At 47.0% G+C, this 64,283-nt stretch overlaps 3 protein-coding genes across 3 annotated transcripts; all 3 read right to left on the reverse strand.

Moving 5' to 3' along the window:
• Positions 1-2,301: 2,301 nt before the first annotated feature.
• Positions 2,302-31,337, reverse strand: LOC129384652 (sperm-specific sodium:proton exchanger-like). Its single transcript, XM_055070244.1, has 13 exons — positions 29,821-31,337; positions 28,759-28,853; positions 28,532-28,592; positions 26,773-27,051; positions 19,628-19,831; positions 17,760-17,972; positions 16,810-16,947; positions 16,121-16,246; positions 15,897-15,992; positions 15,060-15,239; positions 9,741-9,878; positions 6,094-6,291; positions 2,302-3,169 (listed from the first exon to the last, which is right to left on the reverse strand). Exons 2-13 carry the CDS (start codon positions 28,800-28,802, stop codon positions 2,996-2,998), a joined length of 1,851 nt encoding a protein of 616 aa, XP_054926219.1. The 5' UTR covers positions 28,803-28,853; positions 29,821-31,337; the 3' UTR covers positions 2,302-2,995.
• LOC129384670 (sperm-specific sodium:proton exchanger-like) lies at positions 31,336-38,204 on the reverse strand. The gene is made up of 5 exons (XM_055070275.2): positions 37,385-38,204; positions 33,299-33,442; positions 32,558-32,729; positions 31,935-32,016; positions 31,336-31,810 (listed from the first exon to the last, which is right to left on the reverse strand). The coding sequence occupies exons 1-5, from the start codon at positions 37,795-37,797 to the stop codon at positions 31,575-31,577; spliced, it is 1,047 nt and encodes a 348-aa protein (XP_054926250.1). The 5' UTR covers positions 37,798-38,204; the 3' UTR covers positions 31,336-31,574.
• A 2,866-nt stretch (positions 38,205-41,070) lies between these two features.
• LOC129384651 (uncharacterized) lies at positions 41,071-46,100 on the reverse strand. Its single transcript, XM_055070243.1, has 3 exons — positions 44,994-46,100; positions 41,712-41,852; positions 41,071-41,105 (listed from the first exon to the last, which is right to left on the reverse strand). The coding sequence occupies exons 1-3, from the start codon at positions 45,205-45,207 to the stop codon at positions 41,071-41,073; spliced, it is 390 nt and encodes a 129-aa protein (XP_054926218.1). The 5' UTR covers positions 45,208-46,100.
• Between the last annotated feature and the right edge of the window lie 18,183 nt (positions 46,101-64,283).

Genomic DNA, 64,283 nt, shown 5'->3' on the forward strand with positions numbered 1-64,283 from the left:
ACTCAAGCTCCGGAGTCCATACTGTATGTATGACGGGAGCTGGTGCGCCCCAGTCAGAAGGGGATGTGCGGCCCTGGAAATTTTGACCTTGGAAAATTTTTGGCAGGCCGTCTGAGAGTCCGTCAGAATTATGACGCGCTCCTGCAGTGCGGTCTCGTCGCGATGGAGCAGAGGTTTCTGCGCAGTAAGAAAAAAAAAGGTGCTTCCATTTCCTCCAGTAATCAGTGGAATCTCAATAAACAGAAATCGCTTTAACGGAAACGCAGCTTCAACGGAAAACCATCCTCACGGTTAATTGGTTTTGTATTCTTGAAATGCTCTCTGCAATGTCTCTCAGTAAATGGAGCTCTTGATAAACAGAACTAATCTCCCTGGCTCCTTGAGTTTACGTTTAAAGAGGGTCCCCTAATTGGCTGTCCTCTTCCAGCCAAAATGATGTTGAAGAATCGGACAGAAAGCGAGAGAGGCTAAAACGGCAGGTGCCTAGACCAGCACCACTAATGTATCGCAGGTGGAAAGGGAAAGTCAAATTAAACATAAAAGAACATGGCAGAGTGCCATATAATTTTTTTTCTTTTTAAATAACAAGATTGATAAGAGATTTACATTTTGAAAGGAAAGGAAAATTTATTGATAGAGGATGTGTGGGATTTTAGAGGTATAGGGGGATGTGAAAGGAGAGATAGGGTTCGTATCAGCATCAGCGACCACGGTTATGGGAACGGCCTGGTGGCGGGCTGTTATTTATATCTGAAGTCTAACTTCTTAAGATAAACGTTACTTGAGCTTCAATAGTACGTGTACACCACCTTTACACAATACCAAAAAGAAACCACAGTTACCATTTGCAAGCCAGGAAGGACGCCAGAACGAGAGGGGAGTGGAAGCGCTGCCTTGAAGTTCCCACACCACCCCGCCGCGACGTCATAGATTTTGACGCCGTCTGCTCAGGCCTAGTTAATTTTCCATCAAAAAAACATGGACTGCATTGTGTTTTAAGGAATCCAAAGGGTGCGGTTAGCAAGTTTCAAGAAATTGTGCTGCATTAAAACAGCCCCAAATGCCACGCACAAACATGTTTGACGCTGTTCTTTTACATTACAGCACCTTTTATTATAATATGGACACTCCAGACAAATTTCTGCCGCCGCGGTCGGCGTCATCCTGATGTTCAGTACAAAGTCCAAGGGCAATGACATCGTCACCGCGCGCCGTGTGTTGTCTGCGCGAGTGAAAACTTGCGAGGGCGAGCCGACGATGGCGGCTCAATCTCGCGCGCGCCAGGGAGGAGATCGGGAAGGAAGCGCGCCGTCTTTCGTCGCGCGCAAGGCATGGTGGGGGGGGGGGGGGAGGTGGCGTTCTACTCCGGCGGCTGCTGGGTACGGCACGGCCGTGCGCGCTCTATTTTTGAAAGCCATCTGGGATGCGAGAGAGTGCGCGCCGAGTGCTGCAAGCTTCGTGCGCGCCGCGTTTTCGCCGCTGCTGCTTCCACGCTTCAGCGTTTTGACGACGAGTTTCTGCGGACATCGAGCGAGATGTGTTGATGTTTGCTTGTGCGCGCGCGGCACCACGCTTTGTGATTTAGTAAGCGAATGTTTACAAGTTTACTCGGCCGACAAATTTACTATCGTTCCTTCGTATTTGTTACTCGTAATTTGCTATCGCAATCGATGCTTCGCCTTTCGAGCGAAACTGCGGCTTTTGCTGATGGGCGACATACCCATGCAACCACTGCAAGTCCGCCACGAGCTAAGCGCTTCCAAATAAATGTTATAAAATTAGTCTTCTGCAACGCGTTTTTATCTACTGCAACGCATCTTCTGCGACGAAGCGATGACGTGCCAGTCTGGCAAATCGGAAAGACGCGGAAACCTCCTTCCGCCCCCCCTCCCCCCCACTGCCCTGTACCGCGCGAACCACGTGGTCCACACGATCTCGGACTACACAGTCTTCGCAGGATCAGTCCACTTTCCGACCACCGTCTAGCCCTCCCAATTTACTCGGCAAGACAGACTGAGCAGACCCAAGAGACCACGGCAAGAAACTTTAAAGAATTAAAGGCATGAATTTGTTGCACTGAGAACAATTACCTATAGCCTTGGCCATTTCAATGCACAATCCGTAAAGAAGCAAGCCGGCCAGCGGGGTATTTACAGGGACTGTACAGACGGGGCTCTAAGTGAGCGCCGACGCGAGTGCTGACCCGTGTGTAAGCTACTGGGCAAGCCAGCAGGTTAACAGCGGCGGTCGGCCAAATCCGACAGGTTTCGTTTAGAAAACGTCATAAGTGCACAACAAACGTTCCAGGTACACTTCGGCTTTATTTCGATACATTTTGCTGAACGCGTTCCACTACTCACTCCAATGAGTGCCTCACGGCGTGCTTAATGAACGCACCGTCGTGCTTTCTCGCTATATAGATAACCGATCGTCGATTACAATTAAATAGAATTCGAAGCGCAATGACCACCAGAAATAAACAATGAAAAACGAAAAAGCTACTGGGCAAGCCAGCAGGTTAACAGCGGCGGTCGGCTAAATCAGACAGGTTTCGTTTAGAAAACGTCATAAGTGCACAACAAACGTTCCAGGTACACTTCGGCTTGATTTCGATACATTTTGCTGAACGCGTTCCACTACTCACTCCAATGAGTGCCTCACGGCGTGCTTAATGAACGCACCGTCGTGCTTTCTCGCTATATAGATAACCGATCGTCGATTACAATTAAATAGAATTCGAAGCGCAATGACCACCAGAAATAAACAATGAAAAACGAATGAAGTTTCAAGCCCGCGAGTTCACTGACTCGCTTTCATTTGGCTTGTGAAAATCATCGCGTGCGCACACACACACAAAAATGCGCACCCGGCGGTAACCGCCGACGTTTCGTTTCGCGAATTTCCGCGGTGTACATTTTCACTAAACGTTATTTACAGGCGATTCACGAAGGCGCAGATGACGCCGGCTTCTAACGGGCGAACCATCCGGAGCAGGTCAGTAGTCCTCCTGGATGTACATCTGCTCCTGTCCGAACTCCTGGTTCATGTATTCGTCGTAGTTTTTATCACCGCCTTCGGTGGGCTGCAGCCAGTCAATCTCGGCTGGCAAGCGATAGCGCTTGTCGGCCATCACTATCACCACTGGCCTCACCCGCTGGTGAAAGATTCCCTGCAAAGTGATCCACAGTTTAGTGCGTATAGCACAGTTAACAGAGTTTTTGAATAGGGGCCCCAAACGCTTGGGGCCCCAAAGAAATAGCGTCGAAGCCACTGCACTTGCTCGAGACGCAAACTGCGTTTGGGTTTTGCGTCTGGCACGCTATTTCACTGATTTATCGGGAGCCCCTAAAGCTGCTCCAAAAGCTTTGCGTCAACAAGCATGGCGGCACCCATCGAAGCGACGGCTCTAACCTATAACCAAACTGGGCTTGATTCGTGGTAACGCGTGAAGTTCGCAAGCTAGAAGTAACTGCGGTTATCGCTTTCTCTCAACTAGCATGCGTTATGAAGATTGATTTATTAGACGCCGCTGATTCCGAATTCGAGTCTCGATTTAATGGCTCGTAGGCCTAACACGGCTTAGCATAGCCTTGAAGGCAGGCAAAATTGGTTACTCAAAACTAAGCGCAAGTAATTGCTTGCTGCTAATAGAATAACCTATAAATTGTAATTAAACGAGGAAACACGAATGTCAAAATTACTCTTCTTATCCTGAAATAGTATATTTTATTTTATTATTTATAATAGCTTTTCTTTGACGCCGTAGTGGCGCTGCAAGCGCAAGACGCTATTCGCAAACACAAAGCCCTATTCTAAAGATCTTCACTCTTGGGTGACCCAACGCTAACACCCGCAAAGCTCTTTGGGGCCCCGAACTTTTGGGGCCCCAAACTTTTGCCCCCCCCTAAAACTCTGTAATAAGTGGTGTTCAAAACATGGCGTCTATACAACGTTTTTCAGGCTCCCCCATCGCTTCCGGCGGTTGCACTAAGCATAAAACATGGCCTTCGAGATTAGCTTGTGTTACCATGGGTGCAGAGAGAGTCATCGCTGGGGCGTAAATTTGGACACTAACTAAAGGGGCACTGCAAAAATGGTCGAACGCCATTGCTTATTAATGGCAAGATCGCAACTGCGGATGAGTGCATCCCCGTAGCACGATTGGTAGTGCCGTGCACGTGTAATGTGGAGGTTGTAGGGTTCGGCTACCACCGGCGACAAATTATCTTTTCGTCCACCTTCATTTCCATTTTCTTCGTTATTTTCGACATTCCAATTCCGAAGTATGTCGGCAGCCCGTAGCTTTGTGCGTGCTGTGTGTCCTCGGCGATCGCTTTGCGTTGAGGCGACAGACAGTATGAATGTCCTTTCCCTCGCTGCTGCTGCCGCATTTCCTCACACCAGCGTTTCGACAGCGAATGTCTGCAGTCATTGAGTGTGACGTGTTCATGTTTGATGTGTGCGCTGACATCATGCTTATTACTAATTTAGTTAGCAAGCGAATGTTTACATGTAGATACGGCCGAAAAGAGTACTATCCTTACTTCGTATGGCTGTCTGCTAATTGCTATCGTAATCGATGCATCGCCTTCCGTGCAAAACTGCGTCTTTCTTCAGAAGCGCATTGATACACATAACATAACAGGCGAACATTATTAATAAATGAATGGGCTATTTTAGACACAGAGTTCCATACCGTACGATAACACAAACGACAATGATCTTGTTATTAAAGGCCCGAGCTGGTTGCCCAAGGACAAAAATTTAACGAAGCTTGCATTCGCAATAATATAAGACACGTGTCTGCTACAGCAAAAATTGGGGGACAAGTCAGCACATCCGAATGGAATGCGAAGGGTTTCACCCAGTGAGACCCGTAGTTAACGTACACTTTCCAGCACCACTGAACTAAAGTAGATGGAAGCATTAGCCATTGAGCAGTCGAGGTAAACAAGAGAAGTTGAGAGTATTGGAGGAAAAAAATCGGAAAGAGATTTGATAGTGCCGGATCTGTTAAAAGCTTAAGTAATGGTACCAGCTAGATGTACAAGCTTTAAGGAATAGAAAAAAAAAGATTAATGTGACCTAGACAAAATGATACACTGAAAAGCATGTATAGCATACCTGATTAACTTACGCAGTCTAGGTGAATATTTTCCAGCGTCCCGTTTCAAAGAGAATGCCAATAAATAATAATAATAATAATCATCATCAGCATCGTTCATCAACCATGGGAATGATGCGTAGTACATGAATTTGTCTCATCTTCGGGTTTGTTGCTCCCAGCGTTCATGTGGCTTTGTTTACTCTGCTTTGTCTGGCCTTTATTGCTCTAAATCTCGAAGCACTCCCCCCTTTTTCTGTGTGTGTAAACGCAGAAGGCGATTTGACTCTGCGCACATGCATAAGAACTGCGAGGTGTGGCATTTTTAATGGAATATTTTGTCGGATATGATCCGCTTGCACAGTTGCAAAGCCACAATGCCATGCGAAGCCAGTAGGACGAAGACTGCGCAAATACGTTTACTAACCATCATTCCCATGAAGGCTAAAGCGATATATGCTTACAGCTCCCTTAGAAACTAGTGCCAGAGTTCCCCGGTAGTAATTTTTGCAGGAATCTCTAAGATTTTAGGGACCGCGGCATAGCTAGATGATCTCAACTCCAAAATGACAGCCATTTACACCGTCGCACGAGTGGAGAAAGGAGGCGTACATATGCGGGCATTTCATTCCACGACGATCTTGCGTACATGATCATTCTGACACATGCGTGGCTCATGTTATCACGCTTTTATCACTTGCACCCTGTAGAAACTAACAAGGTGTAAAAGTGATAACGCTTACGTCACCTGTTTGCTGATTGCATCCGGACTTTTTGATGAGGTGTTTTTTTTTTTTTTTTTTTTACAGCAGCAATAGCATCCGGCCGACAGCATGATTTCGGTACGGCTATAAGTGCATTCACCTTGGTACCACCAGAACTGCACACTTAAATCTTCGTACAAGAACGCGTTAGGCTGCTTGAATAGTGCAGTAGAATAGTGCAGTGTGCTTGCATGCAAAGATACACGACAGCGGTGAATGACTTACAGGGAAGCTGAGCCTGCGAGTGGTGCGAGGCACGTACATGGGTCCGACCAGGTACTCCTGCGTCTCGCTATCGATAGCGACGCCCTGGATCAGAATGGCGTCGTGGATGTCGGGCGTCAGTATGAACTTGGTCGCTATCTCCAGGTTGGGCATCAGGAACGAGTCCAAGCGGCGCTGGATCTTCTCAAGCGGCCATGTCTGTGCAAGTTGAAGTAAGTGAACTAAATGCGTTGCGCAGTAACCGTGACGCAACTGCTTCAAATCGTTATAAAATAGCATAAAAACACCGGGTCACGGGAGGCACAGTCGAGTTCTGAAGTGTTTTTCAAGTGTGAACCGTGCCGTCCGAATAGTAATATATATCTTGTGACGTCACAGTAAGGGCTGACTTTTATTGAGCCCGAGAGACGCGGCGAAGGACCCTCGACACAGTCCACTCTGATGATGCGCGCACAGGCGTGATGAAGGTTAAGGTCACACACATGATGATGATGATAACACATACACTTTAAGCTTAATCGGGAATTTAAACAATTCCTGGTTTCTTAGATAAACCGGCAGTAGTCGCAATGAAAGAAGGCGACCAGTCATTCTACAAGAAGCTGTGTCCTTCATTTCATGAGTGCTATTCTGCACTGCTAAGTTTGGTCGGCGCGATTCCAGCTACTGGAAATAAGGAAGCAAATGTTCTGGCCTGGGCTGGTAGGGCTTCAGTCCGAGCAATATTGTAAATCCATTATATGCTCCTGAACTTTCTGTCATTATCTATACGGGGGATAGGCATAGACGGCATCCGATGACTGCATAGCTCCTATAGTGGGTTCTGACAAATCACTTCTGCGAAATGTCAGCACCAGGCCCCGACCTTACTAACAATAAAATACTCCGCAATCTAGACGAAAACTCTGTCACAGCCATCACGGCGTACTTCAATCATTGCTTTGACACTGGCACCCTCTCTACTTCGTGGAAAGGTGCCAGGGTAATTTTTATCTCAAAGCCAAACAAACCATTCAACACTTCTAATCTCAGGCCTATATCACTAACCTCTTGTCTAGGTAAAACACTCGAATACGTCATCCTCAACCGACTCAGTAAATACATGGAAGACAACAATCTTTATCCATCAGAAATGGTAGGTTTTCGAAAATCTCTCTCATGCCAAGATATCATGCTTCGAATGAAGCATGACATCATTACACCCAATAGCAGTCTAGATACGCAAGCGATTCTCAGTCTGGACCTACACGGAGCCTTTAATAACGTTTCACATTCCGCCATCCTCCGAGAGCCTAATCTCATTGGCGTTGGCGGAAAGACACATGACTACATATGTACCTTCTTATCCAACCGTACCGCAACAATACACATAGGCACAGAGCAATCCCTTTCGTACGCTTTAGGTAGCTACGGCACGCCCCAAGGCTCAGTGTTGTCCCCTTTTCTTTTTAATCTTTCTATGATGCCGATGGCGCAAGCATTGCGGTCTATTCCCGATCTCAAGTTTTCAATCTATGCCGATGACATCACTCTTTGGACGACTGGCGGCTCCGACGGAGAGATTCAAGACACTCTACAGGCCGCAGCAGACGCCGTCGTGGCTCATGCAGGGGCTATGAATCTCACATGCTCCCCTCAGAAATCCGAGCCATCCCACCGGGGGGCCGGAAAACACATGTCTAGTATACAGGCCATTCTAAACCACATCCCCGTTACTAGAGTGGACAGGCTCCGGATGCTCGGTTTACACATTCAAAGCAACCGGCTCAACACATATACCCTACATACACTCCACACCACAGTCGATCACACCCTGCGCCTTCTAGGGCGCGTGTCCAATAAACATGGCGGACTAAAGGAGGCCGAAATTTTCCGCTTGATCCAGGCCTTCGTTATCAGTAAGATTACATTCGCAACACCATATCTACATTTCCTTAAATCAGAATCAGATAAGATCGACTCTCTTTTACGCAAAATATATAAATTCGCTCTGGGGGTCCCCATATGTACCTCCACTGAAAGGATAATGCTTACTGGAACTTTGAACACACTTACTGAACTCACAGAAGCCCACCTCACATCCCAATATAGCAGACTTTCTAACACCGCAACAGGTCGACACATTCTACAAACTCTCTCTATCACTCCGGCACCCATCATCAAGACTAAATACACCATTCCACATCACATACACGAGAACCTCTGCATCCTCCACTTCCTAAAAACATGCACCCTGTGCACCACAAACAGCGCAGGAGGCAGCGAGCAAAGGTTCTCCAAAAACGATTCCCCACCTCAAAAGGCGCGCTCTATGTTGATGCCGCTGAAAATGGGAATAGAAATCATTGCGCAATATCAGTCATTAACTCTCACGGGCAGGTCGCTGCGGCCGCCTCCATTCCTGGCTCTTCCTCTGAGGAGGTGGAGGAAGCGGCCATAGTCCTGACCCTCACGATCCCAAATTCATCAGTTATCGTTAGAGACTCCAAAGCAGCCATACATAACTTCGGAGCGGGTAGGGTCTCTAAGCCAGCCCTTTCTCTCCTCTTGGCCCATCCTTTCCATCAAACTGTGGCATTAATCTGGACTCCCGCGCATGCGGGCCTTGCCGGAAACGAGGCGGCTCATGCCAGTGCCCGAGGATTTACAGTCCGGGCTCAGGCATCAGATGTGTCGGACCTCGCCACGGAGGAGGCGCCGTTTACAGCGCGGGATCGACTTATTACTTACCACGACATCTGCACACACTACCGATTAGACCGCTTAACCTTTCCGTCACTCATGGGCAAATCCCCGCGTAGGTGGTAAGTTCTGTGGCGACAGCTGCAGACTCGCACCTTTCCGTCCCCTTACCTCCTCCACCGCATTCATCCCGCCATTTACCTTTCTCTCTCTTGTAAATTCTGTGTCTCCCAAAGCAGACTTAAACCACATCATGTGGGGGTGCCCTAAGCACCCCCTTCCCCCTGTCCTCAGGCAATTAATATCTAGTGAGGAGCAACGGGAGGCTGCCTTGCGCAGCTCCAGGCCCAATCTTCAGGAGGCCATCCTGGAGTGGGCTGAGAGGATAAAGGAGGCCTACTTCAAGTAGTTCCTCCTCTCACCCTCTATTCTATTGCCCCCTTCCCTTTAAAGAGGGATACATAAAGTTTTTCATCATCATCATCATCATCTGCGAAATCTCGCAAGGCGGAGGAAATGTCATGGAAGGGGAAAATTGGTCACCCACCTGTATGTATCACGAAGCTACAAAGAAAGCCGATACGCGTTTCTCCTAGAGAATCCGGGAGCAGGACGAAATTTTTTCCTCAACTGAAACGCTTTCTTTCTGAGAAACCCATGTGGGTTTCCTTCGTAGCTCAGTGCTACATTCGGGTGGTCGAGAATTTTCCCTTTCGATGTAGGATTCTCTATCTCAGAAAACATAGTATACTTGTAGGACAGAGTGCTTGCCCGGGTGCCACAGTCACAGCCAGCACCCCCCAAATCCTTTGGTGCGTGGCCTCATTCAAGGGTCCATCGAGCTGCGCTAGAACTACGTATTATGTTATAGGGCATATCTTTTGCCGGACAACACAATTCCACTCCAGATAACACTGTTCTTCAAAGAATACGTCTCAATAATAATGTTGCGGTATCCCACTTGCCTGGTACTTGGGATGCGTTTGAAGAACCAAGAGTCCTATATTTCTCGCAATGTACGCCCAGATGTCGTAAAGAAAACTCGGCGCGTTTGTGAAGATTCCTATAGCTTCCATCACTCGCTCTCTTGGTATCATATAGGCCTGAAATAAAGAAAAAAAGAGCGTGTTGAAAATTATGGGATGTTTCGTGAACATTGTCTTTATGGGGCTCGCGACACTGAAGATTACGAAGGGCGCTACAGGAGTGAGGGAGGTTTACAAGCTGCAATCTAATTATTAGATTCATGAGTGCATCAATGGGAACGTTCTTCTTTCCTTTCTTTTTTTTTCTGTGGGGAGAGAAAGGGGGAGCGCTAATGTGTGCTTGAAATTCTGGTGTGTAATGTATGTCATGTTGCTAGTTATTACCTTATGCACAAAACCCTTCGTATTGTATTTTTTAGGCCAGAGTTAAGTACTTGGAAATAAAAACAACCCTGATTGTTCTGTTTAATGTGTAAGCTGGTACTTTGTGAATGTAATCTAGCCTGGTAGTTGGATATTGATAGCTGACTAATGGTATTGGGCCGAGCAAATTAACCAGCTGGGACGTTGCAGTGAACTGTACCCGCCTTCTAATCATTCCCCATTACTCAGTTCTCATTTACCACTTTCTCGTTTTGCATGTGCTAGAGAAGTTTCTCACGAAGCTAACTTCTGTAAACTTCTATGTAATCGTTTACAAACTTCAAAGCACGGTACATCAAGCAAAGTTACGCAGCTTAGTCTAAGCACGCTGCTCGGACGCAAGTAAAGAAAAACTACTAATAAAAAAAGTTTACTTGGCGAGTAACAAAGGTGACGTTAGACAAGAACGAACTCATTCCAACCTTAGTGTGCGCGTAATTTTCCTCCTTGGTGTCGTAAATCAATATCTTTTTGTATGAACACGGTCATAAACCTCCCAAAATACTGACCCAATCCCACTGAGAGAAAAACAAAACAAAACGCGTCATGCAGCCAGCCACATCGTGATTACCAGTACGCGCTTGATAGCTAGACGAAGTACGCTTTAAGACCAAGCCTTTTGTGTGCAGCCAGCGTAGCCCTGACTTCAGTTCGCTTATGATCGTGATAGGTGCGAAGGAATTCGCGTGACACAAAGGTCTATGTGTTGCATTATGACCGATTTTCTTAAGTTAGCTTCTCCGTCATACAGTGTTGCTGTGCGATGACGAATATTAAAGTGTGTCAAGCTGCCAATGTTTTGCGACATAGTGCATGTTCTTTAATTATACGCGCCGTTTCGGGTCACAGTATGAGCCCCGAGACGTCTAGTAACTGTACTGTCCGCCATTCAAATACGTTGCTGCAGTGCAGGAAACAGGGTAGAATTTTTTTTTTTTGACGTCGCCTGCCCCCCCTCCTTCCCCCTTTTTCCGCGTGGTTCAGCTCCCCATCAACGAAGTACTCAGGTTGGCAGGTATACATCTCTAAGTTTAGCGCGGGCAGAGCGCAATATAAGATATGGCAACAGTCTCTCAATAGCCCCATCGCTTGCTGAGGTATCGATAGTTATGACGCGCTTATACGGATATGGCGTGTGCAACGAATGACCCATGAAGTGGGGAATACTTTTCTAACACCCATAGCATGCCGGCAGGTAGCGAAGATAAATCTTTCTTTCGCTCCATAGTGTCTATATTCTGGTTGTATTTGCTTCAAAGCGCAACCCCATGGTTCAAAACGTGGTGTTATAGCCAATCCACATTTGCCTGCTCTAAAATGCGTGATCCTAAATCCTTCAGTATGGAGTGGCAGGCACAGCTCGTAAGCGGCGGTTATTCTTGCACAGTTAGATGCTAGAAAAGCTTTACGACGTGCTATCTATTTTGCAAAATGGCCTATTTATGATCTGCAATATGAATTTACAAAAAAGGTATGCACATTAGAAAAAAAAATGACCGCCCTTTTACTACTGTGAAGAGGGGTGCAAGCCAAGCTCGAGACGCGCGGTTCTTCGTTGTCGTAACGCTTCGACTTCGCGCTCCCTCACGGTGAGGTGCGCACGTCGACAACGAGCCCTTTTTCCAGCGAGTTCCCGGCGGCGTTCATCCAGCGCCGCCTGTTCTTCGGCAGAACGCACGACGCGTGCCCGCTCCCGTTCCTTGAACGCAGCCTGCTCTTCGGCAGAACGAATCAAGCGCGGCCTCCCCATCTGGCTGCCGGGCCTGAATAGACGGAAGACGGCGGGCGCGAGGCGAGCGAACACGCGATAACATCCTTTCCCTCCTCCGGAGGGAGGGGAGGCCTGTGATTGGCTCGCGCCCTGCGCTGCGTCTACTTCTTCATGCGTATAAAACCCCACTTTAAAGGTGACGTTTGACGAACCGACAGTGGCTGAATGGGTTAGCGTGGTGGTCTCGCCACCGCGAGGTCAGTGGCTCGACTCCGCAGCCCGACAAGCAATTTTTATTTTCTCGCGGCTTGGATTTTTCCGTACGGCGACACCGACGCCGACACGAGTGAGGCAATACAAGCTTCGCCTGAAAAAGTGGCGAGATATTGCTGACCATGCATACGTGTGTGCTCGAGCGGAGAGAGAGGGCCATACACGCCACCCATGTATAGTGCATCATAAATATCTCGCTGAATGTGGATGCCTGCATTATTCCGCCATAGATCAAGCTTTCACCATCACGGCGTTCCCAGGTGCGCCTCCCTAAGGTCCCTGAATAAAACTTAGAGGTAGCGACATACTTGTATTTTGCCGCCGCCGCTGCTGCGAGGAGCCTGAGAGGAGGCAGGAGGTCTGCGACTCTTGATTGAGCGCCATCACGTGGTATTTCCCGCGCCCTTTTCTCTATTTTTCCTTTATTTTCGCATCTCGGCGTACTCACCACCATGACAGTGGGCCGTCGAGTTTTGAAGAACTCAGTTTTTTTTTTGTTTTATGTTAGGGATTACTTTTAAGAGCACTGGAGGTGCAAACGTGTACGAACGGAGCTTTTTTTGCCTTGTTGACGGGTTACGGAGCTCAGGCATGGGTAAACTTATGCGCGGGTGCTACTCCCGGTGCTCGTTTAGATTTGTTTTCCTGATCGCGCTATCGTCAACAGGTGTAAGAAGCTATGGAGTACGTAGGCTGTGTTTTGTCATATATCGTGCTAGAAACGTAACACGTGTTTTTGTTGTAGTACTTTTGTAGTGCGTAGCTTTGTCAGCCCATGCTTTTGCTAGGCTCTGCAAATATATTGTGAGGGGACAAGCTGTTCACTACCAGCGCAAATGATTGACTATTGTGAGTAGGCTTTCTCCGCTTCGCCGCCTCGGCAGGATAAAGTGGTGCACCAGTTTGTTGGCTCATATTGACTTGGAACTGCGTGAAGGGGGAAGTGCTCATTGATGGAAACTATTTCTCTGAGTAACTTTCGTCCCTGCATACGCTTTGTTAAGAAATCAAGTACAGGTTCCACTGTGATGGTTGCGCTTGAAAGCCAACGGCACCAGTTTGTCATAAAAGCGTAGGACCAGTTTCACTACCGTAAAGACATGGCAGCGTCATAACGAACCGACGAGAATAGCTGAGATGCTCCGCGTTGATCGCGCACGTTTCTATATATATGACGCTCGCGTTATTCAGGCGCATAGGTCACGCGCCTTGCGTTCGGTCATCGTGGTACTAAGATGATTAAATTATGAAGCTGCGCAAGCTGCACACACAGCAATCGATTGGGTACACGCACGTGCACACGTACGCACTTCGAGCAGCGCAAACGGATCCGAGTCGTTGAATGGGTAGTTACATAGTGCTACACACCTGTACCTTTGGCGTGTACCAGCGAAGCGTTCATCACCGCCCTTTCACGATCGGCAAAGGTCTTTAGAAAGCCAAATAAAGAATTAGATCAATGCAATGGAAATGACTCGCGAAGCGGATTGATCTGTGCAAGCCGCGACAGTGTTCTTGCCTACGAGTGCAATGCATGGCAGTGGACAACATAACACTCAAACAAAGCTCTGGCATTTATATAAACATCGTGTACATTAAGTATACATTATTAGCGAGACAGAATTCTGATTTTTGTGCTAGCACTCTACATTAAAAGGAATTTGTCCACCAAACTAGGCTCGAGAGCCTTCTTCTAACTGGAAGCTGGCAGCCAAACCGAAGCTAGAAAGCGTGCAGTTACGCGCTGAGAAAGCACAAAAGACATCTGCTTTGGGCAGTTTCATAGCGTCCCATCATCGCTGCTAGCAGAGCACACAATAGTCAAGTCTTAACTGCGGTAAAAATTCATGCGCAAACACCCCACAATAATTTTTGATGTCTCCCCTCGTGTAACTCTATGGGTGGCTTCCGAGCGAACGGCCCAACTGCGAGGGCGAGCTACCCGTGAGAAAGAGCGAGCTGCGAGAAGGCCAGCTGAAGGAGAGGCCGGGCGAGGAGGAATGTCGCTACCTTTAAGTTTTGTCAGAGTCCTTCCATGGCTTTGTCCAGGGACCTTACGCCCCCCACCCTTACACTGTTAGCTCACTGTACAACACCAACCAAGCAAAACGCCTAGTGATGAACCCCCGTGTACGAGAACGTTCCTCCACTCAACACTCCGTCTCGCCTCAACTGGTGAGGAGGAGGATTTATGGGCATCAGCCATGAAAGGGGGCGGAAACAAATAGTCATCTAGCCTGCTTGAGCTAATCAGGTATGCTATACACACCTTTCATACTAGCCATTTTTTTATACATCGCCCTAATATTTTCTTTCTCTTCCTCAAAGCCTCTCTATCTGGTACCGCTACCTATGCCTGCAACGGATCCGGTGGTAGCAATCTCTTCCCTGCTCTATTTGCACCAATACTTAAACGTGCGTTTTCATTTCCTTCCTCCCATTCTTGTAAATCTTCATGGTCTTTCTTTGTCTCCGTTCTTTGTACCCAATTCGACATCTCTGTTTCTTTCACTTTCTCACTACTAATGAAGCAGACGGAGACGCCGCCCCTCGACAGAAGTGCTTACTACGCTTCACCGACACTCCATGAAAATTCTTGAGAAGCGCAGTGTCCTTTTTAGCTGAAGGGAAGCGCTGCACTCGACTCGGTGGCGTGCAGGCCCAGCTTCGAGTCGTGGCTCGCTTACAATGCGAGAACTGGGTTCCACTATGAGAGCACAAGTTGCGTTCGGCGTGTCCAGCTGCCAAGAATGTTTGGGACCGATTTGCAGCGGCACTCACGTGCCGCTTTCCGCCTCTCCAACCTTCAAAGCGAGTCGCGTGTAAGATAACCACCCCGTACACACCACGCACAAAACCAACTATTGAAGAGGAAAAGAGCGCGTGCTTACGTTGACCTGGGTCTCGGCAATGACTCGCGTGATCGAGGGCTCTTCGGTGACGAGGCCGAGGTCGCCGATGCACGCGGGCGCGGGCACGTAGTCGACGAAGTAGCCCTCGTTGAAGAAGAACAGCGTCGACGCCGAGTTGGGCAGCGCCCCGTCGCCAACCTCCTCGTACTCGCCCTCTATCTGCAGAGATAACCGATCCATAGGCCTCTATCGTGACGATCGCGATGATATCCACAGAGCGCGACGGGTTTAATTGGGGAACTAGCGGGCAGGCAGGGAGCCTGTCCTCGTGGTTTTCTTAAAACTCAGCAACAGCTGTATATTTACGAAGTGTGTTCCGTCTAATACAGTGTGAAATTCTCAAGGGCGGTCGATACACGTAAAAAAATGTATGTCTGATGCAAACAGGAAGTAAGTAATGCACGTTGCATGGTGTTGCAAGCAAGCGCTTAAACCCCTTTTCAATAGTATACGGCAGAAAAGATGATGCGTTCCAGCAGCATAACGTACATAGTTGGGATGCGTCCATGTGCCCTTGTGGGGGAAAAAAGCGTCTGTAAAGAAACCAACTGATTGTTCATATCGTACGCCCTCGGAAGTACTACGAAACTGCGCCGTGTGCAAGCAACCATTATGTGACATGGTTTCTAGGCGTATCAGCACACCTTCACTTTTGTTTCACTGCGCTCAAGGCGCAAGAAACGTCTCCAATGTTTCGCAGTTTACCGATCGATAGCTCATTTTCTTTTTGTCGTAAGAAAATATTCTCGACGCTGCATCGCCCTTTGTCAATATAAAATTGGTGCCACCAGTTAACAGCTCACGATTCATGCATACCTTCAATATGCCTGAATAGGTCAGTATGATGTCATTCTCTTCCTTCCTCTCCACGATGACTTCGGTTGGAGCAAAGGACACCGGTTTGATCTTGATCTAAAGGGCAAAGGTTGTGAACAGGAAAGTTGAGCGTAATTGCGAAAGCACTGAGAACGGACAGATCTCGGTCTCTTGATGTAGAGTCTATTAAAAACAAACGCCACGGCCTAGCCGCGCTTACTCACGGCTAGAAATTGCCGAATGCTGTCCGAGTTGATCCACGGAATGACCCGGAGCATGGCGATCGGTTTGTAGCTGGTGGGCAAGCTACATGCCTCGGACAGGATGTACATGCGCCGGTCCTTGACAGCCTGCGTGAAAGATGGAGGAGGTGGAAAACGCTTGAGCACTGGGTTATCGTCTCGTCCACATTATCGAACAGCAACGACGCGTTAAAGAAATTGTTCTAATTATTAGAACCCTTCTTATGCGTACCAGGAAAATTCACGCCTCCTATGCAGTAACGCAATTGGGTTCACATTACAACTTGGATTTAATTTTATAGTTATTCATTACAATTACGAAGAATGCAGAGAACCTTGTTTGAACCCATAGTCAACAGGACTGCCGGCACAAATTTGTTGGAGGCACAGGGGAAATCGAGGAGAGTTTTGAGCAGGAATATAGTAATTTGATTAAATTATTTGTGCGTCCTTAACATCTCCAGCGCTAAGTGCATGTGTATGTGCACTGAGTGTACTAGGAAGTGTGGTACTAAGCGTATTGAGCTGCCAAGGGAGCCTCTTGCAGGAGTATTTTCGTTCTTCCCAGAAGGTGCAAGGTTTTATAAACCCGCGCTCACGAGTCACGTTGGTCCAAAGTTACTTGACACGGGGAGCTAGGCTCAGCCACACGATCCCGTTGGTCGCCTTACCAAGCGCAGCCACTTGTAGTCTTCGGAATCGACAACGCCGTCGCGCTGCATCTCGTTGATCTGCTTGGTCAGGTCGTTCAGGATGGTGGCGCTGGCCTGGCGGCTCCGGAACGAAACCATTATTCCCGGGAAGCGAGACTGCAGGAGGAGTTTAAACCGCATCTCGTGTGAACACGCGTGTCGCTGATAAGACTCCAAGGCTAGCACTCCAAGGGTCAGACGCAGTAACAGCCACCGCCGTAGCATCAACTGGTGGAGCAACGCACGCGTATAATGGGAAGTTTGCGAGTTCAGCTCCCACTTGGGCATGCCTTTTCGTTTACTTTCACTTCTTTTTAGCTTAACATTTCTACACTGCAATAAAAGAAAACAAATTAAAATAAAACGAGTGACTCTATGATTGTGATCGACTTACAAAATCGAGACCCTCGGATCCTGTTCTCCTTAAAAAAAAAGTATGGGGTGTTACGTGCCAAAACTACTTTCTGATTATGAGGCACGCTTTTAACGTTTAAAGTTCTTTAACGTGCACCTAAATCTAAGTACACGGGTGTTTTCGCATTCCGCCCCCATCGGAATGCGGCCGCCGTGGCCAGGATTCGATCCCGCAACCACGGCGGGTGCCTCTTCTTCACTGATGAGAACTTTCATGCAACTCATTCAAATGTTGGTTAACAAGGGCAGGCTCAGCCTGGTAGCGACGTATGGTGTTCTTTATACCACAATGGAGCATCAGCTCTGTGAGCCTTAGCGTCCCCCAGTGGTGCGAACAACCCCGGCAGCCACGCACACAGGATGTTGCGTTCGAATCGCTGATCGCTGTACATCGCGAAAATGTCCTCGGGGTGCAATTAGGTTGCTCCAGTGCGCTCCTTAATTGCGTCACGAACACACGAGTGTCGCCCTTGTGCGGCCCCTGCTCCAAGTTGCGAGCGAGTAACACAGCCCACCTGCACCTCCGCGAGCTTCTGGAGGACGAGCAGCCGGTTGAGAGTGGCGCGGCCGCGGATCTCCATGGCAATGTCGGCCGACTCGACGAACTTCCAGACGTTCCTCTGGACCTCCTCTTCGCCGATGACGATGGCGTGGCCCGCTTCGTACGCCGAGTAGATGACAGTGTCCAGCGCCCTGTGGATCAGCTCCGCACACTGGACCAGAAGCAGCTGCGACGCATTTGCAAGCACACTGTGCTTTGATGGGACACTAAAACGAAAAATTACTTAAGCTGCGTTAGTATAAGTTACCCTTCTACAATACAAAAGAAAAAATAATAAGCCGTCCTTGCAGCGAGACGCTGCTAGGTAAGCCAGAAAAGATGAAACAAAAGAAAAGAAAGACGGGTGGCCTTGAAATTTCCGAAACAGCTCGTCAGCACGTCATAAATTTTGTCGGCGTCTGCACGGACCTGTAACTGTAATCCCATAATCTCTCTCTCTCTCTCTGTCTCTCTCTCTCTCTGTGTGTGTGTGTGTGCGTGTGCGTGTGTGTGTGTGTACGCACGGGCTTCAACGGGTGCGTATGCCAAAATTCTCAGAGTGGCTTCGTAGGTGGGTATTAAGTTTGGGTGCATGGTTAAGCAACCAATGTGCGGTAATAATACGGTTTATCGTCGAAACTCTAGCTGTTCTTGCGCTGGTAAGAGCGGCATACTCAAAAAGGGTGCTCAGTGCAGATCCTTCAATGTTCAGTGCACTGAACATTGAAATTATTTTATTTTGGCAGCCTATGCAGAAACAGTCTGCCAATATATTGTAGGAAAATTTTATGTTTATCTTTTCTTTATTTTTGCCACGCCAATCATCCACGATGCTTTCAGCGTGAACAGTTCATGCGATGGTGTAGCTTCTGCGCTGTTCCTTGAAGGAGAACTACCAATCACAATTCGGGCAATATTTACATTTCGTTGCTGTAGGGCATTTCTTTTATATCAATTAGTAGAACTGGTAATGCGCAAACGGAAACGCTCCGCACATGTTCTTGTCTCTGTGTGGCGTGCACTTGCAGATATGAACCTCTATGTAGAGAGCTTAAAGGTATTGAAATCAATGTAACGAATCGTTTTATTTGTCATAACTTTTTGTTGCTTATAAAACGCCGTGTATTTCTAGCTTCAAGGTATAGAAGCGTGTCTGACCGCTATTTCAACTGCGTGCTTCAGTGGTGAAGTACGAGGGTGAATCAGAAAGTCTATGGCCCTATTTCTTTATTAGCCAAAATATGGCATATACAGGCACTTACAAACATACGTACTATTCTACGCACCTTACTCCATTTTTCCACAAAGTCATCGCACCGGTTCAAACATTTGACCCATCGCAGCACTAAGTTTTTGATGCCCCTGTGGTAGGATTCGTCTGGCTGACTGCGGAACCACCGTCGGTATTCTCGGCCTTTTGCGAACTCACAACGCCACCCTCACACTTTCAAAGCGAGACACCTTTCCTCATACGTGGGCTGCATTTCCCTGTGAATTTCGATCGTCCCTTGCTCCACAGAAAACGAATCACACTTCGTTGCTTGTACGCGGTGGACGCGGCAAGCACAAGTGCCATCTTCAACAACGGATAGCAGAGCCGTGCCGCGGAGCTACCCACAGATAAGGCCGGGCCGGTCCAAGAAAGGTCCACCGCTGGGAATCGATACGCTAACTTCGCATTTACAGCCGTAATTTGGCTAAAAGAAATAGCGGCAAGTAATTTCTGATTCGCCCTCGTAGTTCAAAATTACAACCCCACCACACTCGGCAACCTGTCCGAATGTGGCAATGTGTTGTTGTGGCGCGTGTCTCTGAGGCCATGTTCCGTCCGTGCACACGTACCTCGACGTATTTGATGGCGTGCGTGAAGCGGGCGGAGATGACCACGATGAAGAGGATGCAGAGCATCTGCTCGTGCCTCACGCCCAGACCGACCACATGCACGAGCACATGCACAAAGAGCACCGCCATGCACGACGCCATTAGAATCAGGTCCAGCTTGTTGTAGTTATCCAAGTTGACGACCTTCTGGCCGTACGCCGACAGCTGCGAAACGCCACGGGCAGATTATTTGGGTAAATATAACGACGTTCGCCTAAGCACATGTTATCGCTGCCGTGATGAGACTTTTGCCAGGTCACTTGCAGCAAGAAGAAAATTGGAGGAGGCTTAAAGGCCCCCTGAGATGGTTCGGACAAACTTTGTAGACGCGTAGGGTGCAGCTAAAGTTAATCATTCGCACCAGAATTTGTGTGAAACGTTTCATATTAAGAGAGCTACGGACGATTACAAGTTACCCTCCTCCATAGTCATGCATTTTCTTCTCAACTCGTTCGCCGAGTGATCGGGGCTTAGCTCCGCATTCACTGGCTCTGCGTCATGATGGCACGTCGTGTCGTCGACTTCCGGTTCTCTAGGAGCGAGCGCTCGAAGCCTCTCCAAACTCTACGCTAGCTGCTTGGAAGTCGACCCCAAACGAGAGCTATCGAAGCAGCATGCGTTGCGAGCATTCTGTCGTAGTGCCGAACGTGTATTCCGGTAATCACACACTAGCAGAACGTTTCGACGGAACGGTGAATACATAAACTCAAGCTGATGAAGGAACCTTATCGTAGGCGTACGTGAGCTGCCTGATCGGTCTCCACGGCCCAGCCACCCGTTGGCGCAGAGCTTAACCATCCAAACAAAGAACTAATATTGCTCTAACCAGATGCAAAGCGTTTTAACCAGCCAAACAAAGAGCTAATATAGCTCTAACCAATTGTAAAACATCTTAAACATTTAAAAAACAACGTCTTAAGGGTTACACTCCTGCGTTAAATTTACGCCAGCAGCAAAGAAGAATACATTTCGTTACTGCTACTGTGTGTGGTTGAGCTCTGTGCCACCATGTGCCTGCACCGTGCAGAGCATTCACGTTTGCGCTAGGCCCTGTCCCCTTACACTTGCGTTTGCCTTACTACCGGACTCGCGAAACGCTATTGCATTAGTAATCTTCCGGTGTAAAGTGATGGCCAGAAACGCGCAAATCCTGGCGCCGATCGGACAGCGGCAGTCCGGCGCACTGCAGCCAGTCCGCTCGTCTGCTGCCTTGCAGAGGGACACGATGTCGCACCTTGACATATTGCCACTCGCTACGTTTGCAGTCCACAACGCAACAAAGTCGAATCATAGTGCTCGCGAAAAGACTGAGACCGACTCTGACCGCGGACCTCTCGTCAAAGTGGAACACGTTGTAACACAAGCAGACGACACTCGCTGTGTGCCGGATGTGCTTAAGTGTAGTGAGAAATTTTCTTGTGAATTCTCTTTCTGTTACTTTCTCTTTATGGAAACAAATTAACTAACATTCCAACTATTACGAACATCATTTGTTCACCATAAAGGTGGAAAAATTATGGATGACGCGCCCTGGGCAGCCAATCGGATGGCTCTCCCACATGACGTCAAATGGGTGATTTACGTCATATGGGTAGGGGCGGCTTAAAATTCCGCTGAGCAGTGCACCGCGATCGACAGCGATGTACATTTTTAAAACCTTACAATAAATTACACGCTTTACGCGGAGCGCTTAGATGCGTCAATTTTTGATCAGAAGCACCTGCTCTAACGACTCCGTACGTTTGTAGAAAATCGTCAAAGTCGTTTCAGGGTCCCTTTAAGCTTCGCCTTTAAGAGTGGAACGTGATAGCATTCAAGGATCTCCGACTGCTTTTCACGCTTATGTAACGGTGATGTTCTGCTGGAAACGTTGGCAGCGAACGATATGCACGAAGGCGACTTTTCTGGGTTTTTTATTGTTCTCCTCCCCCCCCCCCCCCCCCACCCGGCAGGCGCCACCGCTGCCGCGGTTGCGCGGACGCGAGTGCCATCTGGAAGGCGTTGCAAGGAACCGACCGGGGCGCACCGCTCCTACAAAGACAGACCGCAACCGGCAGCTAGAAAAGGGGTTCGTGTTTAGTTTCCGCGGAGCAGAATTAGGTTTTCTCGTATATTCAAACTACACTACGACGCTATCATTTCTATATGTCGTGTGTAAGTCGTACTTTAGTAATTTGCTGACGCATTTTACTTAGAGATATTCAATTATTTCAGTAACGCCTATGCGCCACGCAAGAGGCCTGTGTGGTTCCGGGTGATTTTTCTCATAGTGACAACGCCGCCGACGCCGACACCGGATATTCTGCAACACCGGGCCCTTGAAGCGTTAAGAAAAACCAACTCTGACAATATAGGCAAGGAAGGATACAGGCAACGTCAGTCTTTTCAGGCTTTGTGTTCAGCCACGCTGAATTTATACACGTGTTACAAATCAACGAAAAACGGGAATGCTAAGTGTAGTCAGGTGTGTTATCTAGTCATTGTCAAATATGCGTCCTTTTTTATGGTAGTTTTTTTTAGTCAACTTATCTTTTGTTCAAACCAATCTTACCAGGGGTCGAACTTATAAAACATTGTGTTACTAAACTTTATTCGTCTGCCAGCCACCTGCGCTAATAATATAAAAACCACTTGGCGTGCCACGAAGGCTGCAATGCAGGCTTGTTTCCATGCTGTCTCGGAATACTGATGCAGCGCCAACGAGACGAGACTCGAGAATGGCACATGAATGTGAAGACTCGGTGTTTCTTACAATTACAGTTCGCGTAGTGCGAGCAACAGTACTCAATATTACAGGGATGAAACAAATGCCTCATTATCGAATCGACTCATAAAGCGCGCTCTTTAAGGAAAGCAGTTTCGCAGGAGCAAATGAACACCCGCCAGCGCCTGAGACGAAATACAGAACTCATCAAGGCTTGCTACTGGGCTAGTTGTTTCGTGATACGTAGTACGTAGCGCCCGCGTCTGCTACGACACCAGGTGGCGCCCACATATAAAACAACGTAAGGTCCCTAGATGAACGAAGTTTACAAGGTAGCGACACGTCGTTCTTTGCGCCGTCTTCCTCACTCTCGCGCTTACTCTATTTTCTACGTCACTCGAGTCTGTGATTGGTGCACTGCCTGCACTTCATGTGCTAAATGGCTAGAGGTGACATTTAACATATTGCAAACTAGTGCGCATGCGCTAGTAATAATCCGCATGAGAAGCTCCTCCCAGCTCTGTCGAAGCTACTGGCGCCTCGGACAACGAGAAAGGCGAACACATCATCAAAGTGTTTTCGTCCACGTTTTGTCGCCTGCGGCCGACGCCATGTAGCGTCTGCATCGTCCGTCGCTGCGTGACAATACGCAAATGGGGCGTGATAGCTGATATACGAATTATATTCACCTTGTGCAAGCACAGCTACAATAGAACTGGTAGAACTTTCCAAGTTAATCAACAAGCGCAAGACAGCTGACATAAGGAAGTATAATATGGATAGAATTGAACGTGCTCTCAGGAACGGAGGATGCCTAAAACAGTGAAGAAGAAACTATGAATAGGCAAGAATCAGATGTATGCGTTAAGAGACAAAGCCGGCAATATCATTAATAATATGGATGAGATAGTTGAAGTGGCTGAGGAGTTCTATAGAGATATATACAGTACCAGTGGTACCCATGAAGGTAAAGGAAGAGAGAATAGCCTAGAGGAATTTGAAATCCCACAAGGAACGCCGGAAGAAGTAAAGAAAGCCTTGGGAGCTATGCAAAGGGGCAAAGAGGGAAGGCAGCTGGAGAGGATCAGGTAACAGTAGATTTGTTGAAGGATGGTGGGCAGATTGTTCTAGAAAAACTGGCCACCCTGTATATGCAATGCCTCATGACCTCGAGCGTACCGGAATCTTGGAATAACGCTAACATAATCCTAATCTATAGGAAAGGGGATGCCAGAGACTTGAAAAATTATGGACCGATCAGCTTACTGTCCGTTGCCTACAAAGTATTTACTAAGGTAATCGCAAATAGAATCAGCAACACCTTAGACTTCTGTCAACCAAAGGACCAGGCAGGATTCCGTAAAGGCTACTAAACAATAGACCATATTCATACTATCAATCAGGTGATAGAGAAATGTGCGGAATATAACCAAACCTTATATATAGCTATATATAGCATTGCTATACAATGCTATATATAGCATTGATTACGAGAAAGCGTTTGATTCAGTCGAAATCTCAGCAGCCATGGAGGCATTACGGAATCAGGGTGTAGACGAGCCGTACGTAAAAATACTGAAAGATATCTATAGCGCCTCCACAGCCACCGTAGTCCTCCATAAGGAAAGCAACAAAATCCCAATAAAGAAAGGCGTCAGGCAGGGAGATACGATCTCTCCGATGCTATTCACAGCGTGTTTACAGGAGGTATTCAGAGACCTGGATTGGGAAGAATTGGGGATAAGAGTTAATGGAGAATACCTTAGTAACTTGCGGTTCGCTGATATTGCCTTGATTAGTAGTAACTTGGGGGACCAACTGCAATGCATGCTCACTGAGCTGGAGAGGCAAAGCCGAAGGGTGGGTCTAAAAATTAATCTGCAGAAAACTAAAGTAATGTTTAACAGTCTCGGAAGAGAACAGCAGTTTACGATAGGCAGCGAGGCACTGGAAGTGGTAAGAGAATACATCTACTTAGGGCAGGTAGCGACCGTGGATCCGGATCATGAGACTGAAATAACCAGAAGAATAAGAATGGGCTGGGGTGCGTTTGGCAATCATTCTCAGATCATGAACAGCAGGTTGCCATTATCCCTCAAGAGAAAAGTGTATAACAGCTGTGTCTTACCAGTACTCACGTACGGGGCAGAAACCTGGAGGCTTAGGAAAAGGGTTCTACTTAAATTGAGGACGACGCACCGAGCTATGGAAAGAAGAATGATGGGTGTAACGTTAAGGGATAAGAAAAGAGCAGATTCGGTGAGGGAACAAACGCGAGTTAATGACATCTTAGTTGAAATCAAGAAAAGAAAATGGGCATGGGCAGGACATGTAATGAGGAGGGAAATTAAGCGATCATTAATGGTTACGGACTGGATTCCAAGGGAAGGGAAGCGTAGCAGGGGGCGGCAGAAAGTTAGGTGGGCGGATGAGATTAAAAAGTTTGCAAGGACAACATGGCCACAATTAGTGCATGACTGGGGTAGTTGGAGATGTATGGGATAGGCCTTTGTCCTGCAGTGGGCGTAAGCAGGATTGTAATGATGATGATGATGATGATGATGTGCAAGCAACTGCGTCTCCATGCCGAGCAGCCTTTCGGCTCTGCTAAACGCTGCTTATGAGACAGAGTACACTTCTGTGAATACTTTTTTTTTTCCTGCGAAACTTGTATACGGTAGCCTGCGCCGGCGATGTAACGCTAAAAAAAAAAGCTGCTCTCAGAACTGCACGCGTCCACGGATTGCTATGCAAAAAAAGACAAGCAATGGACCCGTTGTACGGAGAATCCTGCTGCGCCGCCGCGCTACTGACGTCATTCTTTTCGCCAATAGGGGTCGTGCGTCTAGGTAACGTGAGAGAAACGAGTGTTTCTCGCCTCAGAACACTATCGGAGCTGCGATGGGTCGGCCGCGCATTGCGAGTTCGATCGAAGAACTGGCGGCGTTTGATGTACTACGCCACCTGGAACTCGCTTGAGAAAGGGCTCGTCGTGGGTTTCGAGCTTCGCTTGCATCCCTCTTCACAGTAGTGTAAGGGCGCTCAAATTTCTTTTTTAGAGTGAAACGCGGCCCGCGTTGGAGCCCCGAAGCTGCTAGGTTGTCGGTGCGAACACGAAGCCGGATGCCGGCGTCGATGATGCATCACAACAATAAATGTTTCGGCGCTGTAACCATAGGCCGCGTTTACTTGAATGCTCGCGCTTCGTTTATTTACAGTACACTTTTTGTCATCAGTTCAATCATGTTTGCTTAGCCAATAAAAGTGATAAACGTCCTTCTTAATATGCTCACCCACGCCGTGTCGTCTGCTCGGCGTTTAGTTGGCATTTGCTCCTTGCCAGCATCGCGTGCCGTACACGGGCGGAGTAGAAAATAATAATGCAATGAACCATTAGGCTTTAAAAGCGTTCCGCATCGTCAGTGCATCCCCAGCGCCAAGGCTGTGGTGTCATCTGCTAGGTTAAATTCAAACCTCGTTTATACCTCGGCATCATCTGTGTAGGCCTAACGGCGTCAAAACAAAGAGCTGATCTCAATAACAACAAATCATACCTAATTTTCTTCCCTCAGCATGATGCGAGGCTAAGCGATGGTTGATTTCCTATTTCTTGCTGTCGGAGTGGCAAGAAAGTAACAAGCATGAATTACGACGGCAATATTCAAAGGATGGCGCTACTTTCGTTTTTTTTTTTATTGAATGGCTTTAGTTCGGGGAGGAGGAAACGAGCAGAAAAGGTGGAGGTACGCTACCTTGAAAACTTTTATTTAGTGACCTTAGAACAACGAACGATAAATAGAGGTTAGCGGGGCGTAGGCTGCAGTGATCAATTCTTCAGCTTGTGTGTCGGTTGTTCGTTCTTTCGCGCTCCTCAGTATCACGTCCGCGTCACGACTGCCTAGGGCGAAAGAAAGACCGGCACGCCCCGCTGCCATATTTATTTCCTTCGTTGTTCTAGACGTGGGCGCCACCTATGATCGTAGCAGTTGCGGGCGCTACAAGTAAAATCAGAGGAGCTTTTTTGAGCTCTTGATCTTACTATACACATAATTTGTGTGCGAATTGATTCCTAACCTGAGCGGCGGTAGTATTAACCATACATCCAATACTTGCTCTATAGCGGTTATTGCCGCGACAATGTTTGTATTTACACTCGCTGGCTAATTTTCGCGCCTGCTCATAAAAGTTCCGCTTGTGACAGATACGTCAGTGCTTACGAGGTGCTGTGCTTGAAAAAAACTGGATGGCTAAACGCCCACATCCACGTGTTCTTGTTTCGACAGCATACTTATTTGATTGAACAGTTGCTCTTTCCTTCCGCAGGAAAGGTCGCAAGCTATATTTGCTTTTGAAGCTTGTTAACGGTATAACGTTTTGCGAGCGAAACGGCAGGGGTACTGACCATGGTGGCGACCTCGACGAAGAACGCCGTCTGGTACAGAAACTCCACAAGCATGACGATCGTGAAGTACCGCTCGTTGCTGTAGATGGCGGCGCGCAGCAGACCCACCAGGAGCAGCACGAAGGCCAGCGTGGTGTTGGTGATGATCACCTCGTAGCACTCGTGCTCGAACAGGTCCATGAGGCGCTCGTTGAGCGGCTTGGCCACCTTCTCGGACAGCGACACCGACTCGTCGTCCAGCTCGGTCTCCTCGTGCAGCGGTTCGCCCAGCCGGTCCTTCTGAGAGCACGCCGCAGGGCCGCGCCACCCGCATTCAGCGACCGTTTGTGAACGCTATCACTTGTAACGTGTCTACGCGCGCGCAGTATTTCAATGTTGTTAGGATAAAAACGCTGGTACGAGTACGAGATGTATACGAGTACATGCGCGAGCGTCGTCAAATAGCATATTTTCAAACATTCTTTCCGGTGTAGTGGGTAGGTCCTCTCGCCCGGGATGTATAAAAGCAATTTTCCGAGGTGAACACGGGACGAAAGATAAAAAGTACGAGGCCGCAAGAACGGCGCAAAAAGACGACTTCGCTCGTGACGGTTTTTAGGATGTTGGTACGGAAAAAAGAAGTTAGGCATAGCGGCCCTAAACGGCAACCAATCCGCTTCCTGACAGCGTGTGCTTTAGATCTCCTTAAACTGGCCACTCAGAAGGAGCCGCAACCGGGGAACAAAACATTATTTTAATTCATTGAGATGCCTACCCAATGCTGCTGTTTGTACTTTCACGGCAAATAAAAAGAAACTGAAAGCATTGGCAATAGTTAGTGGTGGGTACTGCTATGCACTTGACCATTCCTAAAATCAATCGCGAAATGACAATGTGGAGATGTGCCTTAGAGAACGATGTGAACGTTGTAAAATAAACGTAAATGTAATTGAATGCTCCAGCCGCCTGCGCACTGTCCCAGCTGTTAGTCCAGCCACGTCTCCATAGCATTAACAAAGACAGTCATCATGTCATATGTGGGTAAATTTCAGGCACAAAAAATAATTCAGACAGAATTCATCTCACGGTGAACATCGACGTTAGTACGATTAGCCTTGAAACAATCTAGCGGCACATCGCACTGTCACCGCAGAGACGCGTCTTGTGTGAGGTGCGTATGCAGCCGGCTTCCTCTCTCGCATTTTTCTCGACACTTTGCGCCATCTAGCGTTGCCGCCACGAAGTGTGCGCGAGGCGCGCATCCATGTATATTCACACAAGATTATCTGAATTTATATCACGCATGTTCGATCCCACCCAGCACCGGAGAAACATTAAATGTTTTTTTTTTGTTAACTTAAGGGCGGCACATATCCATGGCATGTTAAAAAAGAATGAACGATCAAGTAAGATTCTTATCATTCCACGTCAGTAGCGTTACGAGTCAGGGAACGGGGGAATATATACAGTCTCCTAATAGCCATTCTCAACGTGCATCTACTACGGCATGTATGCTCCACAACGGCTGCATGACTGCGAACGAACGAACGTGATCAGCTCATTTCCTATGGCTATTCTGGACTTACCAGCTACGCCGAAAGTTCGCTGCGATAAAGCCCAGCACATGGCTTTTCATCCTATCGTTCTCCTGTTATATATGTTGAGGCATTGAGAAAAAGAGCACTAAGATATATAGGCGATAAATCAATCCCCACTACAGGCTTTGTGACGTACTGATTTTTTTTACTCAAATGTACGTAGATTTATTGCAGTCACTTACCACCCAAAGAATCCATTGTGGAACATCGACAAGTGAGCTGATGATGTCGATGTCCAGGTATCTGGCGAAGACAAAGTTTTACCATTATTACTCAAATCTAACGGATCTTAAATTGCTTTCCAGGTGTACCCCGCTAATATTAAACATGTTATCTTGTGTTGGAGAAAACATGTGCGCACTTGACAGCCACGCCGAATAAAAGATGACTGGCGTGGTTAAGGACTCACATTTTCTTGTCGTATGGATACTGAAGCGCTGCAAGCAGGGCCATCAATGTCTGCTTTTGGACCACTCCTTGCCTGTGCTGCCGACAGTAGCTCACCTGTGGGAAGATGCGCAATGTTGTAGCCATGTACCTTTTCCCAAGGAATACGCAAGTATAATGTGTGTTCCATTGTCCTGATGGCACTGCGTCTCCCTCGTAAAATTACAAGGCCCAGAGAGCTTAGGATGTCGAAATTCTTCGGGCAGTTCAAATGTAAAAGGAAAGGGACATCTGGAAAACGTCTAGGGCACGTCTATTCTCAATGCACACAAACAGTTCAACCCAGACAAGGTGGAAAAGATACCACTTACATACACACATATGCTACCACACTACAGATTATCCCGTAGAACATTCTCTGCGCCACACGTGAAACTAGACCGCGCAGATGCAGCCGCTTGGCGCCAGCTCCAAACTAATACGTCCCCCAGCCTTGCTTTCCGCCACACTTTCTACCCTCTCCAGTACCCCCAGAAATGTCCGTTCTGTGGAGGACAACCCAACCTCTACCATTCTACGTGGGAATACTCCAAACCACCCAGCCTTCCTAGAGTACCCAACGCCTCCCCATCCCAGTGGGAAGCCACTCTTTCCAGCACGGCCTTAGAATACCAGCGATACCCGATTGACCGGGCCAGCAGCCAATGGGGCCCTGGACTGAGGACTCCATCCTCTGGGACTTCATTGTAGAACAAGTAGTTGTGTACTACTACTAATAGTAGTACACAAACGGTCGCACGATGCTGGTCCGCAGATACTTGTTTTACCTAAGGACTTCATAGACCTAGGAATCGAAAAGAACCAGGCGAACTAACGGCGTTCGCTCTCTTTCAGGCCAGCTGAAGACCACGCTGCTCGCGAAAGCGCTCTAGTGATCTCTAAGACAACCTTCTGAAGGGGGCATTAGTACTAGAATCGTGTCTATAACTGGGGTAGCAACGAACTAGATGCAATGCACTTTGCACTTGGCGCGCACTAAACGGACGCGTGCACGATGCCTGCACTGGTGTAACACTACACTCACCGATTCGATGCGGAGGACGTTCTCTACCGCGAGAATCTCGGCGTGGTGTCTCCTGCGGGAGCTGCGCCAGTGGGCCTTCTCCTTCCTCTGCCGAAAAAAAAAGAACAAGAGGAAAAGGAGGATGTTGTATGAATAAAACACATAGCACGATTGAGCGTTGTTGATCCGTGTTTAATAGTAAAACAGTGACACGCAAATCATCGCGGCCTTTTCTTTCTCTTTTTTTTTTTGTTTATAACGCATGTTCCTGCAAGGTTATCGAGGCCACGCATTGTTTATTTCCTCGTACTTTGCATTCGACGAGGGTATTTATTAGACGTGGAAAATAGCGGCACTTTCTGTGCACCGTGGCTGCAAGACGTCACTACATTTAATCTACAGACGCAGTTCGAGTGGATGGCGATTAGGAGGCCTCCCCCTCTCCCTTTTTTTTTTTTTTTGGCCTTGCAAGGATTGTCTAGTGTTCAAAGGAATTCGCGGAAGAAATCTGGTGCTAGTTGCCACTCAAGAGTTTTGCTAAGTGTTGGGTTGCGATGCTGCCAATTTTGCTATCACAAATAATTCATATTACCTTTTACGGTTTTCAGTGGTTAGACAAACTACGACACATAAGCTTGCGTGTCACGAAAACTACATTGTTTTATTCGAACACTGGACAGTCTTGAGAACGCCTTAAACATTTTTTTTTAATTCTTAGTATAAGGAGTATAAAAAGGCAATCGCGCAAGGTTGAGGGCTACTAATTATAACGTCATAAGTAGCCCTCAATGGTGTGATATTTTTTTATGTTCTGAATGATTATTTTTTCTTCTAAGTGATTGTTCATCTAGATTTTAGGGTAGATAGAAGTGTTGCTACGCAACGCATTTGCGATAAGAAATTGGCTCTGAAGACGACGATGTAAGAATACACGTGGTCATTTGAAGCACGACGGATGAAGTCTGTTCTGGCAGACAAGAAATGCTGTCGGCTTAAGCTATATTTTTTAGCAACATTATCACTCTTTTATTGTCAGTAATAGCATCTTCATGTCTGAGCATGTACGATGATATGCACTACTCATGCAGGGGGATTTCAGAACGCATAATATATTTCCGTTAACTAAACGACAAACGAGGCTTATCGCGATGCTCTGCTTAGCATAGCACTTTGACTGCTGTACTCACAAACGGAACACGGGGGCCCATCGCACACTTCTTTTTTCACCGATTCGCTTCTTTGCCAACTGCATAGTTGTGTGATTTTTATTCCACTAGTTCATTGGTCACAGAGAACTACCGTGTGCCACTGAGTGCTTGGAGAGCAATGTGGACGCCTGCAAAAACAAATTAGCTCACATTTTTCTACCTTGTTTCAAACTATCCTCCTTTGGTTTTTCCTCCAATGGAAAAAGCACAATCCACGTCAAAACTCTCACCGCGCAAAGCTAATGTCGGAGCTAATGCGAGGAAGACCCAGCACCCCCGGCAGCGTAGGGTGTTGAATTTTTCTCTCTCTCTCTCTCTCCCTCTCTCATTTTTTTTCGCACGCGCTGCGCGGCCGGGAGCCAACTTCATCCTCTTTGACAGACGCTGCACGCGGACCGAGTTGTGGCCTGCGGTCCGGGCCCGAGGAAAAGGGCGCGAGTCCATAACATCTTGGTTCGGCCTTACGTCCATGGTGGCGAGGGTCCCAAAAGCAATTACCGCAGCGCTTGAACCTGGTCAGAAGCGCGCTTCCCACAACGCTCTCTATACGTCGCGGCCGGGATGTAGTTAAGTAGTACGCGTCAAGAGGTGGCAAAGCCAGACCGGTGGGAGCCTTGCCTTGTATCGCGGCACGACGTCGAGCGGGTTCCGGAAGCGAGTGTTGCGCAGGACCCAGGTCTTGTCGGCGGCCAGGAAGTACGGGTTGTGGCGGCTCATATGCACCGCCACGTCCACCGCTTCCTGCAGGTACGCCACGGCGTCCTTCATCGTGTTCCACTCCACCTCGGACACGTCGAGGATGCCTGTGAACGCACCGGGAGCACATGCTCGTGATGCGCAGTCGCTCGAAGCGCAGCGAATCATGGCACTATGCAGACAAGGTCGAAGTCGACTCCGCGTCTTGGTGGGTGCACTGCGTTAGCTTACCGAGCATCTTGAGCAGGAACGGAACGAGGGAGGCGTTTATGAACTGCGTGAGGACCATGTCCGAGGTGACGTACATGAACGACTGCAAACGGAAAGGATGGTCGTTTTTGACGTCGCTACCAGGGAACGGTTTGAAAATGTTAACCACTAGACAGTGAGGTTTTTAAAACAGAAGCTCTATAAGTGCCGAAGCAAGCCGCGAAGGTGAACAGTTTGATATATCTTATAGAAAACTGGGAGCAAGTTCATAATGATTCATTATAGTTTATAGCAGGCGCTGAAGCATGCTACGCAGGCGGCGGGAAGTGTAGCATAAACGCAGCGTTCGTGTTGTCAATTCCATCTTTTGTGATGCCGCGTCGTTAAACCAAGTTGCGCGGATACGCTATCGTTTCGATCTTCGCAAAACCGGGGAGGTCGTAAATGAAGCGTTCGGGCCGTCAAAATGAACATGAACCCAAAGGATTTAGGCAATCCCGATGGAAGTGCCTTCTTGCAATACAATTATACCAATCGGGGGAAAATCTCGCATTTCATATATAGGCCGAACACCCAGAGATTTTTTCCTGCGACTATATATCGCAGACGTGCGTCTAAGATGTGACCACCAACGGAGTCCTGACCTTAGTTAGGTCTTCGTCGTGGATGTCCTGGTACGTGATGTGGTAGAGCGTGGCGAGGGAGACGATGTAGGTGCCCTTGAGGCCCATGCCGGCCAGCACGATCGCCTGCTTGGCCGTGATGCGGTAGCCGAAGTGGCCGATGAACGGGTATATCATCAACACCGCGAGGCACCTGCGTTACAAATGCGCGAAAGGTGCGCGAAACTGTAGGACGACATCGCACGGCAGATTATTTTGATGCGTGTTCCCTAGGACTTTGGCTTGAGCTGCGCGGCAGCATGTATAGCACGATCAATGAACCCGCCTCTATGACTTCGAAGCCCTTCACCTTGTCGCATCTCTCAAAGCAGAAAGAAGAAAAACGCTTATTGCGAATTCTTGTGAGCTGAGAGATTACGACCCATACCACCTACATTCGGCAACAGCCTAAGATTTCACTGCAAGTGATTGGTGATTCGTGTGATTGACCGGCGCATCTTTACATACTATCTTTGAATTTGGCAGTGGTGTTCTCACTGAGCTTTTTTACGTTGTCACCAACTACAGTAATGGCGAAAAGTTAAATTGCTACGCTCAGAACTTTCAGAAAATGAGAGTGCACTTCTCCAACATCCCATAGAGCAATTGTACATTCTTCATTTTTTTGGTAACATGTTCATTGCCTTCTGCCGCAGCCAACATTCGCATGACTGCAATATAAGGCACGTGGAAAAAATGTGGGTTGCTGAAGCGGGCACTGACCGCATGCTCATCTTGGCGATGTAGCAAAGCATTATGTCCTGCCAGTTGTACGTGCGTAGGTAGTAGACAAGCATGTAGGCCGTGAACGTGGCGCAGATGAAGGTGGACAGCGTTCCGGTCCAGTCCAACATCACCGACCAGCACCTGCGCAATGGCGCAGCGGGGGTCACCCGTGGGTCATCGCTCTGATATAAGCTTCAGTCCTGCGGGCGTTGAGACGAAATCTGGCAGCGAAACATCGCTACAAACTGGAGTACCCACACTAAGCTCTACAAAAATGTACCGCTAAATAAAATGGTCGGGGAGCGAGAGTGAACGCGATACTGGCACAATATTTATCAAATAGCCAGCACCTGAAGACTGTGCAGTCTACTGTTAAAAATAATTTATGATTATATTGCGCTTAGTAATACACTCACGAACGTAAAGGACAGGACGCGGACGTAGGTTCGTCAGTGTATTTGTTTTGAACACATATACACATATACACAGGTATCAGGAAAGGGGAAGCGAGGAGCAGGTATCACTAAGCGCAATATAATCATGAATGTCCACCAGCTAGCTAGCCCCGTTCATTGCTTTACTAAATGTTAAAGAGAAAGCACAAATGTACGGCAATGGCTTCGCTGTAGCTGTAGCTGAAGCTGCTGACTGAAGCTATATCAAAGTTTTAAAATCATAGGGGCGCATAAAAATGTGTAAGTGCTGCAAGCCGCACACTGTCTGTTGTAAAGTCGATGCGAACGTACTACATATACAAGAGGAAAGAGTTTGCGCGTACTCTGCACTCATCTGTTTTACATTGACAGCGCAGCCCACACGTAAGTGCATGCGTGGGCTGAACAAGTCAAGCAAGCTCACCACTCCCGTGCCGAAATGTCGCTGCAGTGAAGCATCGTCCTGTCGTTTGCCTACACTCTAAACCACGGAAACATTAATCAAAGCGCACTTTTTCGCACTTTTAGAGGAAATTCCGTAATTTAGACATAAATAATTGAAATGTGCCATAAATATTGGATAATAGGCCCTGAAAGTCTAATACGACGCCTAAATGGGTCAGACTAATGGCTTAAATCAGTCAATTTTTTTCCTAGGACCGGCAATCACTGTGGCGCCACGCGTCTTGTTACGGAATGCATAACAATACGTGCATGTGGCTGAAGTTGGTACACTGCCCGGACATACTTAAAAAACCAAGGTAGCCAAACATTTACCAGAGAATTCAGGTCCGCGCAGCTATTATCGTTATTTACGGTTAGAATAAGTAGTAGCTACGGTTTACCTATATATAAGAATGAAAATATGTACCTTTGGGAAAGTTGCAATGTTTATAGAATGTAGCGCGCAACAGTGACATTATAGCTATAAGTATCCCTTCTAGACAGCACGCCTCTACTGTGATTTGAACAACTTCCATCGACAAAAAACAGCATTATAGTTTCTGTTTTTAGTGACGGTAAGGCCATAACAGTGCCAAAATTTCCGCATACGAATCTAACTCTTAATTCAGTGAACTTGTGCCGAGAAGAACGAGCAACATTCGAAATGAAACGATCAGAGTCGTCGGTCGCAGAATTTAAGCTCGCAGATGAAGTTTGTCCCGCTAGTTGTGCACGCATCACCGCACATTCCAAAATAATCACAGGTGCTTGCGGGCCATTCCAAAATGCCGCACTACTCCCGAAGCGCAGTAAATATGACGTCAATTTAGTTACAAGCAGTATTCCCGTGACGTCACGGGCCGGCCCCACTTGGTCGTCCTATTCATATAGTTTTTGCTGTACTACTAACGGGAAGTAAGCAGATCGAAATGATCACCGCGTTCGCTCTGCAACATGGCGTCCTCAACGCGACGTAAGGGATGACGTCTTACCGGCTAATAAGTTGACCAATGCTCGTGAAATTTCGAATATGGGGTGGTGTCTTGCGCCGAAAGTTAGCTTGATGCGCTGATAGTCTAGTGAATAGGAATATTGGCAAAAAGGATGGCGTATGGCAACGCAGTCCCGCTTTTATTTAGATAGCAATTTATATGCACACCCGAGGCGAATTTCTATCGGCGTCGGCGTCGCCGTGAGGTTCCGTATAAAGTACAAGTGTGGTTATATCACAGCCACGCGCCGTATGCTGTAGGATGCGAGGTAAAGGCTGTGAGGCTGAACCAAGAATGATGGCGGCTCAATGTGACGGCGACTTCTCGCGCGCGGAAGGGAGGTAGGCGGGAGGGTGGGCGGTCTTCTCAGGCACGCAAGGGGGATAGAGAGAGGGCAGGTTAGTGCGCATCTCCTAGTCTACTCCTTCTTAGAAATAAAATGTTTCATGAAATTTTGAGGGACGTGGAAACGACTCGTTTCTTTCGTGTTTTCTTTTTCTGAAATTGCGAAAAATTGGGGGGAAAAGCCGATTGCGCACGGGGCTATGACAAACCCGATACATTTATCTAACACTGAAAATGATATATTTGTTACATTCTTGCATCACAAAAGTCCCAGCAGTGCTTCCAGGTAGAACATCTAGGCACTATTTCACGTCAAAGCTTCAAGACGGACATATGTATCAATCTGTGTCCGATTCCTTTCCGCTTGACGCGTCAACATTTCGTTGTGCAGTGGACGAAGCCTTCCGGATATTTAGGTTTTAGTGCGCGTACACAAGTTTTTGCAGGCGATCCCCTGCGAGCCTGTTGCGTACCTTGGTGTGCGCAATTCCAAACTCGGACCAGTATCTCTCACATGCAGAAGAAGGGGGAATCTGCAGTACGCGACAGGCGAGGGGGCTCAACGGCCACCACGCGGATATATCCAGGTTGTTACGTTTCGCCTACAACGCGCGGTATAGCCGGCGCGGATGCAACGGACGCCGGGGCTTCGTTCAAAGCGGCGGACATTTTGGCCCGTTCAGCGCCGCCGATACGCCTCCCCGCCAAGCGCGTCCAGGCATGTTTCAATGCCACGTGTCTTCAAGTGTGCGTGTGTGTGTGTGCATGTTGGTGCCCACGCTTGTCAAAGCGCGGCAGCCGGGGAGAGGAGCTCCCCAAGTGTGAAGCGAGGAGGTCTGACCGGCGCCGGCCCGGCGGATGCGTCACTACACTCGTCCCAACGTGTCTCTCAGCCTGTCCGTGCCGCGCATCACGTGCGCCTCTGACGAGGCGTTCCTTCTTCCCCTCGACTCCGAGAGTATAAGAGCAGCTGCTCCCGGACGCCGAGAGAGGCTCCGATTTCTTCCGTTGAGTTACGTGCTCTCCCGTCTCTCCACTTCGGTCGACCTGACCGCCCGCTCTTTAGCGATGCTAGAATAAAGAAGTTGTTCTGTTACCAGTCGACTCATGCTTTGCCAGGACCTTCGGATGCTTCCAGTTGTGCCCCAGGCCGCCAGGCCAACGCTACCCTTGGGGCTTGGGACCCATTTGCAACAACAGGCGTCAGCGCTGAGATTCCAACAACTCGTGCCAGCGGTGCGATTACAACAAGGTGCTTCGCAGACTCCCAAACTCTTTCTTTTGACCAAACTTTTAGATATGTCGAAAGGAGTCACATTGTCGCAAAATAATTGTGGGGAAGCTCTGTTTCTCTTTCTCTTTTTTTTTCCACATCTATCCTGGTTGAAAAAAAAAACTTTTTTCTGAAATTTTCAATGTCTTTTTTTTTCAATCAAACAGCGGCTTACATCTGTGCTCCAGCTCCCTCGCCCTATCCTGGAGACAATCTGCGATGGGTTCGAAGCCTACGCGACCCGAAATAGCGGATGGCTTCGTGTGCGCTGTGTTCACGCGCGTCTAGTTCGCACTGAAGCGAGAGGCGGCACAATTCGCCCGCTGCTGCTACCGCTATTCCTTCACGCTAGCGTTCCCACATCCACAGTCATCGTTTGAGATATGTTCGTGCTTGCCTGTGCGCGCGTGACAGCGCGTTGGTTAGCTTAGTTAGTAAGCGAATGCTTAGAGCGGTTTACGCGCCACATAGAACTACTAACCTTACTTCCTATAGCTGTTTAATAATTTGCAATCGCAATCGACGCTTTGCATTTTGGGAAAAGACAGTGACTTTTTTTTTTTAATACGCGAGCAAACACGTAACAGACACTCACGACCCGAGCGTGCCTTCAAGCTCCGAACAGGAGATGAGTCGATCCGACGAGACCACCATGGTGTACGCGATGACGCCGGTGACGCCCGAGCTGTTGACCGACTCGAGCAGGAAGAAAGTGAGGTAGGTGCCGCCCATCACCACCACGACGACCGAGTCGTCGCCGTAGGTCATCATTTTCAGCACGCTCATGGTGGCCGCGCCAAGAGCGCATCCCACGACGACTGCCACCAGCTGGTTCTGAACCGGGAAGAGCAGCACGTCGTAGTACTCTGCGAGAACCGGAGGCGGACGGGCGCAACCGCGGCTTGAACACGTTGGGAACGCAAGAAGGGAAGCTGGGCGAGTTGGTTTGTCGACAACGTTGAAAAAAGGCTGTGGCTTAGCTAAGGTTAAGCCCAGGATGCGAAGCATACTAGCCTTTATTTTAGTTGTTGAACCACTGTTTAGCCTGGTGAACAGCTGTTGCTTGGCTATATTTGGTTCGGCTAGACGAAGAAACAACTCATGCGTTACTCTGCTTCGCCTTCAAGAGTGGAACGCGACAGCGTTCCCGTCGACCCGCCAAGGGGTGTAAGACAATGGGCTACGGCGCAGCGACTACGCGCCCCGCATTGGACGCGGTAAGCGTCGAGCAACGCAGCGTTCGGCGCGGCAACGAAATGTGCACCTGAGCAAGCGACGCACGCCTGAGCCTTAGAAACAGCTAGTTTCTAAGGCAACACCGCATTCACTAGAGGCGCTTTTGTACCGCTTTGAAGCATCATACTCGTGGCTCAGTGGTAGCGTCTCCGTCTCACACTCTGGAGACCCTGGTTCGATTCCCACCCAGCCCACCTTGCAAGAGTTGAGCGAAAGCCACCTAGAAACAAGCGCAGCTGCTTATATACCGCCGCGACGCCGCGAGCGATGGCGCGAGTTGGAGCCCCGTTTCTCCTCTGTCGTGACGTCACGGTGTCACGTGGTATTGAAGGCGACACCGCCGCGCCTGAGGAGCTGGGTTGAGATGTCGTAATATGCTTCGCATAAAAAAAAAAACTGCACAAACGTTTGAACGGGGCACAGAGAGTGGACATGATAGAAGAGCAAAGTAAACGATGTGCGCTTGGAGATTACCGACAATATGCATACGCGTTTAAACATGTTTCTCTTGTGTTCAAATATGTTCGCGCATGTGTTCTTTTTTCTCTCTCTCTCTCTTCCCCAGCTGCGGCAAGTTGTTTTTTTTATCCACTTTCATTGCCATTAATTTATCATTTCTTTAATTCAATCACTAAGCACAAGTAATTCCCCCTGTGTTTTCCTTGGCGTCTTTGTTTGTTGGCTTCTCAGGATACGATTAATAAAAATCGGGCCCCTCGGTTAACCCCCTTTCTTCTCGTTCTAGGCTGTGTTGGTCACACACGTTTGCATTTTCTGCGCCCAAACAGCTGACTTGCTTAATGCTAGTGTTAACTACCTTCTTAAAACGAGTAAATGTTCGGTTATAACACCTGTATACCATTCCCCTTTCCTGCATCTCGTCCGAGTATCTGCACAGGTTTTGCTATATATATATACGCCACGACGTCGTACAAGAACAGTAATGCTCAACGAGTTCTGCCGCTTTCAGACACGCTATATAAGCATGAATCGCCTTCACCTGAATATCTTGTGCCACAGCTCGTCGTCCTAAGACACCTTGATTTTCTTTTTCATCAGTCAGTAGTGAATTGCCCACTGAATTATTATTATTTGCTGTTCGTTTGCACACAAAATTCTTTCGGAAGAGGAGCTATGACCGAATGCCATAGGTCTCATAATCGTATATCGTGGGATGTTTTACAGCGAAGCTGTACATAGCTATCCTGCGGGCGGTGGTCGATGTCCGTCCGTCTACGCGTCGCGTAGACACGAAAAAAAATTTCTCGAAAAAGGAAGTTTCTCGCGAATGCTCTGCAGATCTCCATCTAACGCAGGTATATCGGAAAAAAATAACTGAAATTGGGCAGATAATGCGACTCTATCGTTAGGCCGAGTTTCATTTAGTCGTCATAATTAGTTCACAGTGAAGTCGTAAACGTTTCAGAACTCCCGTCATGCTGTCACAACATGGCCGTCTACGGAGGGCGTATGTTTGCAGAAAACGGCTGCAACTATTGTTTTATCGAAACTATCCCAAAACAAGTTATATGATAATTTGCCGCTAAGACGACTTTAACATGACGCCAAGTTTCATGTACTTGTCGCAACTACGCAGTTCACAGTGAAGTTGTGAATATTGTGGAATTCCCGTTTGCTCTGAACACACGGGCGGAAACAGAGAGAGAGCCCCGTGTTTGTCCGCTAGAATAGAGCTCTAGTCCTTCCAAGTTTCATTCAGCTAAGTAACTAGAAAGCACGCTTAATCGCAAATTACAAACAAACATTCTGTTTCGCGCACCCATTTGGACGGCGCCCCGGTCAACGCGTATCGTCGCTCACGTCGAGGCTCGGTTGAATGCCCACCTGCGTCTTATACGCACTGTTACCACCAGTGAGCGTTGTGTGTTGTGGTTACGTCACAGTCACCTAGACGACATAATAATAATAATAATAATAATAATAATAATAATAATAATAATAATAATAATAATAATAATAATAATACTTCGCTGCTCGTCCTTCTTCACAGAGTGGAAGGGCTGACAAATTTTTGCTTTAGCAGCTTGGCTAAAGTTGGCAGGGGCGCCCCATCTATTCAAACATCACTTCAGAAGTACCATTCAGTCCTCGAAAAGATGGCTTTAGGAGCCAAGCCGGCGGGCGCGTTCGTTTGCTTCATTATAATAGCAAATCTTCAATGAGAGGCTAACTCTTTCGAAGACTGCGTAGCGCAATACCTCCAGGCACATCTGATGCGTCTCGTTCAACGGATACCTTTAGTGGTTCCATAACACAGTGCCTGTATACTGGCCGCTTTCTGTGAACGCATTCCGTCACTCTATTAAAAGATAATGCTAGCGCCCGTAAAATAACTGCGCCCACAGAAATTCACTTTGCCCTGGCGTTTGTTCCTTCAAACGTCGTTGTGGTGTTTTTTTCGTAGCGTCTAAAAAACAATGTCTACGCACGTTCAACTCGTTGAGGTTAAACTTAACGAAAATTCACGCGAGACAGGGTGGGGGGGAGGGGGGTCGCACTGGTTCTCGTCATTCCGTTTGCGTTCACGATTTCTGCGCGCTGAAAAAATCTGGGTCACGGTAACGGATTCGAGCAGATCAGCGGTAATCAAGTGCGAAACCGCTGATAGTGATCTAAAGAAAGGAAAGGCGCTTCATTCTGCACGATGCGAAACTGCTGTCCGCAGCCAACGTACCGTGGCAAGGGCAATATGGTCGTTGCCTGCTTGAAGATGGGTCCACTCATGAAAAACACTGGCTGCCGGATGCGGTAAATACAGCGTTGTCCCAGTGTTGGTCACATCTTCGACAAAGTGACGAGACGAAATCTAACTTACGATTTACGTTTCCTCCAAGAAAGCCGAAGACGCACCACGTCATGCCAGTATTGAACAGGGCCTCGGACTGAATCATTGTGGCGATTACAGGGTAGCGACCTAAAAAAACGAATCTTGCGATGAACAAGTTTTCGTTATGCTTGCTATATTATGAACTAGTATAAACTATAACCAAGAAGGCTGCAAAGTTGCGGGAAAATCGCTTCCCATCAATGGATTACGTTTGCTTTTAAATAACCAGCACCTGAGTAGGAGATGCAGAGAAAGGCAGCTTCACGATTTGGATCTATATCTAAAGGAATGTGAATCAGAGATATATGTGTGTGTGTGATTACGAGGTGTATCATCAAGGTCCTGACAGTTGCTCGTTGATCTTAAATTGCTATTGTTTCCAGAATTAAGCTATTCCTCATGCATTCAACTTTCTTTTTCTCATGCCGGAGCATGCCATGGGCGCCACGACAGTTTCGATATAATCTGCGCGTCTGACGTTTCAGCCGCCCTCCGCTATCACTCCATCCAAATGGCAGCGAAGGTTTTCTGTTACTCTAAAGCTACATTTGCCTCTCAGTTGGCACAAGACTAATGGTGACCCAAACAATCTTAAATTTAGAAGGTACATTCAAAGTTCGGGCCTTTCATTAAACTGAAATATATCAGTGTGCCTACGCGGAAGCTGTTTCGTGGTAGCGTCAAGTACAACACTGTGAAATTGGCACTCCTCGGTTTCTTTTCTTCTTTTTTATCTTTTTTAGTGCTGATCAGTCCTATGCACCATCTCATCGCCCATGCACCTCGTGACGAAGCCGCGTTTGCAAAGTCAAGTTTTCTTCGACTTCGTGACACCCACCTTCTTCGAAGATGACGCTGCTCAAGGGTACCCGCTCGACAGAGCACATGAAGAGGCCGAAGAAGACGCAGTCCCTGATGCTCCACGTTCCGTCAGACACCTTGTGGAGCGCGTACACCGAAGCCATCACGATGGTGATGGCTGCGCAACCGGAATTTGAAGTTGGGAATGAACACTTCTCACCCGAACATGCACGATCTGTGCGAGTTGTCTTCAAAGTATAGTAAATGAGTATGCATTTTTTTTGTGTTCTCGATTTAACGTGTATTCACGAGACGAGCGCGCCGTTGCACAGGAAGCAATATCGCAATCGCGACCCTCGTTCCCACTCACTATAGCCACCACAATTCGCATGCCGTCTGGACGCCGTGCAGATCCTTTGTTGTTTGTCACCGCAGAAAGACCTTCCGTGTTCGTATTTCGGTCTCACTGATTTGTGCAATGTCAAAACTTACCTAAGTAACCTTTTCGGTCCGGAATACCAGCGTTACGTAGCGGTCACCACCCTCAATTCAAAACTGGATGCATGTGTACAAGGCACATATATGGTCTGCTTTGTTTAATGAATTATTCATGATCGCGTTTTTCATAATTACTAACACTGCTCTTGCAATGTGCCGCTGCCCCTCTGGAATACTGCGAAGCCCCGAGTGTATAATGTGCGATCTTCTGCATGATGATTGTATCTTACTATTCTCAAGGACGCTAAATGCGCAAGTTAACGGGCATGTTACCTGACCGCTTGTACATATCCGCATTTTGTCTTTTGACACAGGTAGAAGACAACAGTTGTGCGAAAAAGCTTTCTTATATATTTGAATTATCAAAACGAGTGCGCAATCTCTAATTGGGACGGTAAGAGTGAAGGCCACTATATACCGTAAGATTTTCACGCCACACTTATTAAAATATTAACAAGTGCAGACCAGAAAATAACATGAATTCCTGTGTTAAGAAAATGCCACGTCACACGTGTTTAGGTGCTGTGCCCTTCAGAGCTTACGCGTCACGAAAACAGACCAGGTTAAAACCGATAGAGCGGTGAGGTGCAGTGTTACTTGACATTATGTCATCCACACAGCAAAATAATTAGCTCCTGATTCACTTTTAATGGTGTAAATTATTTTACAGTGTACTCTCCTTGTTTATTAAAATAACTCCCCGGTGTTATTTGGCATGATTTTGCCATCTGCGCACCATGATTCCTAAAATAACTGCGCGAACCTCTAGCCCTTGTACAACACCGTATTTACTTGGCCAAAATGATGGGACTGGTTTAACCCTTTGAGATGCTGTCTACACAATTGTTCACAGCAGGAGAGTGCATCAATAGCAAAAGCACTGATGAAAGTAATGGTATTTAAAATGTGTTCCATACATCTTGAAACACTTATTATTGGAAATGTGCTGCAATTTTGAATAACGTGCAGAATGTTTTAGCAAAATGAGTGGAAAGGTAGACGGCTGGGTGTTTTTACTCTGTGTCAGTATGTTGTATGTAGCGGGTTCACTTCTTTCGTTGTTTTTTTTACAATGTCATGCACCAGGCATAATTTTCAAGTGGCTGGATAAGTGCTTTTCAAGCTTTTCAAAACACGAACTAGCACATGTTCTCATATTTTGTGTTCCTGTAGTGAGTTTTCGCATGGAGTCAAAATTTTGTAAACTCGACAAAATTCGCTAAAGAATTGAAAATTCTTTATATTTTCTGCAGCTGTACACTTTCTACGATTCTGAAGATGCAAGACATATGGTGAAAGAAGCAACTTTTTAATCAATGGTATAAAGTGGCATCTGAAAGGGTTAAAATGTTGACCCGCCATCCCGGCCCTGGGAAAGTGGATGTCCAGCGAAGCTTTTGAAAACCACCGCCACACCTGCGTAAGGGAGTATGCAATGCTTTATTGCTTTAGAGTAATGGTAGTAATAGGAGTATCGGTAACTTTGACAGCACGCCGCCACCCATAACAGTGCTGCAACAAGATTGAAATCAGTTGCTAGGCTGGTTATCTTGTATACGGAAGGCTAGGAACGTCACTCCCCACGTCGCAAGCTGCCGTCGCCCAGGCAGCTTGAGCAAGAGTAATCTTTACCGGAAAACGTATGCTGGGGGCACTGCGTGCTTCGCATTGTTATCAGGAGCAGCTTATCATCAATTGTGTGGTTCGGGTGCTTGTTTTGAGCTTGTCCTTTAATGAAACGTATGCTGTTCTGTATGTTGTATGCGTGATTCCAAAGAATGTATGCACTTTTCGCTTCACATTGCAGAGTTCTTGAAGCCTCTTCATTACGGGGGCGCGAGACTGTTCTTGGTCCTGCACTGTCACCGGGATGGGCCCAAATTTTTGCTAACGGATGCGGACACAAGAAATTCCCACCAATTAGAGCCTAACGCCTTCGCTGTAAAAAAAAAAACTGAGGAGCCATCCCACTCTGTGAAGGCCGACGACCAGCGAAGCTCATTATTTTCATAATTTTGTAGTGGTAGTGACGCTAGCTTTGTGGTTACCGTGATATCCGCTGATTGGTTCCCGGTTACAACCTTAGACATAATCTTCGCCAAATTTAAATCTATAACCGACCGTTGAGTGACTTGGATTAGTGTGGCACTTCAAACTGAACTCTTCCAGCACAAACTGAGCAAACAATTTCTTGAATGGTTTCTAAATGCCCGGATTGAAGTCTCCAACGATGGGCATACTGTCATCACGGCTAACCTATGCAAAGTGCGTGGTCATGAACTTCTCGATATCACTCTGGTGTAACTGGATACATATGCACAGTGTATACATATTCTGTCTTTCGTTTGTACGGCACAGACATCCCAACAGTCGTTAGCATTGTGCTCTTACGAGGCAACGGTGTATAGTTGTACGTACATTTTGTCCTTTGCGTGTATGACAATGCCTTCTACTCGTAAGTCCGTGTGCTGTTTACAAACGATTCCAGTACGCCCATCTAATTGAAACAATGAGTCCTGATAGATTTATTTCATTTGTTATTATTTATTTCTATCATTATGAGGAGCGAAGTGCTTGCAGCCTGCTTCACCTCCGCCGTAGGTCGGCCCGATATTGCACCACTTCCGGGATCGGTCCACATTTTTGCCCACGGACACTACAGATGCATTCGGGGTAGAGGCGTACAGCTTTGCTGTGAAACAGTGTAATCCCGTCGCCTGCGAATGCCTAATACAGTTACGAAGGTGGCTCTGTCTATATGAAGACAGTCTTCGCTAAGCCGCCTGCGAAATCGCGGCCCTGATCCCAGTGTAAAACGTACTGAATGTTCCGACGGAGAAGACCATGATCTCGACGTGGCACCGGCGGAAGATGTAGTTGTTGATGCCCTGCGTCGTGTGCACCACGAATGCCGGCAGGAAAGCTCGGATGGCCTGCACGCCGACCGCAGCCTCTAGGCCGCTGCTTCGTCGAAGCGGGCCCGTCGTCGACATCAGGCACAGCAGGACCGTGGTCAGCAGGAACACCCAGCTCATGTAGGGCACGCGCAGCTGCTTCTGGAACGCCTTGAAGAAACCTGCGCGAGAAACGCCGTCCGTGCGATGTCGTGGTACAAGCCACCGTCAGAGCCAACCCCAGCTTTGAAGACACATCTAGTATGGCGGTTTAGCTTTAACAAGCACGTTCTGTAAGGAGCTGTGGGTTTTGGAAGAAAGACGTATTAAGCTAGCACTGGTGCAAGGCACTCCAACCTGAAATCTCCAGCACCCTACACAGGAAAAAAAAACGAAAGACGTCTAACGGGCGTTCGGTTAAGTTCGACGGTGACTGTACGTACCATTATGTCCCAGTTCAAAACGAGGTATTTCACTGATGCTCTGCCGGGACCCCCACACAGAGGCCGCTTCAGAACAAGCTTTATCTCATAACACCGTGTTCTAAAAGCATGTCCTGGCTTGTATGCCAAACGTTAGTCATGAAGGAAATCGTTGCACGTGAACGTCGCACATCTTCCTCCCTCCTTGCCGCTCACACCCTCAACTTGGTTGCCTGAGGGGATACGCCCTTCCCGTCGGCTGCCCTGCGAGGATTCCGCGCCGGCGACATCTCACCATGCGCTCTACGCATTTTAACAGGTCTCCGGACCCTGCTCCCACAAAGGAAGCCCATCTCGGTCGTTGGCCATGAATCTGCAGCTGTAGACCTGCAAGCCCATGCCGTAGCCCGAGCCTGCACACACCCCGTACCTCAAAAAAAAAAACAGATCAGACCAGCCCTCCCAAATTTTTTCGCGTACATAATCAATACTGAGAAATCCTCACTCATCGACGAGGTCAGAGATATAGATTCCCCTATCCAAACCAGAGCCTAACGCGGGAAAAGACCGTAATCGCACGCTAGCTACAATCACGCACTTATAAAGACCTCGCCTTCCTCCTCAAGTTCTATCCCACTATGAATCCGGCTAACTGCCCACATTGCTTTGAATACCCCTTCCTATACCATGTCACGTGGGTCTGTGCACCTCACACATACCACCCCCCCCCCCCCCCGCCCCCAGTTTCCTCCCCTTCTCCAGAGAACTGTGAAGCGACGCACCGACACAACCAACGTCGACTGGTTGCGTGGGCCAAGGCAGCAGCGGTCAGCACTGAAGCCCTGGACTAAGGGCCCCACCCGTCTTCGGATATTTCCTCTATTATAATAGAAGTTTGTATCATCAGCTTTCCCTCGGCGCGTTCCCGTAGTTCCTTCGTGACCGCCGTGAAGGTTCGTCGGGGTCATCGCCGTCAGTATTAGGCGGAACCCTACGCGGCGCCCGGGGTGTATCTCGTCCGTCGCACCATCCACTATCGGCCAGTCACCGCGGGGCGGCCAGCGAGACGTGCGACGAACAAGCACCGCGACAGCCTCCCCTCCTCTGTCCGGTTCCTCCCCGCCACTCCTATTGAAGTAGTTACGCGAAATATGAGAGCGCAGCTCTTCAGAGGAAGCTTGAGCACGGGCCCAACTACAACGCGGCCTATTCAAATCCATGCAAAACGCAGAAATGTTTTTGTGAGGTAATCCTCGGGTTGATTTCAATGAAATTTCTTGCATTTGAGAGAGAAAGTTAAATTCTAGTGACTGTTGAAGCAGAATTTCGATTTAGGGCCTGAATTTTTTTTAAAGAATTTTCAAAAATTGGGAAGTTCGAAAAAAAAAATAGAAGCACGAAGTTGACAATAGCTCTGCATCGAGACCAGATATCGTGGTGTTGTAAACGGCATCCATTAGACCATTCAAAGCGGACAAGTTCTATATGTCAATTTATATCTTATCTCAATTGGTTACGTTGTGCACAAGAGTTCTGCAAAAGCTGCATCTCAATATAACGAAATTTTTTTTTAGATTCATGTGTAGCATATCATTTTTGTCCGCTTCAGGTGTACTATTAGATGCAATTCACAGAATTGTGGAATCATTTTTCGTTGGTGAGTTAGAGTTGTAAACTTGATGGTATTGTTTTCTGAAAATTTGCAATTTTGGCAATATTAATAAAACATTTACGACCAAAATGAAAACTTCGAAATCAACAGTCCCTAGATTGTAAGTTTTTTTTGAAATGCTAGAAACCTCGTCAAACTTGGTGCAGTAGTTGTCGAGAAAAACGAATTCTCCTTTTACGTGCATTATATAGGAGCACCCGAGCTGAACCTGCTTCTTAAGAGGAAGCTTTAGCTCGGGTGCTCCTATCTAAATACATGTAAAAGGAGAATTCGTTTTTCTCGGCAACCACTGCAGCAAATTTGACGGGGTTTGCTGCATTTAAAAGAAAAGCTTAAAATCTAGTGACTGTTGGTTTTGAATTTTCGATTTAGGTTGTCAAATTTTTAATAAAATTTGGCAAAAATCGCAAATTTTCAGAAAACGACACTATGAAGTTTACAACTCCGTAACTCAGCAAGAAAAAATAATATCGCAATTCTGTGAATTTTACATGATAGCACATCTAAAGCGGACAAAATTGATATGTTACACATGAACCTCAAAAAATGGAGTAATGTGTACTTACAACTTTTGCAGAACCTTCGTAAACAACGTAACAAATTCACGTAAGATGTAAACTGACAAATCAAATTTGTCCGCTTTGAATGGTCTAATGGATGCCGTTTACAGAATCGCGATATCTCTTCTTGATGCAGAGCTATTAGCTTGTAAACTTCGTGCTTCTATTTTTTTCAAACGTCTGAATTTTTGAAAATTCTTTTAACAAAATTCAAGCCCTTAATCGAAATTCCGCTTGCAACTTTCTCTCTCAAATGCAACAAATTTCATTAAAATCGGTCCAGTGGTTATCTCAGAAAAACGTTTTTGCGTTTTTACATGTACTTGAATAGGCCGCGTCGGAGTTGGGCCCGAGCTAAAGCTTCCTCTTAAGGCCACCTTGTAGTCCGACGTAGCGTTAACGCACGTGCACCCGCGGCAAGGCTGTAGCCCAGCTGCAGCCTGCGCAAGATGCGACATGCTGCGTTCCGCGCAGGCTTCGTCCGGGCCCAGAATGCAGCGCGCCCGCGTCACGCCGCTGGTGGCGGCACGTTCCCCTGCGCATTGCAGCGCGAGCTCGCAGTTTCTCATGATCCTGAAGCTCGTAGCTTCGCATAAAACGCGCATGCGCATCTACGCGGCGCGGCGCACGCGGCATACTATAAAGCCCCTCACTGGGCTTAACGATAGAGGGTCGGTTTTCGCGCCACCCTAACGTGACGAACCTGGCGTCGCCAACCTCCGCCGACGCTGGCTGACGTGCACGTAAAGTGGCCTTTAGGCGTCCGTTCCTGCGTTGAGGGTCGTCGTCCCTCGGCGTAACCGACCGATCGAGCACAGGGAACAATGAAAGGGCGAACGCAAAGCACAGCGGGGGATGAAAGAAGGTAGTGAGGAGAGCGCGAGGAGGGAAAGCAATTGACTGTCAAATCGACGTGGTGGACATCGACACAGTTCATCGGGTCGCTAGCAAATCACCCCATAAAAATTTAATCGTTCGATTTTGCTCCCGTGTCAAGAAGAATGACTTCCTCCGTAAGGCTCGAAAGGCGCGCCTCAGAACCTCCATGATTGGGCTTTCTGGTAATAATGATAGCCCTATTTATGTCAATGAGCACCTCACATTTCAAAACAAACGTCTGTTCAGCCGAGCTCTTGCACTAAAGAAGCAGCATAAGTGGCAGTTCCTTTGGACAGACAACTGTCAGATTAAAGCACGCAAGACTGAAAATAGCAAAGTGTTTTTCATAAGCTCCGAGTCTGACCTCAGCGTCATCACTTAACCTGATTTGCGCTTAGTCTGTGTTTTAGTCATCCAATCATTTCCTCAAACATGTCTTTGCTTTCACCTTCTGAAGCTACGTCACTGCTTAAATCTGTTGGTTGTTCATTGCTTCACGTCAATGCACGAAGTTTGCGTAAGAATCATAATAACATATCTTCATTCATCGACTCTCTTTCCCACACTTTTTCATTCATCTGCATAACTGAGACATGGCTTGGCCCGGCTGATAGCAATTTATACGGGTTCCATGCCTATCAGGCTGAGTATTGTAACCGTGTTGCATATCAACATGGTGGTAGCGCGATTTTCGTCGCACCCCACATTAAATATAAACGTAGACTGGACCTTTCCATAGATGTATTTCACTGCGAAACTGTTTGGATCGAAACCGATGCCTTGTCTTTTCCAAATTATGGTGGCGGAATTATTATTGGCTGTATTTACCGTTCTCCATCTTCTTCCATACCTGATTTCCTTCGTCATCTTAGCTCAGTTCTTCAAACAATTACTAGTGAAAACAAGCCTGTCCTAATTGTAGGTGATATAAATATTAACTTGCTCGATGTCGACAATAGTACTGTATGCGCTTATTCGGACTGTTTTTCTGGCTTTGGGCTTGAGCAATTAATAACTTCGGCCACCAGGATTTCCACTCAAGGAAGCAGCTCCCTCTTAGACCATGCCTTCACTAATATTTCGCCTTCACCAGAGTCTGGTGTAATTGACATAGACATATCAGATCATTACCCTGTATTCGTAACATTCAAATCTAACCCTCCTAGGTCAGATCCCTGTTATCTTACGTCTCGTCTTGTTATTATAAATTTTGTTGATGCAATTGACAAAATTGACTGGACAGTTATAGCTACTAAACTAAATCCAGAAGAAGCGCTTCAGTTATTTTCTTCTTTACTTTTAAAAGCTGTTCATGCTAACACTGTCACTGTTAAGTGCAAAAAGAAATTTAAATTTCCGCATAATCCTTGGATCACTAATGGGCTACTTGTGAGCATGAGGAAAAAAGAAAACATGTATAGGAAGACGAAAAAACAGCCTTTCAATGTTAATTTAGCATTACGCTATAAGAAATATTGCAACATGTTGAGTAATTTATTGAAGAAATCTAAAAGGCAATATTACGAAAATGAATTCATGAAAAATAAGTTTAACCCCAAAAAACAATGGCAACTTATCAACGAGTTTTTGAATGTACCGCGTTCTGGCAGTGCCATTGAAAAAGTAATCTACAATCATGTGACTATCACTGACCCGCCTAGCATTGCTCGTGCGTTCAGTAATCACTTTTATGAAATTTATAATACTACCCATGTTCCTTCAGTTTATCATACGAGCCGATGCGATAAATCTTTTTTTGTTTCCTGTAACATCTGAAGAAGTCCTTACTGAGATTTTCAACTTAAAGGACTCAAGTCCTGGTTTTGATGGAATTTCCGCATTTCATTTAAAGCTTGTTGCTCCGACTATTTCTGGTGCTCTCAGTAACTTAATTAACTCATGTTCAAGACCGGTATATTCCCTAGAAGCCTAAAAAAAGCTAAAGTAATTCCTGTTCATAAAAAGGGTGACAAAGCTCAAGTCGCGAACTATCGTCCTATATGTATTTTACCTTCAATTAGTAAAGTTGTAGAAAAATTAATGCTTCGTCGTATTAACATTTACCTTAAGAAATTCAGCTTGCTGAAACCCTGTCAGTTCGGTTTTCGTTCAGGAAGCTCGACTAACTTGGCTTTGCTAGCATTAACTGATTATATTCGACATTCACTTGATCTCGGATACTTTGTTGGCTCGGTCTTTTTAGACTTTACTAAAGCCTTTGATACAATAAACCACAAAGTTTTGTTTAATAAACTGGAGTCTGTTGGCATTTCTGGTCCAGCTCTTAATTTATTAAAAAGTTATCTGTTTAATCGTGAATTAACAGTGTACGCAGGCGGGGCTTTCGCTGAAAGCAAAATTATTAACCAAGGAGTGCCTCAGGGCTCGATTTTAGGTCCACTATTATTTTCCATTTATATAAATGATTTACCTGACTGCCTTAATTATACCCTACCTATATTATACGCCGACGACACGACTGTTGCCCTCTCTGATAAATCATTACTTTCGCTAACTTTGAAACTAAACAGTGATCTTTCGAAAATTACTGAATGGTGTAACGCCAATTTTCTAGTTATAAACCCTACGAAAACGCAATTCATGTTATTTAAGTCTCCACAGAGACATTTACCTTGCTCTCCGACCATAACTCTGAATGGGCATGACATTCCTGCCTCCACTTGTGTTTCTTTCCTCGGCATCAAATTAGATCCCCACCTTAAGTTTACTAACCACATTGCACACATCAAACATAAAACAGCATTTGGCATTAGAGCACTACTCAAATCACGTGCATTTTTTCCCAAAGAAGCATTATTATCGTTATACTTCGCTTTAATTCATAGTCATATCATTTATGGTATCACTTCTTGGGGTAATACTTATCATTGTCATCTTTCCTCTATTCAGCACATTCAAAATCAGGCTATCCGCATTATAACACGAAGCCATCTTTTCTCTAACGCCTCTTCACAACTACGTACAAACCGCATTCTTCAAGTTACTGATTTGTTTAACTATCATTTAGCGATATTATTTTTCAAATTACTAACTCAACAACTTTCTTACAACTTTGTTAGTTCTGATCTCCTTTTTAATCCCAATAACACAAGGTTTGCAGCACAAGGAAATTTCTTGTTGCCTTTATGTCATACTAATTACGGAAAGATGGCTTCCTCTTTTTGCGCGCTTAAACTTTGGAACAGTCTTCCATATTCCATTAAGTTGTCAACTACCTTGTACTCTTTCAAATATGAACTGAAGAATTATTTGCTGTCTGATTAATTTTATACAATGTTAACTTGCTATTTAGAAGCTGTGGAATTACCATTGATTGTGCATCTTTCCTTTTCCTTTTGTTTTTTATGAGTTCGTCACTCAGTTTCTTGGTTATATTTTGCTTATTTCATTATTTGTTTCTCTGCTCTGTATTCCGCTTAATTTTTTTTGTATAACTTCTGATCCAAGGGTCCCGGTGCAGTCTCTGACTTTGGGACCCTTGTCTGTATACCATATTTTGTAACAAATTGTTATGAACGAATAATAAACTGAAACTGAAACTGAAACTGAAGCACCACCAGATGGCGCTTATTTCCGCCATCCTAATCGTCGGTGAACTTTCTGCGCTCTCGCATTCACACACACACACAGGCATCCACACAAGAACACCCCCCATATATCCTGGATGCGTGTGTGCATGTGTGCGTTAATGAGAGAGTTCAAGAATTGCACCTCTCTGCATTCGGCTCAAATTGCAGCCACTCGCTTGCCCAAGGGTACGCGCCCTCACTGTCGCCTGCGACGAACGAACGGCAGTGCGTCCCCCCCCCCCCACCATCTAGAACAGGTTGTCCCCCCTCCCCTCCACTTTCCCTCCCCGCCCCTCTTCGCAACTCGTTTGTGCCGAGATTCAGTGTACTAGAAGGGGGTACCCGAGGTAAGCAGAGTGCACAGACATGCCATCTAGAAAGTGTCGCCCGAGGGCACGTGTCCTCTCCCCTGGCGCCTTTCCTCGACTTCCCTCGCCCATGTCCGACCTACCGTCGCACCATCGACCTACCACGGCCAAGAGAGCCAAAGAAAGCTATTGCTCTAATATTTGCTTTTTTAAAAAAAAGCAGTATCAATTGCGCATGCTCAGAGTGTAGAACAAAACATTGCTCTAAGCAAAATGCGCTCCGTAAATTTAGCACATTATCGTCGAACGGTCCCTTCTCGCTGTTGTGTCCTAAACATTTACCTTTCAAAACATTCGACACAAAACACACATACATACACAAAGGACACGGTTGACGAGTTTTCACGCCATTTTTAACGACCTATGCAACTCGACCTGGCACAGAGCTACAGCATGTAAGCATAGGTGGCATGCTACGGGGTGCTCAAGTCTGTACGCCCTTAGTGAATCTGTAGTTAGTTGCCGGGGGGCGTGAGGAGCAGCCGCACTACGTGAGCTGCACTCGGCTACAGCACGTCACTGTTCTTGGAATATCGGTGACTTAGAGGTTTTATTTGCCTCAAGCTGCGACGAATTTCAAGGTTGCGGGCCGACTACCCTATCTGGCGATATGTAGAACAATGATTAGATCAATCACTTCCACTTACATGCCATGATAAGGAACACTGTGAACTTCAGGTAGTCCGTTCGGTAGTCGTGTTCATCACTGCAAGAGAAATGCGAAGAACAATTAACAAGCATATAGGTACCAGAAAGTGAACGTATCTTCGAAGCCCAAGTCGAAGTAATGAAATTTGAAACGATGACTCACTCTTCTCCGGAATCTTTTGAGTAATATTCGATGATTGGCTCCGAAACTTCGTCCAAGAGTTCATCCCTGTGGGTAAATTTATGGATGCGTAGGCATATTCAAAGAAGTTTTTTCTTAAGGTTACGTGAGCTTAGGTTGCTAAAAACCTTGTCTAATTCGTAACTTTTTTTAAAAATGTAGTAGGCGATTATATCCTAATAAATTTTGTCATTCACTTGGTCATATATTGGCCAACGCCGTATTAGAATAGAGTTACTCGACCGGACAGAAACCTGCCGGCAACTAAGAGATGCCATACAATATAGATTGCCGGCGTAACTAAAGCATCTGAAAGGCCTCTCGAAAGACAAATCGTTAAGATGAAGCCATAAAATCAACACGAAGAACCAACTTTCCAGGCACTTAAATGCTGGGATGCTGGTTTTATAGGAAAGGGCTATGTGTCTTTGTGAAAGGAAGGGGGTATAGGAGGGGTGGGACCAGCCGAATACGTTGAGGCGCCATCGAAGGACCTTATTTCATATCCACCACACCCACTCGAAAAGGCAAGTGTCAAGCGGCTAAATATGGCGTCGCTAATTTACGCAAAAAAAACGCGCGATGAATTTGAGAACCGGTTGCAGTATGCGCGGAGACAAGTCGCGGTGCTGCCCTTTGGAAGTTTTGTTTTTACTCCTCGAAAGGCGGATGGTTAATTTGCCTAGAGCGAAGTGACATCCGTAAGGGTATAAGACAAAGTTCTGGCAATGTTTTGTCCGGGCTGTTCATTTCTGCCAGCTTGAAAGTTATGCGCTCACTTGGTTGAAATAATCTAGCTCTCATCAGTCTCGATGTAAAGAAAAGTTTGCCTTGCGTCAGGGTACGCACTGGCGATTGGTGATCAGCATTGTTAGTCCGCCATAAAAGAGCTAATGGGATGCTGGCTCTTAGCAGGAGCTCCTGCTGTGGGCCACTGACGACAGACTACGGAATGAAAGCTATCAACAGTAGCTGGAAGGGAGCTAGGGCCAGGAAACTTACATGGCGCAGAGCTTCGATCGAACCCCGCCGCACCATGAACGGGAGCTCACGTCTTCTCGGTGCAGGGCCTCGCGACACGCTCGAGCTCGTGAAACGAACACCTGATCTTCTTGTTCTTCTTCTCTTGTGCGCCTAGAAACCACGCGGGTCCAACGCATTCCCGGAATTTAAATGACGCAAAGCTTGGTTGATTTAGCAAGGTAGCAGCAGTAGAGGATAAACACGAGCGCAGCCTCGACGTCCCTTGTAGCTCCTAACTGTCGACGTCGCAAGAGCCCAGGCGATGTATGACACTTGTCCACTAATAGGACATTGATGTGAGGTCTATGTACAGAGAGATACGGCACATATATGAATACTTTCGGGACTTCTATGCTTCTGGTGTCACAGTGGTACATCCACATTTCGGAGATATAGCCAAGAATGGGCACATGCCCGGTGGTCACATATACCCGGTAACCCGAGTTGTTTACTCGGCATTACAGCGGCAGTTGGCAGCAAGTACCCGCAGAGTCACAGAAGGAAGTCGAGAAACGTTAGCTTTAAGCAAGAGCAGTCGGCAGCATTGATGCAACAGATGCGATAAAACGAAAAGCTTTTACAAAGTTCGGTGGCGCACTTATCTGTTTGGGAAAAGGAACAATAACGAGAACGTTGAAACGCGATGCAACCTCTAGGTGACGTCGATGAGGCACAATGCCTTCCTGAGAGCGAGTTGCGGGTGAAAATAGGCTGCGCGGACTGCATGATTTAGCCCGAGAGGCTCACCGCGTTTCAAACGGCATGCAGCGTCTGCGCCTTCGACCACAGGCGCAGCAGCGTCGGGCGCCTGAAAATGCTAGCTCTCACGAGGGAGGAATTCGAGAACGCTCCCCTTATAACCACGGTACCACTGGTACCGATATCAGCTGGAGCACCGGTACAACCGGTACCAGATCTATCTTCGGGACCACCGTAACGTTTTAAGATTGCACGATTTCCTGGATCGGCCCACAAAAGGGACACACATACCCGATACGGAAAAGTAAGCGTAACTGCGAGAGAAGACATTGCCTTAAGAAAAGAGCAGAATGTAATGTCGGTGAGAAATGGCCTAATTTATGGCCAAAGTCCCACAGGTACTTCAACAGGCGAGTAAGATTGCTTTGCGGTGAGCCTGAGGCCTAGTGTTCGTAAATCGACATATTTTCATTGTAGAATCCCAGAGTAGCTTCAATACCGGGGCGCTCGCACACGAGATGACAAAAACCAGCACAGCGCGGAAAACGAGAACACAGCCTCTGCAGCCAAAGCCTCGTCAGGTAAGCCTCCGCGGTAGGAAGGGTGAAACGGCATTCGTAAACTTGAAGTCAGATGCTGTGCAGATGCTTTACTGCAACGCAAGTTCGACTAAATTGTGTCCTTCGTATTCTTTACAGATGTCATCTGCGAACAAAAAGGTGTCGACATAACGTGAGCTCAATATTTCACAATAAGATAGCTGCCAGGGTCTATTGGCCGGGATGGTATCAGAAAGAGACGCTTCACGCCAGCCTTTTCAGCAGGACAGCCCATTAATGCTTGCCCTCGGGGTTCTGGCCAGCCCCACTGTCAGCTCTCTGTTTCCTCTCTGCCACCAGGGCTCTAACCAGCCCGCCGTCATCAGGGCCCTGGCCAGCCTGCCGCCCTCGGCACTTTACCCAATTCCTATTCTCGGAGCTCTGGCTAACACACCGTCATCCATCTGAATCCACTGAAGACGCCTGTAAATAAATTGTTATAACATATCGTTCAGTATTCTTATCAGTTTTCATTTGCATGTATGCAGTACTTTTGCTTCCTGCGCGAATGTAGTTCTGTCCCGTTTTCTTAGATATTAACTGATGTAACAGTATCGCAGAAGATTGCTATCAAACATGCTGACGGCAAAAGGTTCGGGGTAGTAATGGCTGCGCACTCTCCAGCCAGTGCATTTACAGTATGCTTCATACAGCGGGCATTGGCGCACTGCTGGCATTGATAATGGCAGCAATATGGCCCAGCACTGGCCCTGCGACAGCAACATCTTGACCGATACAGTGGCACGCTGTTCGCCCAATTCTGGTTTTAACAATGGGCCAGCACAAAAGTGGGCAGCTCATCACCCAGGCGTCGCTCCAGTGCTGGTGCCGTATTCCGCCCGCGTTGGGCCATGTTTGGGCCAATGCAGATGTGCTGCCTGGTCTACCTGTGTTATCCCACGCGAGATGTTTCATTGCAGAACAGGCGCTTGTGTTGTACACCCGTGAGCAAAAGTATACGGACCACAGGGTCATCGAAAAAACTACATTTCTTTGTAATTAACATGCATAAACTTAAATTTACGAGTACACTGGAAAGTTCGCAATGCCAAGTTTGGACTGCAGTGCTCAATTCAAGTTGCATTCACAATCAATTTCAAGTTGCACTCACAGGCAGAGGAAAAAATCAGCGTTAGCGGGCAATCCCTGGTCCGTGTACTTTTGTTCACGGGTTTACGTCGGCAATGTTAAGGCGGCAGTATCTGAGTGTTGCTTTTTCATGTTACCGACCACGACTTGCATGAGCTCGTCGTCTGATTCGTACGTCTCTAGCAATTGAAACAACACAGCTCTCACCCTGTGAACTGGAACTCGCAATCCACGCGATAGTTCATTTGGCAGTGTGTCATCACGCTAGAAACGTCCTCGACCCGAAAAGTGACCGTCACTGATTCTGTCGAAAAAAGAAATTGGGCTTGTTGGTGATCGTGTGCATGAGGTTTCACCGAAGTATTTTTCACATACAAAGTATTGCGGTGACCTAAGCGCTCTTTGAAGTTTCCGCGATGAATAAAAAATTGGTTTCAGGTAATTTTTAATCAAGTGTGATACTGGGTACAATGGCTTACCTTATAATATTCTACGGCCGTTGTTCTTTCATGTGACGTAATGGGTGAGCTCAATGATTAATTTTGCGCGTTTAATTGGCTCAGTTAAAAAGCAACAAAAATTTGCGTTTTCAGAATTTTTTTAATAAACATTGTTAGCGTTTCACCAAGAAATCTTTTTTACTATTTTTCTCAGTTGATATAACTTATGCTAAAGAAAATGTTTGACTACGAATGAAGTATCTTTGCGGGAAATTACTTCCGAATGTGGCAAAAAGACTTTTTTTTTTTAAGATGTTCAGACCTAAAGCAAGCATTAGGGCCCTCCAGATAAACATACTTTAAATAGGCGATCATACGCGCCAACCTTTTCATGTATAAATATTATTTCGAGCAAATTTTATTGTTCGAGTCGAGAAAAATGTTCGAATTACATTACCGATTTAACTGGTAGACACTCCCAAACTGTGTCTTCACTGCAAAACCTGTATGCGCCGCCGACTAAATTTCTGGCACACATATGCATTAGGAACATTTGCCAAACGACCGCATCCTGTGTCACTCGACATCAGTATAAATACATTGCAAACTGCGTACGTCCGTCTGTTCACCCCGTCTAATTTGGGAGGCTCGGGGCGGTCGGTTGGCAAACGCGGAATATTTTGGTAACGGATAGTGGCTAACCTAGCCGAATTCTTTCGTACGCGGAGGCAGAATAATCACACGGTCACTTCTTTGCTCCTTCTCAGTGGAATAACAACGGCGCCTGACCAGGCCCACGGACACTCACAGCAGACGATAGCCTGCAAGCTGGAAATGTCTGCTATGCCACGGTTGGGGTGGAATGTCGATGATTCAGGTTTTTCTTGCCCAAATCGTAATCTGCTGACCTGCAGTACTTGCGAAACGGTGAATCAGCGCCGTGTACAATATCTCGTGACCGGTATAACTAGCCGGTCCAGACGAGGACCTCGAAGCAGTCATGGTTTACTCTTATCACGCAAGTGTATAATTGTAAAGCTTAGATGCGGAGGCATCAACATTCACACACTGTAGACGGATACGTTACTGCCGTCTACTGGGCATAAAAAATGCATGCGCCCATATTTTATGCGTAAAGAGCTCATAAGCGCGGAAATAATTGAATTGCCGCCCGCGCGAGTTTAGCACTAAAGGCTAAACTAAACTGTGAGATTGGTTGTGGACTTCCAAAACTATTTTACTCACGTGAAACAAAATTTACTCAAATTGATATTTCTAGATCAAGAGACGAACGAATGGTGCGTATAATGACCTATTTCACGTATTTTGATCTGGCAAGCCAATGCTTAATTTATGTATGAACATCGCCGAAAACTGACTTTTTGCCAAATTCGGAAGTAAATTATCTTTAGCGTATATTATAACAACGGGGAAAAATAGGGCTGAAAACGGTGTGGCTTAAACGCTAACGACCTTTATGCATGAAATTTCTGAAAACACACGCTTTTTTCTTCTTTTTTCTTTTACTGAGCCAATAAAACGCAGAAAACTGATAAATGGGCTCACCTATTACGCCACATAAAAGAGCCACGGCAATAGACTATTCTAATATAAAATCTGCCATCGTACTTAGTTTCACATCCGACTAAAAAAATTTGCTTCCAACCAACTTCTGGTACTTCACGGTAGTTTTCGCGAAGAACCATACCACTCAAAGCCACGGTGCGATGGATGTTTCATATCTGTCTGATATGGAACATATCTGATGCTAAAAAACAAGGATGTTCCACATTCGCCTACCATAGCTTTGAGTGGTGCTGGCTAACATTCCCCGGGCTTGACCTAGTAAACATAAATACCCAAGTTAGTGGACGGATTGACAGCGGTCGCCGTAGCACATTTTGTAGTTGAACGCACACGTAATGCGAAGGCGGTGCGTTCGGCTCCCACCGGCGACAGGTTATCTTTCCGTCCACCTTCATTTCCCGCTTCTTTATTATTTTCTACATTTCCATTTAAAGCACAGCTCTGATTTTCCCGATGCTTTCTTTGGCATCATTGTCTGTTGGCTTTATATATGGTCGTGATTAACGGGGGGAAAAAAGAAAAAGAATTGACTCGCCCTCCGGGCCGGCCCCGCGAAAGTGGATGTCCAACGAAGCCGCTGAAAACCACTGCTGGAACTGTGGAGGAGGGGTGCTGTCGCGCAAGCTGCCGTCGCCGAGGCAGCTTGCGCGAGAGTAGTATTTACCGGGAAACGTTTTGCGGAGCGCTGCGTGATTCGCATTGTTGTCAGGAGCGCCTTATCATCGATGACGGGGCTTGGATGCTTGTTTTGAGCCTGTTCTTTATTAAAGCGAACGATGCGCTGTATGTTTTATGTGGGATTACGAAGAAATATATGCACTTCTCACTTCAATCGTTGAAGGTATTTCTTTTTTTTTATCGCTGAAGGGCTCTTTTTTTGTGGGTGTGGACGCGCCTCGAAAAAAATCCCGACCGATTAGAGGCTAACAGCTTTGTTGTAATACAGAGCCCCCCGGTTACCCTTCTTCTCGCATTATATATATATATATATATATATATATATATATATATATATATATCTATATATATATATATATATATATATATATATATATATATATATATATATATATATATGTGTGTGTGTGTGTGTGTGTGTGTGTGTATGTGTGTGTGGTTTCGTTAATTCAATTAGTAAGTACAAGCAATTGTCCCTATGTTGTCCTTGGTGTCTTTTTGTGGTTGGCTTATGATATGCTGAATAAAAATCAGGCCCCTGGGTTCCTTTTCTTCTCGTTCATATATATATATAGGAAAAACAATAAATATTGTCTCGCACAATTGACACAACTGGTAATAAAATCGCTTCAAGAGCTTGTCAAATGGGTGTCACAGTGCTACAGTTGACCTACCGAGGAGGGGCCGAGCCTCTCCTTAATGTAGGAGGGGGACCCCTCCCCCCCCCCCCCCCTCCCGCTGACTTTAAGCACCGCATATACTTGTGGAATTGGCGTAACCCACTTCCACCACGTTTTTTTTTTTTTTAATTTCTCAAGTAGCTGTGTTTGAAAGCAATACAATGCGATCCGGTGTTCATGCTTCCCACAATTTATATCACCAATAGCGGGCCCAAAATATGTTTTCTCACAGTGTGAACATTTCATTGCATTTTGCTCTAACGAGATTAGGAGTGCAAATGTTACACATTTAGTTTTTGTACTCTTACATTTTAAGGATTTGGAATCTTTGTTAGTAGAAGACTTTGCTTCGATGAGACGTCCTTTACGTACAAGGGTTCGAATTTCTTATTGTTCTACTTCGCGTAATGAAGAGGGTAATGGTTAACTAATTAAAATTTAATTGCTGGTTTGTTTGTGTTTTTTTTTTTGCCGGAACCACAATAGGATATCAGATGCAGTGGGGACTCCAGAATAATTTTAACCACCTAGGCTTTTTTTTAACGTACAACTAAATATATATGTACACGTGCGATTTTCCGTTTCATCCCCATCAAAATGTGACCGCCGCGGTCGGGGTCGAACCCGCGACCTGAGCAGTGCGACGCCGTAGCGACTCCCAAAGCAACGAATGCCCCCGCCCCTCCTTCCGCCTCTCTTTACAGCGATTTTCCGAAACGTGAGGCAACCGCCTGCTTTGTGGAAGCGAGCTAAGTGCTTCCTCCCCACCTCCAATTTTGCCCCTTCAGAGAGTAGAAGGTAAGTAAGCGGGGCCATTAACGTGGCAGCAAGGAGCAAGCCTTCTTTTCTCCCTTCTTTACTCAGAGACACGTGCTCCCCTGCTGTGCTGGGAGTCCGTACAGGTTCGAGTCATCTTTCAGCATCGATTGATCTGGGAACCGTTCAGTGGGTCATTCAAAATCGCGCCTTTCATCGCACAGAGTGTGTTTTATTCATGCTCCAAAAGAGGGTAGCACAAGCAGTGGCGTAGCTAGGTTGTCTGGCACCCGGGGCCCATAGGTCTTCTGTCACCCCCCCCCCCCCCCGCCCCAGCTGTAGTCGAGGAAGGCGAGGATATCGACAATTTCCGGGCTTCAGCACCAGTACAGCCGCCTTTGATACCGCGCAAGTCCCCTGGATCCCCCTCTCCTTCGCTTTCTTTCCCAGAGATCGCGAATGCAGCAGGTATTGGCGGCGAGGAGTTAGGCAGTCGCCATCTCTCGGAAGCGCCTCGCTGGCGTAGTATGAAGGATCACGCGGCGCGCTTCCTATAGGTTTTGCTTTCAGCGCTCACTGAAAACACCACGCGCGAGCTCTCCCGGACATTTCTGTAAGTACTTTCGAAGCGAGAGAAGGTTTTTACTGTCTAAATTATAATCTTGGGCTAACTGAAAGCACCGAATTGTTTACAGACGCTATCTCTTTACCGAATACGTACAGTGAACGCCACTGTGCGCGGTCGCCGCGATGGAGTCTCCCGAACCGGCTTCTTGCGTGAAAGGTAGGCAAACGCTGAGAGCAAACTATGTGAAATATGTTCTTATAGTGTTTGTACAACTAAATTGAGCATAATAGAATGAAGCCTCAATGCAGCGATCGCACGGCTTCGCAGTGACCGACTGCGCGTCTGCATGCTTGTCCGCGCACTGTTTCGCTGTCTCCGCGTGAGCGTTTTCGCACCCTGCCATGAGCTCTAGGCCGCAGAATATGAGCATTTGACAGTATACAAGCAAGCATTGTTGCGTCGGCACTATCAGAGCTGTTCAAAAATTATTTCATTGTAGAGACTTCGACGCCTACGGGGACTGTGATGTGCCGTCGCGACGATTCAATCTTTATTTTTTCTAAATTCTTGGACGTTTCAATATTATTTCTCGAGTTGCATCGCACTATATGTTTATCGGTGTTCTCAGCGTGCGATTTCCCGGTGCTGCTTTTTTTTGTAATCCAGTGCATTATTTCATAACACAAACACGACCATATGTCATGCTTTTTTTTTTATGTCGCTCCCTTTCCACTCCAGCAAACTTGCCAGTATCTATAGCATCGATAAGTTCATAGACCAAACCTTCATGACGTTAGTCGGGCAGCGGACTCGGGAGAGCGTCTCAGTGCGCGTGTTTCGAACATCGCAGACCCGGTGTCGTCCCAGAAATCTTCCTCGCGTCTGTACTTGCTGCATACCCGAGTGAGTTGTAGCCGATGACTGTTTGCCGGTTTTATGTTTCGCGAGCCAAGCTTCATGCAGCTTCTTGTCCTGCGGCTACGTATGAATAAGGCTGACACTGGGCTCCGTTGCGTACGTCCGGCACCGAGCAGTAGCCTACCATGTTGCACTCCTTCAAAGGCAGCCACTACATATTGTAGTGCTTTCTATCGTTGTAAAGGAGACACTCGAAGCGGGAAAATCTCGCCACTAAATGAGGGCTGCAGCATACGAGGGATCTTAAGCTCTCGTTTCCGGCTCGCGCTTCGGCGCTCCCGAAGCAGCCGACGCGGCCGCAAGTCCACGTGATCCCTAATAGCACGTCACGCCGACGGTGGCGCCAGCTTTTCCAGTGGTGCAGCTCGAGGCCAGTGCACGCTGTTTTTTCTGCGCCAAATAACATAGGGTGCTGCACTGATAACTTGTGATAAGCACATGTGCACATATTCTGTCAGACTGTAAGGCTTGGCAACCAATACAAATGCGGCATCGTGGCAAATACGGCTCACGTCACAAATAAAAAAATATTTTTATGAAGTTTTAATTACCAGTTTTAGCGGCAACAATGCATTTGCAAAATTGAAGGCCGACATTCATATCTTGCCCAGCAAAAACTTCACAAACATCGTCGTAGGTACTATGGCCCGCAGTATTCTGGCTGTGGGAAGCCCTGAACGAAAACGAAAATTAAATTGTGTCTCAGTGACGCTGATCTCCCCACCATATTACAAAAATGGAAAACGCCACCTGCCTCCCTGCTGCGCGGGCGCCAATGCTATGACAATTACGAGTTCTCTTTATTCGGATCAATAAAGCCTTGTTTTTATTTGCTGCTATGCATACAAACGTGATTATCCGAGCTGCGGTACCACCAAAAGATTGGGAAACGAATAGAGCACGCTTCGCGTCGATTCTTGGCGTCACCATGAAGCCCGGGCCAGCGAAACCTGTTCGTCTGCACTCGCAATGGAGAGGGTTGAGGGATCAACGCCACTGGTCCACTATTTCATATTTATTTCGCTAATGCCATACTGGGCGCCACCCGCCGTGCCAAAGTACTGTAGGTCGTAGCACCCAAAACGATTTTGTTTAAGAAATTTTTGTTGAGTTAATAATATGACTTTGAGTCCTCAATTCTGGGAATTGAAGTGCTTCCTCTAAAAGTACTAATTAAGGAATTATTAAGGATATGGTTATTACCTATCTGCCATATTTTTCGCGCTACCGAGTTCCTAGTAATCACAAAGACACATATAACTTGTTGGAGATATATCGGGAAATACCCTTACAAAATTCACGTTTTTATTTTTGTAAAATTCTGTGCAGCTGACACAGACACTGTACTTGTGACATGAAGTCAAACAACAACAACAGTTTTCTAAAACTTTCGAGGGTAGGAAGGAAAGCGTGAAAGATAACGGCAGGTTTCGCAGCGGCTTCTCGGAGCGAGCGTGAGAGGGGAAGTAAAAGGCAAGTTGAACATCGCGGCGCCCGCGACTATATACGGCCTGTCCAGTCATACGCCGCCAAACTCTTCGGCCGCACCGAGTTTGAAGACGATGCAGAGAATCCCATTCGCGACTTTTGACGACCGCACATATGCAACGTCGCTCTCAACGAACGCTTCGACGTAAACGCGAGCGCCGGGTGAGCTGGTTGAACGCCCTCTTTCTACTGCCCTTCTTCGTCTTCGCTGCGCGTTCTGAACGGAAGAGGGACCCAAGAGCCTCAACGCCTTATAACGCCTCACTGTATGTTTAGCGACGCCTGCTCCCAGCATGAACGCACGGCACGAGCGCACCACACATGAAACGTTCCGCTAAGGCGAATAGTTTAGCGACCATTTTGCGAATTAAA

Source organism: Dermacentor andersoni, chromosome 5, assembly GCF_023375885.2.
Source record: "Dermacentor andersoni chromosome 5, qqDerAnde1_hic_scaffold, whole genome shotgun sequence".
Lineage (NCBI taxonomy): Eukaryota > Metazoa > Arthropoda > Arachnida > Ixodida > Ixodidae > Dermacentor > Dermacentor andersoni.

Bases quoted from the DNA above. Each gene is read 5' to 3' on its own strand.
- LOC129384652 (XM_055070244.1), bottom strand. From the start codon at position 28,802: ATGGCCCTGCTTGCAGCGCTTCAGTATCCATACGACAAGAAAAT. The intron at 27,052-28,531 runs GTAAGTGACTGC...GCGTGCTCTCAG, and splicing joins CACAATGGATTCTTTGGGTG to AAGGACCGGCTGGGCGAACC. The intron at 16,948-17,759 runs GTGGGCTGTGTT...CTCCTCCTGCAG, and splicing joins AGAAGCTCGCGGAGGTGCAG to TCTCGCTTCCCGGGAATAAT.
- LOC129384670 (XM_055070275.2), bottom strand. From the start codon at position 37,797: ATGCTTCGCATCCTGGGCTTAACCTTAGCTAAGCCACAGCCTTTTTTC. The intron at 32,730-33,298 runs GTCAGTGCCCGC...TTTGTAACGCAG, and splicing joins ATCGCCAAGATGAGCATGCG to GTGCCTCGCGGTGTTGATGA. The intron at 32,017-32,557 runs GTCAGGACTCCG...TTCCGTTTGCAG, and splicing joins ACGACGAAGACCTAACTAAG to TCGTTCATGTACGTCACCTC.
- LOC129384651 (XM_055070243.1), bottom strand. From the start codon at position 45,207: ATGAGCTGGGTGTTCCTGCTGACCACGGTCCTGCTGTGCCTGATGTCG. The intron at 41,853-44,993 runs GTACGTTTTACA...CCGGTTGCGCAG, and splicing joins CTTCTCCGTCGGAACATTCA to CCATCACCATCGTGATGGCT. The intron at 41,106-41,711 runs GTGGGTGTCACG...TCTCCTACTCAG, and splicing joins CAGCGTCATCTTCGAAGAAG to GTGCTGGTTATTTAAAAGCA.